Source organism: Mus caroli, unplaced genomic scaffold, assembly GCF_978045245.1.
Source record: "Mus caroli unplaced genomic scaffold, Mus_caroli_1 scaffold_7, whole genome shotgun sequence".
Lineage (NCBI taxonomy): Eukaryota > Metazoa > Chordata > Mammalia > Rodentia > Muridae > Mus > Mus caroli.
This window is the reverse complement of record NW_028227262.1, coordinates 125,001,562-125,073,650: the sequence shown is the minus strand read 5'-3', so window position 1 is coordinate 125,073,650 and position 72,089 is coordinate 125,001,562. Positions and strand designations below refer to the sequence as shown.

General features: G+C 40.0%; 2 protein-coding genes across 2 annotated transcripts; one reads left to right on the top strand and one right to left on the bottom strand.

Annotated features, from left to right (window-relative positions):
- The first annotated feature begins 1,171 nt into the window (after window positions 1-1,171).
- Lmod2 (leiomodin 2) lies at window positions 1,172-9,446 on the top strand. Its single transcript, XM_021165839.3, has 3 exons — window positions 1,172-1,616; window positions 6,747-8,099; window positions 8,616-9,446. The coding sequence occupies exons 1-3, from the start codon at window positions 1,344-1,346 to the stop codon at window positions 8,640-8,642; spliced, it is 1,653 nt and encodes a 550-aa protein (XP_021021498.1). The 5' UTR covers window positions 1,172-1,343; the 3' UTR covers window positions 8,643-9,446.
- Window positions 9,447-17,342: 7,896 nt separating this feature from the next.
- Window positions 17,343-69,221, bottom strand: Wasl (WASP like actin nucleation promoting factor). The gene is made up of 11 exons (XM_021164665.3): window positions 68,709-69,221; window positions 41,294-41,428; window positions 38,306-38,392; window positions 37,568-37,664; window positions 33,692-33,715; window positions 30,285-30,453; window positions 28,629-28,671; window positions 27,754-27,907; window positions 22,704-23,221; window positions 21,794-21,902; window positions 17,343-19,871 (listed from the first exon to the last, which is right to left on the bottom strand). The coding sequence occupies exons 1-11, from the start codon at window positions 68,814-68,816 to the stop codon at window positions 19,810-19,812; spliced, it is 1,506 nt and encodes a 501-aa protein (XP_021020324.1). The 5' UTR covers window positions 68,817-69,221; the 3' UTR covers window positions 17,343-19,809.
- Between the last annotated feature and the right edge of the window lie 2,868 nt (window positions 69,222-72,089).

The window sequence follows — 72,089 nt, the reverse complement described above, 5'->3', positions numbered from 1 at the left end:
TGTGGGAAATGCTCGGGTGAGCCATCTTAGAAAATGGGTTTTCAACTTCCTTACAAGTCATTTTGTCCTATAACCCAAAGCTTCTACTACAGAGCAGTAAAAGCCATGAGAGCATTAGAAGCCTTTCAGGTAAGTGTATGCAGCAGCGTTAGTCATAGCCCAGTCCTAGAAATAACCTGAATATCACCAACAGCTGAGTTCTTACGTGCTCTATGTTGTGCATGTGTCGGGATATGTATATTCCTATGCACACATATTACTACAGTCTTATACATCTGTAGTCTATAATTAGTGTGAAATTCTACAAACTCTATAAATAGTATAATATCTTCACAAGAATGAATACATATTTAAAATTAAAAATTATCCAGATACCACTTTGGTTAAAAATTATAGACCCTTGCACTCCTTAGCTCTGTTTTTCTAGGCTCAGCCTTCCAGAGGTCTATGCTTGTCAGATATAGGCAAGGCTAATACTTCCCATAAGATTATGGGACTAAATGACATAAAACATGCAGAGTGCTTAGCATTGGACTGTCCTGTGACAATCTCTGATAAATTGGAATAATCCAGTTTCTATTCACATACAGGAAGGAGAAGGCAGCCATTTGGTGAAGTGGAGAAAACTCCTGCCCTTCCAGCTGTCGGCTTTCAGTTTTTTTCCCTTTGTCTCTCAATCTCGATTGCCAAAATCTGTAAATGAGGGTCTAAAGTACAGACAGCTAGAAAAACCACAGGGCAGATACTGCAAAGCACTAAATGATAAAATCCCGTTTTATCTAGCGTCTGTCCGCATCACACCACCCAGGGTATGTTTATAAAAGAAACAGACTAACTATCCACAGGACAATGTGGGGCTATTTCCCAACCCCTAAGTTCCGAATGAAAGGATCCGCTCACGTCCTCTGTGTCTGTGGTAAGACATTCTCAAAACAAAGTTTATCCTCCGTTGTTTGAACACAAAGAACGGAGAACCATGGCACCTCCTATCTGAGATACTCCGCCTGGCCTCACCAGCTATCAGGCTCAAGCTAAATATGGCTCTGGCCACTGTGTGAATAATCCCTGCTGGTTCTGAGACCTCCATCCACCACTGATGTGACATTCTTTGTGTTCAAATGTCTAACTGACGTCTGATGCTTAAAACAGCCCATGCCTTCACCCTCTCCACATTGTCACGGCCCTGCATCACCGCTCTTAAAAGGTTCCTGAGGCCACTCCTCACACCAGCTGCTGACCAGCCCGACCAGCCTGACGCTCGCTCGCTTGCCTCCCTGTCTGCCTCTGTTTGCCTTGAATGCCTGGTTCTTTAAGCTCTTGGGGAGTCTGACAAGGCCGGGACCATGTCTACATTTGGCTACAGAAGGGGACTTAGTAAATATGAATCCATCGATGAGGATGAACTTCTGGCCTCCCTCTCACCTGAAGAGCTGAAGGAGCTTGAGAGGGAGCTGGAAGACATTGAACCTGACCGAAACCTTCCTGTGGGGCTAAGGCAAAAGAGTCTGACAGAGAAAACCCCAACAGGAAACTTCAGCCGAGAGGCGCTGATGGCGTATTGGGAAAAGGAGTCCCAAAAACTTTTGGAGAAGGAACGGCTGGGGGAATGTGGAAAGGTAGGCTCTGCGGACCATACCCATCTGTGCCCATCGTCCTGATCCCCACCCCCACTCCAAAGACAGACAGCCCTGTTTTCTGTAGCTTCTCAGTTGTTATCACTTTAGCTTTCTTATAACTCAATGGTATCCATTACAGAAATATTTTCTAGGCCAAAATGGTCTCACTCCTGGTGAGGGTTTCTTTTTTTTTTTTTTTGGTTTTTATTTTTGGTTTTATTAACTTTTGTTTTTTTTTGTTTTGTTTTGTTTTGTTTTGTTTTGTCTTGTTGTTTTGTTATATTTTTGCTTCTAATTAAAAAAAAAAATGGGAACCTGGAGAGAAAAAGTGTTTCCCAACCAGAGTGTGGGTTTGAAGGGGTCATCAAATACTCTAAGGCACTAAAGTTGCATAGCATGTTTCTGATACAATTTTTTTTAAGAGAAATAAATCCATTTCCTCATTCTTTGACAGTAATAATGGCAGCAATAAAGTTAGTTTCATGTTTCCAATGCCCACAAATCCAAGGCTGTGAGGAAAATGTGGGAACGAGAGACAGGAGCCCTGGTTCTTTGTCCTGTTCTGTCGTTAACTCGTTAGAGTTTGCACAGACAAACATTTCTTCAGGGTTCTCTTGCCACCTACCATCCATCCATCCATCCATCTATTGAGGGAGCTCAATTTTTTTGCTCCTTTTTGTGAAAAAATGATCCTCTCTTTCGAGGTTTTAAGATGTTCTAGGGTTTTCCTCAAAGAAAATTCACGTTTTTGCGTATAGTTCTAAATGATGAAACCCACTAAGGGTTGTGGTTAAGAATGCATGTACAGACCCATCTTTTGAGAATCTCCCTACTTCCTGATGGGGATTCTGAGACTAGGAAACACACTTGTGTTGGAGAACTCAGGTCCAGGAAGCCCTTGTGTGCTGCCCAAGGAAGAGTCGTTTTGAATATCCCAGTAAGTCATCTCTGAAAGGAGGTTCAGGAGACTGATCTCTGGGAAAGTCATGACAGCAGTAGAATGTTGAAAGCAACCCTGAGTTCATGGAAGAAAAAGGCAGGGAACAACTGCTCAAAAACCCGTGTGCTCCACTGAAGTCACTTATAATCAAAAAGGTTCATGGTGGTCAGCTTTCTCCAGTATTGATCTGGGAGCTGTGGTGATCTCAGTGATAGCTTCATGCCCCACATTTGCAGCTAGATATGTGTGAGCATTGACTGTGTCAGCCAGTTATCATGGGAAGGGCCACTAGGACCAAGGCAGGATCTCCCAAGGCCACTATGGCTGTAGTAGTGAGGAACCAGAGGAGGAGATGAGGAGGGAACCCATGGCCAGTCAAGATTTGAGCTAGTCAGTTCTTCTGAGATCAGCACATCAGAGTTGGATATGCTTTGCTTATTTGTTTTTGGTTTGGATCTGAAATAAGAGGCAACAGCCTGATGTCATAGAATGACATCATATTATACTTACTAAAGAATTTCCTTCAAAATAAGAATACAACTGTTCATAAGAAGCCAGGACATAGAGACACCTACAACAGTAACCTGACAAAGGCATTTTAATGTCATAATGTTATGACAGCAGAAGGAACCAAAGGGCAAAGCCCGCTGTTAGCTGTTGCCGAGCGCCACCTCATGCTGCCAAAGGTTTTGCTGATCCTGCCAATGGCTTATCGGCCTAATTAGTGCGGCTGTCTTCTTTACCAACTCTGATTCCTTTCTGGGATGCTTAACTTTTCTCCCACTTCACCGTTCCAGCCAGCTGTCCCTGGAGTCACAAGGGTACTGAGCAGAGAGAGTAAACTAGTCCTACCCGCAGGGAAAACTTCCAAGCAGCTGAGGGGAGAGGAGAGCAGGTGCCTGTTTCAGTGACAATGGGACAAAGAGGTCCCATGAGGAGAAGCTGGGGTCTGAATGGCACTTGTGGGACCAGGCTACTGACTTTGTGAAGGTTTCAGAATATTCTTAGTGGTGCCTCCTGAGGGTCAGCCTTTTTTTTTCATCCATCTAGGTTGACCCAAATGTGTACTATATCAGATCTAGGTACCCTGGGAATGCGACAGCGTCGTTCTCCTCACTAGAGTATCAGCTGGGTCTAAGGCAATCAGGTGCCAATGACTTTTCTCACAGTATCTCATTTCATCTTACTGTTTTTCACTTGAGTGCCGAGACTAGGAGAAATTCAGGAACTTATGTGAGAGTGGCAGCTTGTCAGTCAAGTTGGAACTGAAACTAGAGACTCTTGGCATGAAGGCCATTTTTTAGACTTGTAGATGCCTGGACAGCAGGATAGACTTCACTTGGTACTACGAACAGCACAAATTCTGAGCCTCTTCAGTATCTGCAGATGAGGAACTCTTGAGGGTGGGGCCCAACCAGCTGCACTCTACCAATTCTGCCCAGTAATTAGGACACATGCTAACATGGACTATAAGAACCATTCAATTCCTTGAGACCCAGAAAAGATTTAGTGGTTTGTCTAAATGGAACTTCCTATTTATAAGGAGAGCTGGGACAAGGGCCGAAAGCCAGGCCTCTTGCTTCCGTGTAGATGTGATGGCGTGGTAGACATGATCAGAAGATGCTGGCGCTGGCTGGCTGGCTCCTCATTGTTGCTTGATTCACTTTCTGAGTTCACCAGCATTTGCATTCTGTTTTCCCAGTCCCTCCCACCCCATCTTTCACCTCTTCCTCTGTGCACACCTTTCCACTGTTCCCCAAAGGATCAGATGTAACTCCAAAGCAGCCTATGTGGGAAGCATTGCCCACACCCCTCTGGTGTAGGACTGATTCATAAAGGAACAAATGTTGCCCCGTGGACCGTGGACCATTCTATCTTCCCTTCCCCCCCTGCTGATTTATTCCCATATGTTCCCCTCCTTGGTTGATCAAAGATCTCAGATTGCCCTGGACTACTTTAGAAAAGTCCTGTATTCTGGTAACCCTCTTGGGCTCAGACAAACAGCCAAGACACTTGGTCACCTAGCCCTATCAGATTGACCTCGTCGTACTTTTTTTCTAGATATAGTCTCGACTATGAGATGCTGTTAATTAATGTCAACTTAGATCTTCTAGCCAGTAAACAATGTTAGCCAAGGCTCTATAACATGTTCATCACTGTGCTAGGTGAAAAAGATACAGGCCCACATCCATTTTAACCATCGATTGGGAAAATGGCAAACAAACAGTTAAAGTCCTAGCCATAGCTTACTGGGAGAAGTGTCATTGCCAAGCATTTCAGGGACAAACTCAGGAAGTGTTAAAGAAGGACTTCAGGAAGAGGCATTATTAAATATTACACAAAAGCTTACGTTGCTAGAGAGCTGACACGATTTTCAGATGTATTTTGCAGATAGAGACTAAAGATGGTTAAATACTAAAGGAGATGAGATTTCATGATTTTAGGAAAGGCTTTGGATTTTTCCAAATACTCTGCATTTTTGATACATGCCAGTAGACACTCTTAGGTAGCTGATTGGGACTCCACTTACACAAAGCAAAGAGATCTAGGGTGGGGGTGTCAGAACTCTCTCTAGCTGATCCATTTACTTCTTTTCAGGGTGTTTTGTATCATTCAGCTATGACTCCTGTCCCTCCACCAACCCTTTGACAGACAGACAGACACAGACACACACACCCTTCTTCTCCTAATACATCAAGTAAACTGACACTGGACAGGTCATCTCAGGAGAGGCTGACCCTTTCCAAGGCCATCACTTGGTGCCTGCCACTCCAGACAAGTGTGGCTAACTGGAGGCTATTCTCTGACAGCAACTGGGCAGACAAGCCTGGAACCCAACATAATGTTTTCCAAAGTCCCATCCATCCACATGCCACAGACAACACCTCCCCCAACTCCCGGAAGTTTAAAAAAAAAAAAAAGAGCTTCCAGTGTAGAGGAAAGAATTCAGTGGGAGCAGTAAGGACCACGGGGCTTCAAAAAAGATAAGGAGGAGGATTCACAAGAGCCCTGCTAAGACCCTGTCTAGTAAAAGATAACATGGAGCAGAGAAAGTTAATCTTTTGGGAGTCTGTGCAGAGGGACTAGTGAACAGACGTGACAACGTTAGAATCAAATCCTGTTTGCCTGAAAGCCTTTTTACAACTGATGCATACTAAATAAGTTTAAAGTATCAGGCCAGCCCAGGACTTGCTTTGAGCTATGGCTGTTTGCAGTGCTGCTGGTTGGGACCTAGGGAGGCTGTCATGTTTTTCCATGGCTTCCACCAATGGTTTTGTTTGTTGTTTTTCCAGGGAGCAGGTTTGGATCTGCCCTGATGAGCACCTCTTTGGGAGTGTGGTGTTTCCACATTCTTGTGCTTGGTGCCATTCACGTAACAGAAAAATGTCAGAGCAGCAAACTACATCTGCTTGTCTACATGAAGACAGACAGGACAGAGGGCACTTGGCTTGCTCACCTCTGCAATTGACTGAGAACTCTGTTGCTCAGCTGTGTCCCCAGCCCTGGCCCCTCACTTTGAGATAGAGTCCAAGTTGTCTTGGCTGACCTCGAACTTACTCTCTATCCTAGACAAGCGTTGAACTCCCTTCTTCCTTTAGCCTTCCAATTAGTCAGGAATGCAGACGTGTACCAACAGGCCTGGTACAGTCTTAAGCATTAAGGAAAGAGACCTCAATACCATACTGTTTATTTCCTTTGCACTTGTTTGGACAGGGCAGTGAATGCATTCCATAGGGAGGCATAGATTGGCAAAACTGGAATGAAATGAGTCAAGAAGACATATAGAGACCAAAGGGTAGCTTTGTGTAGTCATTTCTCTCCTTTCACCTTTATGTGGGAAGAGGGGATTGGACTCCATCAGGCTTATGCTGTGAGTAACTTTATCTGTTGAGACATCTTGCTAGGCTTAAAACTTTGAAAAATTTATCCAGCATTTTCCAACACTGAAGCTCTGACTTGTGTCTTCAACTTAGAAAAACTATCACATAAATTTTGTTTGGTGGAAGACAAATGTTTACAGAAAACCTGCTAGTGGTCATGCAACCACGTGTTGACCTTGGTCACTTGAACTAGAGGGTCAGAAACAGGGGGCTGGCGATTCCTGTTCACTCTGTGGTACATGTGTTAGCTTTGTAAACTGCTAAATGTGCTTCAAGTGAAAAGCTTGCTGATGTCACTGCACTCCTTAGGTTGCAGAAGAAGACAAGGAAGAGAGTGAAGAGGAACTAATCTTCACAGAGAGCAACAGCGAAGTCTCCGAGGAGGTGTGTACAGAAGAGGAGGAAGAGTCTCAGGAGGAAGAAGAGGATAGCGAGGAAGAAGAGGGCAGTGAGGAAGAGGAAGAGACAACAGAAGCCACAAAACATATTAATGGAACTGTAAGCTACAATAGTGTTAATACTGATAACTCTAAGCCAAAGACATTTAAAAGCCAAATAGAAAATATAAATTTAACCAACGGCAACAGTGGAAGAACACAGAGGAACACCGAGTCACCAGCCGCCATTCACCCTTGTGGAAATCCCACTGTTATTGAGGATGCTCTGGAAAAGATTAGAAACAATGACCCTGATACAACAGAAGTTAATCTGAACAATATAGAGAATATCACCACCCAGACCTTATCCCGATTTGCTGAAGCTCTCAAGGAGAACACAGTGGTGAAGACGTTCAGCCTGGCCAACACGCACGCTGATGACGCCGCGGCGATTGCCATTGCAGACATGCTCAAGGTTAACGAGCACATTACCAGCGTAAACGTGGAGTCCAACTTCATCACTGGCAAGGGGATCCTGGCCATCATGAGAGCCCTGCAGCACAACACAGTGCTCACGGAGCTGCGCTTTCACAACCAGAGGCACATCATGGGCTCTCAGGTGGAGATGGAGATTGTCAAGCTGCTCAAAGAGAATACCACACTGCTGAGGCTGGGCTACCATTTTGAGCTCCCAGGACCAAGAATGAGTATGACGAGTATTTTAACAAGGAATATGGATAAACAGAGGCAAAAACGCATGCAGGAGCAAAAACAGCAAGAGGGGCACGATGGAGGAGCTACTCTTAGGACCAAAGTCTGGCAAAGAGGGACGCCTGGCTCTTCTCCATATGCATCTCCGAGGCAGTCTCCCTGGTCATCTCCCAAAGTCTCCAAGAAAGTCCACACTGGGAGGAGCAGACCTCCATCTCCTGTGGCCCCGCCTCCACCCCCTCCCCCTCCCCCTCTTCCTCCCCACATGCTGCCTCCTCCCCCTCCTCCCCCTGCTCCTCCACTCCCAGAGAAAAAGCTCATCACCAGAAACATTGCAGAAGTCATTAAACAACAGGAAAGTGCCCAGCGCGCCCTACAAAATGGACAGCGAAAGAAAAAAGGGAAAAAGGTTAAGAAACAACCAAACAATATCCTAAAGGAAATTAAGAATTCTCTGAGGTCAGTGCAAGAGAAGAAAATGGAAGACAGCTCCCGACCCTCTACCCCACAGAGATCAGTTCATGAGAACCTCATGGAAGCCATTCGGGGGAGCAGTATAAGACAGCTACGGAGGGTAAGTTACCCCAGGTTAGACCTTAAGGTGAAATTTATTCAATGAGGTAGCCTCCACTGATGGGTGCTATCAAAGCTGCCTCTCCAAATTCTCACTAATCTCTCAAATATTTGTGTATGTGTGCAAGCATGCCACATGTGAGCACTAGGGTACACTGATGGTGAGAACGAATACATTTCCATTTGGACCAGTACATTTGGACCAACTTATTGTCTCAGCCAGGATCATTTTATGATGTTTTAACATATAAAAATTCATATTTCCATAATTAAAAAAACCCAGGAAGTATTATCTGCATTCTAAAAGGATTCATCACTGGTCAGACTTTTCACCACAGAACTGCGAGTGGTTCACCATCAAATTTATAATGTGGATGCCACACAGTGAGCATAATCTACATTCAGATTATTCTTAGGGAATACCGCCATGATAAAGTTTATAGGTGGTGGTGATAGCATGATGATTTGCTTTAACACACGTGTCACTTTACTGAAAGGCAATTCCCTGTTTTTGTAGGTGGAAGTTCCCGAAGCTCTGAGATAGACCGATCTGTAGAAGAGGACCCGGAACTGTTTAGTGGTGTAATCCGAGGTGCATTGTGAGCTGTTTCCAAAATGCCTTCTTTAATTTGGAATATTTCCCAACTCCAAAGATAGTGTCACTCTGGAATTCCAAAGGAATTCTGAGATGCAATGAGCATGTTTCTTCTGTAAATATGAAAATAAACTTCTTTTTTATGTCCTAAGATTCATATGGGCAGCAAGCCTCGCAAGATCTCTTTGCATCTCTGGCATCTCAGTTACTGAGCTCAAATCACTTAAAGAAATATGCTATTATTTTTTTAATCCCAATAACCTTAAAGTTCTTTTTTTTCTTTCTTGTTTTTTTAAGAGAAACTAGTATTTTTCTGTGAGTTAATATATCTGCTGACTATGTGTAATATTGCTAAATATTAAAATCATTACGTTCTCACAACAAAAAGGTCCATGCCTTTAAGCATTGGCTTTCTTTCCTCACGTCCAAGAAATTCTGGCCAAATCTCCTACTAGAAGACTGAGTTAAAGAACTTTCTGGACAGGCTGTTTGGGAGGTATGAAGGGATGAGACAGGTTTGGGAAAAGTTCCCCATGTGTCCATTTCCTGGATTCAATGACATGCAAATCAGACGGCAGCAGGGGCTCTTGTGTTTTCCTAAGTCCAGTGGACAGCCATAAGCCAGTCTGATCAAAGTATCAATCAATGGTTTCTGGAAAGGATAACGGGGGATACTAGGAAGTTTTGTAGTTGGAACAAATGTATGCGCAGGAGATGATGGAAGGTAAAGATGAAGTTATCCTGGTGCGGGTGCTGAAGAACTTACGGCTCTCCCCTGGGACTCTCCTTGAACATCCATCATCTGACCATTTATTTTTATTTATTTATTTATTTATTTATTTTTAATACTTACATTCCCCTGGTTCTCCCTCCCAGCCTTTGCTTTCCCCATCCCTTGATCTCTTCCTTTCTTTCCCCTCTCCTCTCCCTATTCTTTCTTCCTTCATTTCTATTCTTGCCCTAGGCAAATCTAACATCCACAAAAGTACATGTGGGCTGTGTGCTCACAATTCCAACTACAATCCTACCTCTTCCCCTGTCATTCAGGAGCCATCTGAATGCTAGAGAAACAAACATGCTTTCCAGATCTCCTCCCCTCCATTCTCCTGATCCCCTGAATTAACTCCAAATCCTGGAGTCACTCATGTCCTGCAGGTTCTATGCGACATCCAGTCAATAATGTTCTGTCTCTTGGCCAGAGCTTTTAATTCTTTTCAATCACAGGGATCATGTTTTGCTTAAAAAAAAAATCTCTAGTATTTCTCAGGATTATTTCCTTTGTTCAATCCATCTATCTCTTGGTAAGAACACCTGGAATCAAAATAGACTCCAGAGGAGTAAGGCAGTGCCCGGGATTCCCATCAGGAGGCAGTCGATGAGGGTCATTTTCTGAGCCAAGTCATTTCGTGTACAGTTCACGGCATTAAGAGGTGCGATTCCCATCTGATAGGTGAGAAGTGAAGGAGCAGATTTAGCATGTGAAGCTGGGCACCACCGACTGACTGCAGAGCCTAGGCTCTCGGCCATTACTCCTCATTGCTACCACCCAGATGCCAGCTAGTCTCCTGATGGCCCTCATTCCCAGACACTCAGTGTAAGTTGCGGCCTCCCGTGGTGGTGTCTTCACTATTTTCATCCTTTCCATTAGTGTACGAAACCATGTTTTATTCAGGGTTAGAGGTGTATGCACGTTTGTATATAAAACTCCAGAACAGAAAACTAGACCCTCCTTTTCCTTTGCTTGCAGAGATAGGCTGTAGTTAAGGGGAGGAGTGAGAGAGAAGAGGCAGAGGAGGAAAAGGTGCCACACAGGGCTTCCCGAAGGAGGAGGAGCATCCGACAGTGTTTGTGTTACCAGAAAATGCTTACCTTGTGGAGGATGGGTAAGTCTTCTCCCCAGAAGCAAGTGCCTAGAAGACAAGTTTCCTCTTTGCATTGTCATGCTGGATCTTTGTGAACCTTAGGATGACAAAACGACTTCCAAGGCTTATCGCAAAAGTGGAATATAGATATGGACCCTCACAGCTCACCAACAGTATATTGCAAAGTTCAGAATAAAGGCAAGTATGCTATAGTCAGGTATCCAGCGAGCACATTAATTATTACAGAGAAACAGGTGGAGAACACATCCTACCAGGGTCCATCCAGTACCGCAAAAAGACAGGGCACCCTGACCGTCATCATTCAACAGCCTGAAAACTCACAGAGCCAGTGTGAAAACTCATTAGTTCATCTTCTATAAAAAGCATTCAGCTCACCGAAAGACTGCCCACGATCAGATGAAGCATTTAGATGGTGATTTATATGTGTACCTTGGTCTCTGAAAAAAAAACTTACCTCATCCTGATTTGAAACGGGGCCAAAACACCAAGTCTCACGCTGCTCCCAGGCAGTGCTCCATGGCTGAAGGTGTTTAATAACTTTGTGTCAGCAAGATCTTGACTTATCGCCTGCCCTGAGATACTTACCAAGGAGTGAGAAAAGGCAGGAGGAACACCACACCATGTATATACACACGGAGATGCTTCAAAGACCAGAGTAAATCAGTAAGTTCTTGTAAAGATTCCCCAACAACTTCTTTGTATAAATAAGCCTCTTGTGCGTGCGCGCGTGCGCACACACACACACACACACACAAACATGGGGAGAGTCAGTCAGTAAAGTTAACAATCCATTTCTTCTGTGAGGGTCTTAAGGCAGACTTTTTATTTTTGTTAACCACCAAATAACATGATATAAAAAGCTAAGAATTGCTCTGAAACTCAGAACATTGCCATTGCCATCAATGCTAACTTCCACAAGTACTTTCCAAGTGCTGAGTACGTATCCAGACATTCTCCCAAGCACTGGAGTTAGGAACCAAGGATCCAGACGCTGGTGTTCATGGACCTGCACTCCAGTGCCAAGAGGAGCTCTCAACACTTCTTATACACTGAGCACACAAGTACCCAACGGTTAAAAGCATGTGGTACTCTGCTGTGCTGAGAATATCTCTGAGCCAGAAGCATCCTCTACATCAAAGCTGTGGGATTCCCAGGGCATCAGCCCTTTCAGGAGGGTCAGGCCCTTCTTTAACTGACAAATTGTTCAAAAACAGGCACTGTATAGCATTTATCAGTGAGCCACATTCTACCACAGACCTGCAGTAGACCTGGATGAAGGAGAGCTGCTTGGACAAGATGATAATTTGGATTTTTGAATACATGTTACCAGGCTTTAAACAAAAAAGCAAGCAAGCAAGCAAGCAAACAAACAAACAAAAACCCCAAAAATTTGATGATGGGAGATGACATTTCAGTTTGAGGGTGGTACAGAAAGTGGCCAGATATCAAGATTTAATGTTATTCTGTAAAACAACAATTTGATTTAAAGTCAACATTTAAGTGGATTTTTTTTTCCCCACTTAAACTTTTCAGGGCTGGGGTGATGGTTCAGTTGGGAATGCGGTTTGGCACTCAGAGCCTGCAGCATAAAAAGCCTGGTGTGGTCATCCCAGCACTGAGAGTGGGACACCAGATCCTGGAGGCTTTCCCGGCCAGCCATACTAGCTGAAGCAGCACGTCCCAGGTCCCAGTCCACTTCATAACAGCCGTGGGATGCACCAGAGCAAAACCATCATCAACTGGGTTGTCCATGAGCAAATAGCTTTGAGCTCCTTGTATATCTTGGTGCCTCACAGTGAAGGTTAGCATTATAGATTGCTACAAAAAGGGGGCACAGCCAAGCCTTGGCACACTGTGTACGAGCTGAAAACAGGTTAGTTGTGTTCGGTTCACAAACTCAAAGCTGCCATGCTGGTGGATAAAGAATAATGGTTAGAATCTGAGGATATAGAACTGGTCTCTGTCCGAAACAGGGTAAAGTCTATTGACAGCCATGAAGTTTTCCTGAGAGTGGCACAAGGGAGCGGCCAGGTGAGCATTTCTGTGCACACATTGCAGGGTCCTGCTCAGGAAATCCACCTGTTCCCACATGGAGTCTGTGGCAATGGTCAGGATACAGCGTTGGTGCTGTGTAGGCTCCACTGGTAGAGTAGAAAAAGGCAAGTCCTTACAACTGGAAAATGAAAACCTTGTTCTCAAAAGAAGCCATCCTGAGGTAAGCTACCTTATGTTAAAGGCCTTATGTTTTGAAATCATTAAGTAAATAAATTTGCACCCAAGACTTTTGAGACTGGCTCTCTCCTACACTGGATTTTAGACGACTTTGTTCCCAAATGAAACTCTGTAATTAGCTTTGGGTAAATTACCCCCATGTGAATGTTTGCTAACATAAACATTTTTTGAGTCATAGAATTAAATTTTAAAAATTAGGCTCCCAATTGAATAGCATTCCAATCCACTCTCATCAGAGTGAGCCTGGCATGAGTACTAACTTCTCTTCCTGAATGAAATCTGATGACCCATTACTCACTGTTACATAAACAGCAACAAATGGTCTAGTCACTTTAGGTTACAAACTTGCAAGTTGTCTTTTGAAAGTTTATCACGGAATAATCCTCATCCAAAATAGGGCTTAGAATGCCATTACCCAAGATTAAAAAGCAATAATAATGATAATAATGAGATTAAAGAAAGTAGAAAATTCAACGAGCAGTCCTTTCCTTGACCCAGATGGAGAGTCAGCAGATAAATTACACTGAAAGAGAAAAGTCAGAAGAGAGTCACATTTGTTTATACCTGTTTATGAGTGTTGTCTAGAAGTTACTTTAGCCTTCTCTGGCTTCTGCCTTTTCAACACATTCCCAGCTGAGAGATGTTCAGGCTGCAGACCAGTGGACAGCAAAAACTATCACTTCAGGGGAATTGAGGCCCTTATCAACATTACTTCTCTGAATGCTGCCAAAAAGCTCCGGAGACTCTTCAGACACCTAGAGCATCTGACCGCAATCTTAAGCTGTCAGAACTTGAGACGAATTAAGTCATTTTCCTATAGAGAGAGCCCCTAGTAAAAATTGTCTTTCAATCAATCAATCAATCAATCAATCAATCAACCAACCAACCAACCAACCAACCAACCAACCAATCAATAACAAAAAGAACCTTACAAACCCCAAACCAAAATCAAATTAAATAACTGTTGGCTGAAACAGATGAAACCAAACCTCTCTGTAAAAACTGGCATTTAGTTGCTAAAACTTATCAAACTGGTAAGAAATTCTTAAGATATACTGTCACAGTTTATTTTAAATTTACAGGAAGGACCCTGAGGTAATTCCAAATATATTCTTATGCAATTCTTATGTAACCTATTATTCGTCATTTGAGATTACTCAAACGTGAGTTACCTAATCTGGTATTGCAAACGGAGAAATGCTTTAACTGTGATAGATGAGAGAATGGGGTCAGGGATGATCGGATCAAAGACACAAGTATTTAAAAATAATAATTACAAAAATAAACAATCCACTTATCCTGACAACCTGGGCCATCCTAACCTTTGACCTCCCTTCCGTTTGCTGTTCCAGGCTGTTGGGGTAGCTTTCTGGTGCACTTTGTTTTTACATCTAAAGGTACTGAAGTGATGTTTCCATTCCTTACCTAGATCACTGATGATAGATAGCTAAGGTGCCAAGGTCCTAGTGCAGTCAAGACCCAGCTTTGCACTGATACACTATTTAACCTCTGCTAGTATCATTATTACGGCTGAAAAGAGGATAGGCTACCTCAAGGATGCTAAGAGAACAATGTACACCAGGAATTATCTCTGCTAATGTGAAACTAACACACTGATGTATATCTAATATTTAGTGTCAACCATCTGGTTCTCACTTCACTAATGAGTGTCTTTCTGATGCTCTTATTTGATCATGAGCACACCTACAATCCTGGATCAAGGTAATTTACTAAATTCCTAAAACGTGCTAAGAGTCAGAGCAATCGTAAAAAGGTTCCTCAGTGGTCTGGGTGTGGTGGTGCACGCCTTCAATCCCAGCATTCCGGAGGTAGAAGCTGAAGAGCTCTGAATTCAAGGGCAGCCTAGTCTACATAGTTGTAGGGCAGCCACAGCTATGTGGAGACCTAGACTCAACACTCTCATTCTCAAAAATGTTCCCCTGTGGGATTAGTATTAAATATGGTCATATGAATTTGACCTATTACCGTGAGCTTATAGAGCATGGGCTCTCAACCTGTGGGCTGCGACCTTTTGGCGTGGCAAATGACCCTTTTATGGGTGTTGCAATTATAGTTAAGTAGCAACACAATAATTTTATGGTTGGGGGTCATCACAACATGAAAACTGTATTTAAAGGATCACAGCCTAAGGAAGGTTGAGAATCACTATTATAGAGGTTAGTTCATGGACCGGGAGTTTATTCTAGTGTTTACTTTCTTTTATAACAGTGACTACTTTTAGCCGGGCGTGGTGGCGCACACCTTTAATCCCAGCACTCGGGAGGCAGAGGCAGGCGGATTTCTGAGTTCGAGGCCAGCCTGGTCTACAGAGTGAGTTCCAGGACAGCCAGGGCTACACAGAGAAACTCTGTCTCGAAAAACCAAAAATAAATAAATAAATAAATAAATATCAGCGACTACTTCTAATGGCTTGCTTACTGTAAGTCAAATGTGTATTCAAGCACATTTGTCTTTGGTTTTAAAAATATTCGGACACTTGGGAAGTTATGAAGACATGTCTAGTTTTTCCCTACTAAATTAACTAGTCGCCATGTGATAAAGGGAGAAATGGACTAGGAAGGATGGATGGGTAGGAAGTAGGAGGGGAGTGTAGAGAAAATATGGGGAGGGGTACCAACATTAAAGGCCTTCAGAGAAAGCCATTTGGAAACCTACCTCTGGAGAAGCTTCCTCAACTGTACATATATAAAAGTAATTTAAATGGAGTGAAGTGGGGGACAGTACCCCAAGTAGGCACCACATGCTGCCCTAAACCAAAAGCCTACCAGTGTTGGCTAATGGGCTCCACAAACCTGTAAACATAGTCAGTATTGCTTCCCAGCAGACTTCCCAGTATAATCCTTGTGACCCCACTGATTTCTTTCAGCATGACACAGAAGGCATGTGTTACTTCCCGGTTCCTTCTCTAATAAACTAGAAGTGCATGCAATCAAATTAGAATGTCCCTTCCCTCAGTAAAACTAGGACATTGGGTTTAAATGTCCATGTTGTTCCTGGGCTCCTTGGAAGAACTCCCAGTCTTTGACAGCGCCTCTGTTGATTAAAAATTATTCAGATACTCACTCTACAAACTACTTTTCTTTCAGGTAGGTTTAAGAGTTTATAGAATACTTATGTCTAAGTAAAAACATTACCTACTAAGGCCCACAAAGAAACTAATGATTTGGATGTGCACTCAAAAGCTCAACCTCATTTCAACTCCTAAGTACCTTGTGATGACTAAATGTCTGGGCAATGTAGGATGACTGTCACCACCGAGCCAAAACACCAGCACATGTTCCAGGCGGAGGTGGACGCTTCCAGCTTTTTCTGGGCAGAGATGGGCAGATGCTAGCGGCTTCTATCAGCACTCAGATAAAGTGAAATTTGTAGCCACAAACCTATACAAATCAAGAGATATGTGCTCCCTCAATCTGTAATGAGCTGCTTACCAAATCTTTCTCTAATGTCTTCTCAATTTAAATCTCTTTAAAAAATATTTTTGTCTTATGTGTTCATTGTTTTGGCTACGTGTATCTGTGTACATGACAGTCTGGTGCCCGAGGAGGCCAATAGTTTGTGGGATCCCTTAGAACTGGAGTTTCAGACAGTTGTGAGCCTCTGTGTGGGTGCAGGATACTGAACCTGGGGCCTCTCAAAGAGCCAGTGCTCTTAACCTCTGCTGTCTCTCCAACCTTGAACAATTTTTCTTTTCTTTTTTAAAAGCCTGTATTAAATGACAAGAGTTAATGAGAGAAAACCTTACCGAAGACTGGCGATGTTTGTCAAGCAATGAACTCAGCTTTTCTATAGAGGACTCCCTGTTAGACAGTTCCTTATGGCTATATTGTAGTAAGATGTAGTTATTCTGTTTCTAAAGGTGTCACTGTAGGGCTCTTTGTCCAGATACATGTAACAGGACAGATGATTCTAAGGCATACCACTCTTACAACAGTTCTCTTAACAGTTTAATACATTAAGTGTTCGCATTTGTACCACAAAAAACATTTCCATAGAACAAAGCTCTTGAAAGGTGTACTGTCACATTCTGTACTCTGGACTGCGGCACAGCCTCACCTTCATACTCCAACTTGGGCCAGGGTCAATGGGACAAAATATCACCCTTACCAAAAACTAAGCTTCTGGCTTAAATGAGCATCACTGCTAACATGGCCATAATACTGCCTATTAAAAACTAGGCCCCACACGAACCAATGTTTGGTATTTATTAAATTCCTAGTATCATTCCATCTGGAAGACTTCAACATTTTTGGTTTGAAAGAGTCCCACTAGCATGAGCTTAAACTGTGACAGTTCTATGTAGAAGCACTATACCACAATGGTAGGTGCTGAACTGCCACCAGGTCTCCCAGAATTCTTTTACTCAGCGGGTTTACTTAATGACATACTTTACCTCTCAGGACATGTAGTGCTGGAACCTCAAACATTATCTGTGCACTCTTGGCTAGTCAATTAAAATTTTCAACTTATTTTAACATCTTAATAAACAAATGAGACACAATATTTTATACTATTTGGGTCAAATTAATTTTATTATGTTCCATGATGAATTGCCACCAGTGCAACATCTTATTTACTATACATTTCAAAAAAAATTTCACATACTAAACAAAATTTCAGTTGATAAATGGAATTGAATGATTGAAAATCTTTATGAATTTCATAATACAATATGTGGCTAGCTGAAATTGTCTATCACACAGCATTTAGATATAAAAGGCCTCATGCTAGTTTGTTAAACGCAAAGGCTACCAGACAAGCACATAGCTGGATGTATCCGTGAGGCTTCCAGATGACGCACAGGAATAAATAGTGCCACCCACAGTGCAAGACAGAAGAGGACGGAGCTGTACAACTGACACCTTACTCAGAGTGGATTAGTCTTCATGCCTGGACTGAACCCCACAGCTCCTGGAATTTAGATTTTACACAAAAATAAAAAGCAAACAAAAGCAAAATCCATTTCTGTATGAAAAAGAATAAACTCAATTTTACCTTTGGCAAATAATATACCCCCATTTATATGCAACTCAAAGAACTCAGAGTCTCCCCAGACAACTTCTGGTCAAATATCAAATTAGCTGGAAAACTCTCAAACTTCTTGGCCAAAAGGTAAGGGACATCAGAATTGGCATTATCTCAAAGATATTTTTAGGCATGAAAATGTTTTCTCCACGTCAAAAAGAAAAATATGAAAGTCCGATGCTATTTATTTAAAGTTATTTTGACCTCCTAATTGTATGGGTAGTAGTTGTCCAGCCTCATCCGCACCAGTCTCACAGAGCTCAAGCCACATGAAAATGACAGTAAGCAGAAAAAAGGTCCTAGCAGCAGAGAGCACTGTTTTTACAGAGAACACAAAATTGAGAATCTTTCCAATGTGCTTCAGTTACTCTTGCAAGGAGGATAACACTCTTTGAATAACTTAACTACCTTACTGCACCACTTAACTGCTTTTGGCTACTAAACCTTTTAAATTATTCCTGACAATAACTAGATGCATGGTTTCTAGAGGTTATGTGATAAACTGGTTAAAATTCAAACCATATCTTACAGGTCCAGCCTGTCAAGATCATGTCAATACTAGATTTTGGTCGGTATACTTGTAGATAGCATAATTTTTAGTTGGATATTGTGACTATAATGAATACATTTGAAGCTACATTCTGCATACAACTCAATGTGAGAAAAATATGTCTGCACTTAAATCAGATAATCGTCTACCTAAAATGTATTTAAAGTAGGTAGGTAGGTAAGATAATTATCACTGTAAATATGAAACAGCCACCTTTAGGCGAATTAGTGTACTGTAAAGAGGCAAGGAAACCCTAATTTTAACATACCACGTAGTATGCGTAACAACTGTGCAGGCTGTGAAGTTTTATTTAAAAAGAAAATCTATCAAATCAGTTATGTTCTCTAAGAAATTTGCCATTGGGATGATCAATCTTTTAAGAAAAATATAATTCTACATGTGGTACTTGACAAAAACCTGGAAAAGCCATCAAAGTAAAAACAGAGTATGTGCAAGGGTTAGCATTCATGCATACTTTTGCCAAAACCTCTGAGTCTTACAGTTGGTACTTCTGAATACAGCAATGCACAGAGTGCAAAACACAAAGATTCCATTTCAGCCCTGTTCTGATACCGCTCGAGTCAGACACGAGCATGACAGTTGTTTATGATGCACGAAGCTACCTCCAAAAATGCTACCTCAAACTATTTTGGGGCATGATAACAAGCATCTAACTCTTTGCTAACAAAGAGCCTGTCACATTTGCCACAGCATAAAAGTCACCTTGGTCAAGGACAGGCACGTGAGGGCTCCTTCAGATGCCACTGCTTCCCAGCGTTGGGCAGGCAGTGCTGCAAGCGAGGTGTGCCTCCGCCTCTCTTCAGTAGCATCTCTGTAGCGACTTTAAGCAACTCATAATACTAGAATGTGAAAAACTGCATTAGTGTAGTGAGTGGTGTCTAGAGAACTGTGCAATGTATCAGCTTCAACATTCATATGTGGCATCATATTCAAAATGAAGGGGCTAAAGAAACTAAAGTTTACATCACTTAAAAAAGAATGTAGTGCTATACTAAATTTTATTAAGAAAATTTAGGTACAGAAAAAGTAGGGTATGAAAATAGTGTTCTCCTTCTGGCATTCTAACTAAATTACATTAAGGTTTGTGTCAGTCTCACACATAATTAAACTCCCTTGTTGATGGAATGAAAATATTCACAAATCACGTGAGCATCCTGATGTAAACTTGCACACAGCAACAAGGAGTAGCTTTATATAGGATTATAACAAACCTTTACAGATTAAATGAGGTATTGCACAGATTAATTTAAAAAAAAAAAAGCAAAAAAGGCAACAAAAATATACAGCAAATTGGTAGAACATTTACATGATAATTTTACAGATCAATAGACAGGAAGTAGTGTTTAGTATTTCACCTTAAAAATATATATATATAATATATAGATCAGTCTTCCCACTCATCATCATCCTCAAAATCTTCCTCCTCATCATCGTCTTCATCTTCATCTAAAAATAAACCCCAAACCAGGAGTTAAGCACGCATAAATAATTCTCACGTCATTTTTCCAGCTACCCGACTCCTAACACAAACATTTAATTTCTAGAATCTAGTTACTAAGAAGGTTTAAAATTAATCGAATAAAATCAATCTACAGACTATGGATGGGATCAAAGATGAAGACAGGAGAGTCACCGTTTGGGTTTTGGCCCCTCACTGCCTACAGGAAAAAGATTTCAACCAGCGTGTTTTCAATGAGTCACCGGAAACTTGTGTTGGTTTTCTGAATTGGGTTCACACAGTAGTTTGCAAACCTAGAATTTTAGATTTTGTCCTCTTCCCACAATCTGCTTTTCTCCCTTGACTCTAGTTACCCCATTTTAGTGACATCACCATCCTTTCAGGTGAATAGGCATATGAGTTATTAAATAATTCTTTTTACCTCTCCCTCCATCAAGTCTCTTCCTTCTTACCACAGTCCACACCTACTATGAGGTTGGATTTTTTGTTTTTGTTTTTTTTTTTGTTTTTGTTTTGCCTCAGTTATTGCTGTTCTCCAGTACATTCAACTCAGAGCAGATGGAGGGAAACTTTTAAGCCTTCCATGGCTGGCTCCTGCCATCTGGACTCACTCTCAGCTCTCTCTGAAGCATCAGGCATGACTTGCCCAGCCCTCCCGCTCTCCTCCTTCCGGCCTTCCATTCACCATTTCTGCTACAACCACTTCCCTCTCTGTCCCCTACCCTCACTGAACTTTCCCTCCATATTTCATCATTGGAAGTACTGCTTTCCTCTCTGTCTTATCATTTAGATCCCACTCAGCACCACCCCTCAAAAGACGCATTTCCTGACCACCCTGTGTAATTCTCCCCAGAATCACTGTCTCCTCCATTTCTTCTTCCTCATAATTCTACTACCTCGGTTTCTTAGACTGTCTTCATACTTGAATACAAGCTCCACGACAGGGAAGAACAGCAGGAGTACTGTAGAGGTGTTCAGTCGTCATCCTCTAAATGAATGCACATTTTGATGGCATCCAATTTTTCATATCTACACCTCATAAAACTTATGACGGCCAAGTTTGTAAGAGATGATATTAAAACAACACAGAGCCAGGACCACGGGTATAATACTATGGATGTGAGCTAGATAAAAACAGAGTATCTTCTGTTTCCCATAAGACAAATTTCCTAGTATCATAACCTAAAAAGTAACAAAAGTTAGAGAAAAGCAAAAGAAGTCTGACCCCCTCTTCTCCAGCATTCCATGTTTTTGCTTGCTTGCTTGTTTGTTTTTTTCAAAACAGGGTTTCTGTGTGTAGCCCCAGCTGCCCTGGAACAGACTGTAGACCAGGCTGGCCTCAAACACAGAGATTCATCTGACTCTTCTTTCTAAGTGCTAGGATTAAAGATGTGTGACCACAGCCTGGCTCATTCCATGTTTTAAATTAAGGTCTTTTTTATCTAGGTTTACCTGACTGTTGTTCAGATTGAATGAAAAACAGTTTAACTGTATTCTTATCACTTCCTATTGGTTTGAGTGTCTGTCTGTACCACCACACTGTCTTTGTCATTATAGAGGTTATTTTCAGAATACTGCAGAAATGACATTGAGAAATCTCAAGCCTCGCTTAATGGCTGCTTGTCAAAGATTCCATTGGCATTTCCCAGTATAGGAAATGAATTCATCACTTTTTACATGGTCTCTCTTCTAGTTTATATATGGCTATGGTGTCTTGGTATCTACTAAATTTTAGGCAGACCAGTCATTGAGCAAACAATATGATTAAATACGCTGTAAACTCAGACCTACAGAGTTAGTAGACGAAACGGTCACAAAGAAAATGATAAACAGACAGAAATTACGAGCCTGTTTATTTCTACCCTATAAAAGCCCTCCCGCTCGCTCCGTGGAGATCATGTGACCATACCTGAGGAATGAATGGCTTTGCTCCTTTTCTGCATCACTTCCATCAGTGCACCCACAATTCCTGAAGTTGGTGCAGGTGCTGGTGGTGTGGACTCTTGGCCATCAGACACCTTGGAGAAGGAAATTATTAAACTCAATTATAAATATTTAGAAAAGATTCTGTATGGGTCTGGGGAGATGGCTCAGAGGGCAGAGTACTTGTCATATAAGCATTAGGACCTCCTGTGGCACACATACAGCAAGGTAAGATAGCTTATCTGTAACTGAGATATAAGGTGGGAAGTGATCTTAACCTTTAAAAGATGACATGATCTTATTTTCTCTAAGTCAGAAAATCCAAACTTATACACCATCACTATTGTGAATTTTAAAGTTGGAACCTCTTTCAATTTTCTGTAGAGTCTGATTTATTATTTTTAATTTCAAAGTATAAAAAGTTAGTGTATACTTTCATTTTCATACAGTTACTAGTGTTGAGTTATCAAGATGACTTCACTTGCTTCCAAACAGGGTTATTATGAACTCTCCTTGTTTAGTAGGTAGTTTCTTTTATCTAAAGTCTAGAACAACGAATTGCAAACACACTGTAAGATTCCATCTACATGAAATTTAGAATTAGACAAAGTTAACCCAAAGCTATCAGATCAGTGACTGTTGGAAGCATAAGGTATCTTTCTATGGTAACTAATATTTTATATGTTTATGTTAAATATGGATTATACAACTACAGATATTCATCTAAAATATGTACCTTTCTTTGTATACAGACAAACATTGTAAAAATTATAAAAGGTAAAAGAGTAAGCTTGTAATATAGACACCTTATAATGAGTTGTGGTAAAAGCCCATAGTACCAAAAACAAGCAAACAAACAAACAAACAAATCAAAATAAAAAGGTCACATCACTTACAGATTTCAACTGAATGCCCTGTCGTATCTGGTCTAAAAGCGCATCCCTTCCTGAGCAGGACACGGGCCGACTATTCTGTTCCACTTTTTTCAGCTGAGCACCCTCTCTAATTTGATCCAAAAGAGCTGCTTTGTTTCCTGAAGGAGCTGGAACTTGATGGTCACCATCAGAAGGCAGGCCAGGGGGAGGTGGTGGCCCTGGTGGAGGCGGAGGTGGAGGAGGAGGTGGAGGTGCTGTGGACCCTGCCATAGATAGAGGTGGAGGTGGTGGTGGGCCTGAAGGTGCTGAAGAGGGCAGCGCTGGTGGTGGAGGAGGGTACATCCTGTTTGGAGGGGGCGGAGGAACAACAACACCAGGCCTAGAAGGAGGTGGAGGTGGAGGTGCAGCAGTAGGAGCTCTTGAAGGTGGGGGAGGAGGAGCCCCCCTTCCACGGGCAGGAGGGGGAGGAGGACCTGAGCTATGAGGAGGGGGAGGAGGAGGGGGAGGTCCTCCTCTTGAGGGTGGAGGTGGTGGTGGTGCTGAAATAAGAGCAGAGAAAAAAATGAAAGCATAAACATTTAATAAAGCAACTTACTTTACCATCCACGGCTGAGAGAGCTCAGCAGTAATTAGCTGTGCTTGTCCTCACATAGGGGCCCCTTTGAGTCCCCAGCACCTCCATCTAACAGCTCACAACTGTCTGTAACTGCAGCTCCAGTGGTTCTGATGTTCTTCCAGACTCTGCAGGAGCCCATATATGCAAAGCTGTGCATGGCATTGCACACAGCATGCAATTGTACAACAAAATGATAGGGCTAGTTGGTAAAACTTTCCTTAGCATGCCCTAGGGTTGATCCCTAGCAACACACATGCACACACGTGCACACTTAAGAAAATATACTTTTTTTAACTTTATATAATTATATAATTAAATATAGTGTGTAATTAAACTTTACATAAATTACTTTATGTAATTAAACACTTTGCTTGTAAGCATTAGCTTACATTGACAGCAATTAATGCCATTTTCATAGTAATTAATGACAACCTTCCCTTTAGAATTAAATATTTAGATTCTGCATAAATTTTAAATACAAATTTTAGAGTATGGCAAAATTTATTAGAATTTATTAACATCAATCAAAGTTAACCCAAACATAATACTTTCTTTCAAGACACAGTTTCATTATCTAATTTACATATATCCTTTTACTATAATATAGTGTTTAATATTACCAAAACCTAGTCATCAGCTCTAGACATGATATTACCAGAGGGTGGTTGTTTGGTTAAATGTTCAATTACTTATTTAGATCTGAATTATTAAGAAACATTTTTTATAAACTATAAAATTATACTGCAGTTATTAATAAAAATTTATCACTACCCCAGTAGTTATATTTCTATTCTTTGTCTACTTAAGTGAAGATGTCAGATATATTAGAAAAACAAATCCAAAGGTATAGTAATATCAACATAGACTGGAAGTGAATAAACCCTTTAAGGATTCAATGCTGTATTTCTAGAGACATGATTTTACCAATGACATATACAAATCAATGTAACAGTAAGCATTTTATCAGTTCCCCAATCATTTAAAATCTGATCAGAGAAACTGACTTTTTGGGTTACAGAGATCTTGGGACCCATAATAACAATATATTTAGCTCTGTAAGGTGTACACATTACTGAGTAACTACTTAACCTATGTTACTGGCATTTCCCTTAGTACAATGCTACAAGAGGAAAGGAGCCCTCACAGCACGGGCACTTCTACTTCCTTTTTTCCCCCCTCCCTCCTCTTTCTTTCTTTCTTTCAAAAAATATATACTTATTGCTTTATGTATATGAGTGTTCTGCCTGCATGAATGCTGCATGCCATGAGTGCCATGGATGCCAGAAGAGTGTGTAAGATTCCCCGGAACTGGAGTTAGAGCTGTGAGCTGTAGTGGGAATGAAGGGTAGTGGGAATGAAGCCTACGTCTTCTAGCTGAGCAGCCAGTGCTCTTACCTACTGAGCCATCTCTCTAGGCCCCAGCACTTCTGTTGTCTTAAGTGACAGAAAACTTCACTGCATTTTAAAAAATAAACAATCTATTACCAATCCTTACTTTTTATTATTTGAATTCTATTACAAACAAACCCCATCACAGGGACAAACGTGATAGAATTAACATCGAAGAGTAAAGACACCACTGTTAGGACAGTTAGATGCACCAAGATGCTGGCCAAGCAGCCACCACTGTGAGGGACTTTTAAGTGTTCACAAACACCAGAAAGAAAATGAAAACTGGTATTTTTCAAATTAAAAAAAAAAAAGTAATGAAGAAGACATGAAAGTTACAAAAAGTATGCTTCTAATATATGCATATAAATATATATAATACATAAATATAAACAAATACTCTTAGTTAATCTACAAGAATACTGAATCTTATAGAAGAAAAACACCTTTGTGTTTATGGCACATAAAAAGGCTGACGTATTTGAAAACTATTACTTCAGACCAACATCAGTGTTATTAATAATACCAGTAGATAATTTTATTTCTCATGTATTAATTTTTTTTTTTTCCGAGACAGGGTTTCTCTGTATAGCCCTGGCTGTCCTGGAACTCACTTTGTAGACCAGGTTGGCCTCGAACTCAGAAATCCGCCTGCCTCTGCCTCCCAAGTGCTGGGATTAAAGGTGTGCACCACCACGCCCGGCTCATGTATGAATTCTTATATAATTTCCTATGTATAATTCTTCTGCTTATAAGCAGAAAATACTACAAAGTCATATAGTATTACAGAATTCATAAAACATTTAGGAACTGACGCCATGTTATCTCATAAAAATATAACAGACAAATGTTATCTAGGTATAAATTTATGGGAATACTGTCAAGTGCTTAAATGGATAAAAGATACTGTGCTCACTAATACTGCTCCATCCTTGTACAGAAATTTTAATCCAGTAACAAGGCTGCTCTGGCAAAGACCTTCTAGATCTAAGTGATCTGGCTAGAATGCAGACACACCCTTAGTACACAAATTCAATCCCTAACAATGAAAGTAAGGCTACTTTATAGAAGGAAGCAGCCATGTCTGAAAGTGTTGTCTGAAGGGCAGACAAAGTGACAATCAGAATTTGACAGAATGAGTCAGAGATAGGCTATGCCCATCCCAATTCTCACGAGAACAGCACAAGAAAGTAGTCTACTTGAGAGCAGCCTCTCTTGACAGGAAGGGAGGGAGAGAGGAGGAGGACAGATTAGTGTAGTGGCAGTTTTACCAGGACAGTTTTACAGAGAAGTTACAAAGAGAACAAACTAGACACAGGTGAAGACAGAATAAGCCAGAGAATAAGAGCCAGAAGATTAGAGTGTATTGCCAAAGTAAGTAGAGGCCAAGCAGAGCAATTCAGTGAAAAGTCAAAAGAAGCCAGTTTCATCAGTTAGCTCAGAGAGGCGTCTGGGCCAGAACAGCTGAGTTCAACCAGCCAGCCACCCAGAGTTCAGAAAAAACTAGAAATGGTGAGCTAAGCAGTAAGCCTCTGAGATGACAATTATAGCTGGTGAATAAAAATTTCTTTTACACATCTTCCTTTATTCTAGTCAATATAAACATATTTTATACAGGTTATTGAAAAATGAATGTGTAAAACATTTATAAAATAGTATAATTAGTACCAGTAAAAACAACGTGAGTGCTGTGAGTGAGCAAGAGGCGTTTACTAATAGAGAACTTCAATAAAATAATCTAAGTTCTAGACAACATTTATGCTGATTTATACAAATATATCTCTTTTTACTACACATTATTCTTTACGCACGGGGTGATGGAGACACGCACCTTTAATTCCAGCACTCAGGAGGCAGAGGCAGGCAGATCTCTTGTAAGTTCAAGGCCAACCTGTTCTACAGAGGGATTTGCAGGACAGCCAGGGCTATGCAGTGATAGTGAAAGCCTGTCCTTGAAAACCAAAAACCAAAAAAATACAAACATACAAACAATTAAAAGAAACAAACAAACAAACAAAAACAAAAACAAAACCCTTTATGCCCAAGCTCAAAACATTAGTTTTTGAAGGCAGGACATATAAATTCTAGCTACTCTAAAAAACAACACAGCAAATCATGCAAAACTCAGTGTAGTGGTCCACACACTGTTCCACATACGTACCGCTCCACTGTGGTGGACCTGAAGAACAGATTGTTTATAAGTTAATGGACTTAATACTTAAGGAGCTACACACAGGGATATGATGAAAATCACAAATTTGTGTCTTTATAAATCTAATTTTATGATTTTATAAAATAAATGAAAAAAGATTTACTAATTAAGTAGGTTAAGACAAATTTTATTAATCTCTCTATTCTGTTTTCATACCTTTGAATACTAATGTATGTATGTGCTCGCTCTAAAAAAAAAATCATTAATTTATCTTTTTGTTCTTACTTAGGAAAAAAAATGGACAGCTTTCAACTGAGTGATGAAATGCTGTTTCTCAGGGATGCAATGTCCTCTTCTCCCTTCTGCAAGCACTGCATGTATAGACATAACCACTCCCTACACCCCCAATACACAAACACATAATTACAAATAAAATATAAACAAAATAAAATCATTTTTTAACGTATAATAGGTTCTTGAAATATAAAAAAGAAAAAAAGAAAATCTGTATTTCAAAATAGAAAGAGTTTAAATAATTTATGTTCTGGAAATGTCTTTTATAGAGATTCCATGGTGATCTTTACACTAATAATCACATCACGCCTTTGTCTGTTTGAAGACAAGGTCTCATGATGCAGTTATCTAGGTAGCCCTCCCTCCATGGAGAGCAAGCCGGCCTCAAAGTCACAGCAATATGCCTGCTCTTCCTCCAAGGTGCTGGGTAAAGGTCACCCCCACTTGCCTAGCTCAAGGCTTTTGTCATACCAAAATAATCAAAGATGTAGTGACACTGGGCTGAATTTGTCATCCATACATTCAAAGATTCTGCTCAAGGAGGGGTGCATAGCTGTTCACCATGAAGCTAATGTTAGAAAATTTAAAAGGAAAAACAGTCAAAATAGATCAAAAATTACCTTGTCTTCGGAGTTCATTTTTAACAGCTTCTACACCTCCTGTTTTTTCAATAAAGTCATAAATAACTTTTGATGTTTCTCTGTCTTTAAGCTGGGCCTCAGAGATCCCACACATATCAAAAAGATTCTTTAATTCTGGATCCAAATTATTTAGCTACAACAGATAAAACAACTTCTAAGTAGGCAATTGTGTTCAAAACAATCATGGCAAAACTTCTAATTTACCTGTGTCGTTCTGAAATTAAACTCATAGACTTTTAAAATGGTTATGTAATTTAAATGCTAACACTAAATTTTCTATTATGAAAGATAAACATGAGAGATTTTCTATTGTATTTCATCTCTCTTCCATGCTTTCAAAGAGGGCATTCTATTCATAATTTTATTAACCCACTCAATGCTAGATCGATCTTGTGTTCATCTATTCCAACCCGTCCTACATAAGATTTGCTTTATTTGAAAATTTGAAAGCAAGCACCTCTTTGCTGTGCCGCAGAGGTCCTTGGTAGTACCTCAAAGATTAATCTCAGTTTAGAAACAAACTGGGTTATCTTATAACTGGATACTAAGAATTTGATTGTACTTATTTTTCCAAAATTTGATATTCTTCTGAGATCATTACTTAAAAAAAAGGAAAAATCACTTTTTTCTCTATGCATTCAAAGTAGAAAATGAAGGAATACAAAAACTTCCCCTTAAAGTACTTAGCAACTATGACAGAACAATACTATGAATTCAAACCTCAGCAGCATATACAAATAGCACATTCAAATTCTAATAATATTTTAAAAACTGTAAATAAAAAAGTCCAAGATAAGCCATAGCATTCCTATATATTTTGAGCAATAGGAAATACAGCTTAAAAAGATACTTACATCAAAACCTGTATTTGGATCCCATCCAACATGCCCAATGTGCCTAACATGGAAAACAGAAAAAATTAGAAAACAAATGCAGACAAGGGCTTGTGAAATAATGCATAAAGATACTTGAGATGTGCTGAATACAGCCCAATTTCTTTTGCTTCTAGACAAGTCTTACAGGTATCCTCCTTGTTGTTTATACATCAAAGTGGAAAAAAAACCATTATTTTCAAGAATTAAATAAAAAAATAATTACGTCTAATTTTTTTCAGATAGAAAAGTAAACTTTCTGTCAGATTTATGAAACATGACTGGCTTGTTGTATACATATGCCTGTAGACTTGGAGTTCTAGGTCAGCTTGGGTGACCCAGAAGATACAACTGTCTCAACATGTCTCTAACCACTAGAAAGGACTAGACATGGGCATTTTTCCCTGGAAGCCAGCTCCTTTGGAGTTCTTACTTTTTCCTAATCTATTCATTCTCTCTGTGCAAAATAGAAACAACAACAATAACACAAAAACCCCACCAAACTCCCAAAACAGATGAACATATACATGGTTCCCATGATATTTTGGATATATGTCCCCCACAGGCTCATGTATTGGAACACTCTGTCCCTAGCTGGTGGTGTCATCGGGAAGGTGGCAGAACCTTTATGAGGTAGAGCCTTGCTAGGAGCACATATCTCTGGTGACAGACTGAAGTTTTATAGCCCAGCCCCACTTCCTGTTCTCTCTGCATCGCCAGGCGGCTCTCACACTCCTACAGCCAAGCGTCTCCATCACGATGGCTGACCTCCCCTCTAGAAAAGTAACCAAAATAAACTTACTCCTCTAAGTTGTTTTTTGTTGACTCTTCTACCACAACAACAGAAAACAAAGAACCTCCTTTTTTTAATTTATTTTTTTATTAGATATTTTCTTTATATACATTTCAAATGCTATCCTGAAAGTTCCCTAAACTCTCCCTCCACTCTGCTCCCCTACCCACCACCCACTCCTGCTTCTTGGCCCTGGTGTTCCCCTGTACTGAGGCATATAAAGTTTACAATACCAAGAGGCCTCTCTTCCCAGCGATGGCCGACTAGGCCATCTTCTGCTACATATGCAGCTAGAGACACGAGCTCTGGGGACACTGGTTAGTTCATAATGTTGTTCCACCTACAGGGTTGCAGACCCCTTTAGCTCCTTGGGTGCTTTCTCTAGCTCCTCCATTGGGGGCCCTGTGTTCCATCTTATAGATGACTGTGAGCATCCACTTCTGTATTTGCCAGGCACTGGCATAGCCTCATAGACAGCTATAACAGGGTCCCTTCAGCAAAATCTTTCTGGCATATGCAATAGTGTCTGGGTTTGGTGGCTGATTATGGGATGGATCCACAGGTGGGGTAGTCTCTGGATAGTCCATCCTTTCGTCTTAGCTCCAAACAACAAGAACCTCTTAAACCAAAATTGTATAAGAAGTTAAAAATTCAGAGCAGCCCAGAGTACACAAAAAGAATGAAGATCAAGCTGGGTGCAGTAGTGCACACCTGTAATCCCACATCCTGCTCCGAAAGCTGAGGTGGAGGATCCCAAACACAAGGCCAGCCTAGGCAGTATAGCAACATTAGTTTTTTACTATTTTTTTTTTTTAAATGATGAGAACACAAAAGATAAGTCTTACTGGAAATTACTTGGTGTTCCAATATCTGCCTTGGTTAACCTCTTCTTTTTAGCTTTTCCTTTCTTCTTTTCTTTGGTGTGGGAGATGTTGTTGACTTGTGAACCATAAAATCTATTTGTTGTGATTTCTGGATTTTTTATGTCAACTGTAGCCATGGGTAGATTGGGACCTACAAAGAGAGTCAAAATGGTATGAGAGGCATACAATTTAAGAAAATAATTTTATAGAATCATTATTTATAATTTACTTAACCTATGGCTGCTTACTTACAACTTAATATTAAATCTTATAAAGTACACTGATCTATATAAAACTTAACTAACCTGATCCTTTGGTTTTTTTTTTTTTTACTGTAATTCTGATAAAATGATATATATAGCAGAAAAGCTATATTTCAACCTATTTACCTATAATTTTATAAAAAGCTATAAAATTTTTTTGCTAACACCCCCCCTCAAATTGCCAGACTTAAGTCCTCTAATCTTTTCCCAATAGTATATATGTAAGTGGCTATCTGAAGGCACAAAGATATAATTATATAAAAATATTTAAAGTGCAAGAAATTCTAACACTCAGAACTGCAAAGATTGAATGGTAAGAGTACCTAAGGGCCTTTAGAGAATGTTAGTAATATCTTTAGGAGTGACACTAAATGATGCATTCCACAACTTGTCTGTATTTCACAATGACTTCCTAAGAAGTCAAAGTCTCAATACAACACATTCAACTTAAAAATTCTTATCATCTCCAGAACTTTGTCAACACATTCTTTAATATACATTTCTCTGAGAAGTTCTTCTCTCAGGCCAAGTTTCCTTTGAGTTCATTACATTAATGACAATTTTCAAAATGTTTCAAAATATCAGTACTAGTGATAGGAATCAAAGCTGAGACTTTTGCATTGGTTTGAATCTTTTTTTTTTTAGAGATTTATTTATTTATTTTATGTATATGAGTATACTGTAGCTGTACAGATGGCTGTAAGCCTTCATGTGGTTGTTAGGAATTAAATTTAGGACCTCTGCTTGCTCCAATCGGCTCCGCTTGCTCCAAAAGAGGGCATCAGATCTCATTATGGGTGGTTGCTGGGATTTGAACTCAGGACCTTCGGAAGAGCAATTGATGCTCTTACCCACTGAGCTATCTCGCCAGCCCATAAAGTGTCTTTTTAATAGTTATATTTTAAAAAGATTTGATAAGCTAACAGAGCAAACGGTGTCCACTGCCACCTAGTGGTGACATTTCAAAACACAGTAAAGCTAAAACATCAAACCTGCTCTCTACAATGGAGAGAGCAAAAACTTGCTGGACTGAAAAAGCCAAAAAGAAAACTCCCACAATGCACCTCATCACTCACTACTATATATGTGATATGTTGGTACACTATATATCTTTATAAGTTGAAAAGGACGAATATATTGGCAATACTAGCAGCATGATTTTGCCCTTTAACAATACTATGAAAAAATAGAAACAAAAAAAATCTTCCTCATTTACTTAATAAAAACAAGTTAGTACTACTACACCAAAAGGCTAAAACTATAAAACTAAAAACTTAAAACCAAGAGCAGCCTTTAATGGCAACATTCAGGAGGCAGAGGCAGAGGCAGAGGCAGAGGCAGAGGCAGAGGCAGAGGCAGAGGCAGAGGCAGAGGCAGAGGCAGAGGCAGAGGCAGAGGCAGAGGCAAGTGGATCACTGTGAGTTCATGGCCAACCTGATCTACAAGTAAATTCTAGAGGAGTCAGGGCTGTGTAAACAGACGGTCTCAAAAACAACCACCAACTCACCTACCCAAGAACAATCTAAGAAAGACGTGAAAATTCTGAGTAACTCAGTAGGAATATTCAAACTGTATCACAGCAATTAGGTGCCTATTTACAAATAAATGTTGGGCATATTGAAATATGTTTCCAAATTTTTTAATTATATGATTCACGTATCTATTAATATTTCAAGTTATTTTTTTCAAAATTAGATGCCCCCCCAAGGCCTTTACAACTAGTACTCAATATGTGCTCACCAAACACAACACATGAACATCCCACCATTACAATACTGACATCTACTAGGAGAAACTTCTAAACTGCATTAAAGGCTCAGAGATGAACAGTTCAGGACTTAGCTGTTTCTTTCGCCTCTGCCACATACCAGATTCCTATCTTGAGATGTGTTACTCATTTTCTTCTAAGCTGGGTTCTCCTTTAGTCATTTTAACATAACAGTGATTATGGCCTACTCATGAGTCAGGTCACTTGGGGAAGAACTTTCCCCCCAATCTTAATAGTGAAACAACTTATTTATATATTCCTATTTTTTTTCATCTATTACCCAGGAGTAAAACAGGAGCTACTTCGAAAGATTATTGAACAATGCCTGGCAGGTGGTAAATGACAATAATTTAACATTTATTGATCATTATGCTAAGCATTTTGATTATCTTTTATATCCCCCATTTTGATTATCTTTTATATCCCCCTGTAAGTTATTATTAGTAATATTTTCATGCAAAAGACAAATATATCAAACTTTGGTACAGAGTAAACAATATTGAAGGCAATTACTCATTAAAAAATTAAAAGGCTAAATAATAATACATCATCTTTGGTTCATCTTTTGTATCTGGAAAATAGACTTAAGCTCAAAATTGAAAAGCAATCCATTTTTGTGTAAAGGGCACAGACCTCAATAATTACCAACAGTCATTCTACATTAAAAACTTTGTATTATACAAATTTCCCCGAATAATCTTTTTAAGTTCTGAGGGAAGATTTGGGATGTATTTAAAAAATCAGCAACTACATCCCCTCTTATGATTAAGGTTCTTGAAGCAATAGGAATTTACAAGGCTCACATTCAAATGTGATAAAAGCGATCGATGGGTTCTCTCTCCAGAGAAAAACATATGGAGTAGGAGGAAAGCAGAATTTATTCATCACAGTAAAGAATTCATTACCAAACTCAAGAGGGGTTGTATGCAACTACAGTTAGTACTAAATACATTTTCATGCTTAAATTCTCATTTTAAAAAGTGTGTCACGTAACACACGACGAATAATAAAATTATGTTACAAAGAAAGTGTCTTAAAATCTTGAAAAGAAATGAACATATACACCAAATAAAACAGAATACCCTTTAGAAAGACTTAAGCACATGCAGATTCTAAACAACAAACTTGAGAGTACATAGAGAATAATAATACCCACCTTCACACTACACCTTTGCTTCATGTTAGGAAGCAAATTAAGAACAGTACATTTCTAAGTTTTGCCTATCATTCCACAATTGAAAATAAGAACAAATTAGTCTATTTTTATCATAACCATTAAGTATTAATACATATACATATTTCTATAAGAATTAAATTGTAATTTAAAACTTTTTTGTGAATAATCATCAAAAACTTACCATTTGGAGCATCTCGTCTTTTTTCTGTTAGAATTAAAAATAAAACCAGCATTAAAAGCAGACATATATATCTAACAAAAGTAAAATCTTTATAATATACTTCATTTAAACTCTTACTCTTGAGGTAATGTGTAGATGGTTAAGGAATCTTTCGGAAAAAGGTAAATATGAAGACATCCAAATTAAAGAAAAAACTTATTCAGTATGTGTAAGGAATGCCATAAAGACTGGAGTGGAGGACACAGGGAAAGGAGCTGGTTAACAAGTTTATCAGGGATTTATCACAGTGGAAGGCTGTGACCTGGAGTAGTCCTCAGGTGGGAGGACAGTGACATGGTAGAATCTACATTCAGGGTACTGTGTGCAGAGATAGACAGCAGCCTAAGAAACCAATGCTATGTGGAGAGTAGCTGTTAAGTTAATGACAACCAAGCCACGGTTTATACAAAGAACCAGAGGGTAGGTGCTGAGTAAGGAACTAACACGTGAACAGAGAGATCTTATTAGAAAAGGAAAATAGAATAAATATTTATGAATGGATGGGTAGGGTTTTCTGGGAGGATCCAGTGGGAATGGGAAGGGTAGTGGGAGGGAATATGGGGAGAGACAGATAAAATTAAAGGGCATTTGAGGGGTACACACACACACACACACCTATAATGAAGTCACCAAATAATGCAAGAGACAATGACACCTCTCCCAAAGCAAACTTCAACAAGTTTTTGTTTGTTGGAGCAGGTTTTCTCTAGTTAGCACTGTCTGACCTCGAAATTTCTACGTTGTTGAGGCTGACCAACAAATTCATATAACTCTCCTGCATATGCCTCCCAAGTGCTTACATTATAGGCATGCACAACCATGACTGACTGGCTTAAAGAATTTTAAACAAATATAATTTTCACATATTTTTCTAATACAAACTTTTCTGAAATTATAAGAGAAATATTAGTGACTAGTGTATTAAAATGATCAGCTTATGAATAACAAACCACATCAGCAACGCTTAAAATTGGTGGTTAAATTAAAAGTCCTACCAATGGAGTACATAGATGTAACATTCCATCTTGTAATCAGATGTAGCAACACTATGATCATTTAAAGGAAGCAATTTCTACACTATCAATCTATAGTTTTCATAGTGACATTAATCTCTGCATGCAAAGTTATCCCTTAAATATAAAATCCACTGAGATAAATAAAGGGTAAGTTTTTAGAGCAATTTCTGAAGACATATATCCTTGGTTGGAAGTCATTTAAGTGAAAAAAAAAAAATCAGCAAAGTTTGGCTGAAAAAGAATCTGTGGCTCCCGTGAGACACCTGCTAGTAATGTTAACAGACAGTGTTAATGTGTAGAGTGTGGGGTGTCTTAGTAGCATAGCACCACTCATCCTACAATGAGGAGTACAGGGTTCACATCCCTACTGAAAATGACATAGAACTTAGTGAACTGCAAGCACAGTACTCAGGAAAACTACATCTATAACTGAATTCCAGAACTACTTCAAAAACATGGACCCAGTAACACTAAAGAGACAGCCTTGGAGAGAGAAAAGGTTACAGATGGTCTATAGTGAGGGGAAGATATCAGGTCAATTTGTTACTAGCTAGAGTCATGTGGCTAAGATTTAAAAAAAAGGAGGAGCCAGGGTTTGACAGAGTATGAAGAGCCAGCCAACAGTGACCATCTCGGCTGAATTCTTAAGGCCATGTTCTCTGTGCAACTGAAACACTTTACCTAAAAGTATAGACAGCCACTATATGCAGGGGAATTCCTACACTAGGTAAAAGTTATCGTAAACTTAACTGTTTCAAATAAATTACTTTAAACAACTGTTTTCAATTCCTTTTCACTTCAAAAATGTCACTTATTCTAATGGATTTCACAAAAGTCCACTAGATAACCATCACAAAATGTCACTAGAAACAACTCTCAAGACTCAGAGAGATGACACAGTGAACAATGGTGCTTGCCGGGCAAGTGTGAGGCCCAGAGTTAGGATTCCAGAACTCATGGAGGGCTTTGCAGGTGGCAGACAGGGAAGCCCAGAATAAGCAGGCTAGCTGCATGAGCCAATTGGCTACCTCTAGCTTCAACCAGAGACCCTGATTCAATGTAGAAAAGCAATCAAGGAAGAAGCACAAGATCACATGACACCACTTTCATGCCTCTACACACCAGACCTACTTGAGCACACACACACTCTGGGCATCAGGGGGAGGTGGAAGGGGGAGACAGAGAAAATGTGAGACTGAGAGAGGAAGAGAGGGAGGAGTCCCAGTGAGGATCTAGTATTCAGAGCATAGCAGAAGCCCGAGGCCTCCAAGCAGACCAATGACTCACTGCAATGAACATTCGCAAGTCAAGCTGTGGGGCCAAAGGGTATCTGTGCAACATGCTGTAGCTTCTGTGGTGAGATTCTGTTTGGTTTTATTTTATTTTATTTTTAGTCTGTTTTCATCTGGGGGAAGGCTGCAAGGGTAGAGAGAAGATATGGACAGACAGGGAGATGTGTGGGATTGGGGTACATGATGTGAAATTCATAACAATAAAAAGTTTTAAAAACATACTGTAAATACATTGGGATTTGAACACTGGGTATTTGGCAATATTAATAATTATTAATTTTTTTCTTGTAATAATATAAAAAAGACTTGAATTGCAATAAAAAGTATTCATTTACAAACCAAAAAAATACTTAAATTTGTTTTTTAAATGCTATTAATAATTCAAATTTAAGAGTCAGTGAACAGAATCTTATTTGCAAAAAAGTTTAGCAAAATAAAAATATTTCTTTTGAGGCAGGTAATATGGAACCTTGTTGTAGAGAAAGCTAGACAATAAATATCCCAGGCTCTATGAACTTTGCTGCAATACTTTTAACTGTGTCACAACAAACACTAGCCATTGACTGTATGCATATGGGCAAAAAAGCCAGATTCCCACAGTCTATACAGTAACATGCAGAACCCAGTGTGGCCTTGGTGGGGACAGAGTGAGATGGCTTCTGCCCCTGGAACAGGGCCCAGGTGTGAGTCCCCACGAGTGTTGATGGCTGCTGTGGGCTTAAGGCTTGTTTGTGTAATCACGTACAGATTTTCTGGAACTAGCACTAGCAGTGGAGGGCTCTTTTCCTTGTTAACGTTAATGACTGCATGGTGGTTAGAAACAGCTTGAGTCCAGGAGTTGCGGGTGCGGCTATATCTCAGCAAAATGGTACAGGGTGGGACCTTCAGGACAGTTCTTAAGGCTATGGGAAAGAATTCTAAATACATAAGTTTGAAAATATGTAATTTCTCAACTATGCAAGAAATAAAATTACAATATGAATTATGAGAGGCTTCATGAATCAAAAGGAACAAAGGCTATGTATGCTATTAGCCGGCTTGTCAGAAACGTGCAAAGGTACAAATGCAGACAGATTCCTAAGTTTGAGGTCAGTCTGGGATAATGTTAAGCTCAGTCATGTTGGAAATGGTAATTTCAGGACAAGGTCTATCTCTGAATTCTTCTGCAATGTTAAGAAAAATATGTATGCTTGCTGTCTCCTAAGAATCAATGGGCTAGAGGGGTCATGGGATACTGATTCATAGGATAATCAAAAGGAAACTTGGACTAAATAACTGAGTTGATTCGTAAGTAAAAAAACTGGGCTTTTGGCCTGCATGAGATGAGCTAGCAGAAAGCAATAGAAGCCATCTCTGCACAACCTAGGCCGCCAGCTTGGACCCAGGACTTGACTTTGAATCTTTCTTTTCACCACTCTCAAGACACTCCTTCTTTCTCTCAGGAAGCCCTCTTCAAGCCGAGGCTGGTTCTGGGAAGTCTGGGCCATGCTATGTATAGAATGAAAAAGGAAAAGCAAGGAGGTATTTACCAGATTTCCTTTGTCGTCGGCCCAACAGGTCTGTAACTGCTTTTCGGAACTTTTTTGCTTCTTCTTCATTGGCAAAATTAAGAGCTACTTGACAAGTCTGAGGTATTTCCATCAAAAAGAACAAACAACAAAGTGCATGGACTTAGCTTTAGATAACAAAAATAATGACAGTTCACAGAAGTCCACTTCTAAAGGAGGAAAGTTACATTTTAAGTAACATTTAGGCAAAAAGCTCAGAAAAGACTATCAGAAAAGGTTCCTTACTTGGCAGAAACTTAACAACTAAATACTTTGTCTTCAGGGGGAAAAAATCAAGTTTGATTTCAACAGAACTTTATAAACAAGGCAACTGTGGAGGTCTGAATGAAAATGGCTCACTGCTTTAAATGCCTGACCCCAAGTTGGGAAGGACTAATGAAGTGTGGCCTAGCTGGAGTGTTGGGGACACTGTGGGTAGGCTCTGAGGTATCAAAACCAGGAATCATTCCCAGTTAGCTCTTTTTGCCTCATGCCTGTGGATAGGCTGTAAGCTCTCAGCTACTGCTCCTGAGTCTCCCTGCCCGTAGCTGTGGTTACTGACATGATGGCCATGAATTCACCCCGTGAAACTGTAAGCTTCAAATAAACCCTTCCCTCTAGAAGTTGCCTTGTCCATGGTATTTCTTCACAGCAACAGAAAAGTAAGACAGACAGTAGCCAATATAAAAATGATCAAAACAAAAAGAAATCAGGACTTACATCTCCAGCAAAGGTATGAAAATATCCTCTAGGACTATTATATACAAAGTTATTGTATAGCTCCTGTTCCCACAGTAATTTCCCATCCTAGAAAAGAAGAAAAGTTACAATCTACTAAAAATCTTCTTGGACTAAAAGCAGACAACTCTTTAAAGGAGCTGTTTCTATAAACAAAGACTTTATTTGTCATACACACACACAATACAGTAACCTGTTTATAAGTGGTTTCACTCAATAGGGCAAGCATTTCCAAGTACACCACTTAGGTGAGTGTATAACTAGTCTCACTAGATTACCAATATTACCCTAAGCACGTGAGATGCTCCACTGTGTAGCTCCATTAGCTGAGTTTTAGGCTATAGTCTACCAAACATTACCGTAATACTCGATACTCTTTTCCTCGATTTACAGATGCAGAATAATCAAATACACCTTCTCTGAGCTCTTCAATAATAATCTGTGAATTCTAAACCTCTGCAGAATGGCCTAAGGAAACACTAGTACAAATACCATAGACCATGGAGCAGCAAGACAGGTGATTAAAACACACCAAAGTTAAACAAGAGATAAGAGATCTACATACTATCATATCCTACAGACACAGTGTAAGAAATATATCAATTCTTCATGCCAAAGGTGGTTATTTTTAATTAGTAAGCAATGGTGATCTCCAACCAGAATTAAATAGTGAGAAAAATGTAATAACTGCCCATTTGAAATCCAAGACTCCAACTATGTCACAAACTTAAAATATGAAAAGTCAACAGTTCAGGCTGGCCTGCACTCAGACGCTTTGATCATGTATACACATCGATCGCTGCTTCTTGAGGAGAGTGCTGGGCTTAGAGGCTGCAAGTCCTGGCCCACTTGAGGCCAAGAAGAAGAAACCACAGAAGGCAGCAGGCAATGCCTGTGCATCACTGGAAAAAGAAGAGCATGCAGCCCACAGCCGTGACTATGACATGGTGGCCTACTTTGTAAATGAACAGTTCCTAAATAATGAAGATTCAATCTTCTTGGAAGTTCTTTGATAAGCTCTAATAAGTGGACAAAGTTTAACTTATTAAAAGACAAAAATAAAAAAAAATAAAACCTGCTATAAATGTATTTATGACTGCTACAGTGGGCATTTCTTCTTTTTAGTGTAGTTGCATAGTTATTCTGTTTTGAAAGAGTGCTTCTTAACACTGATAAGAAATACAAAGCTACTTGCAGGTTCTCTTTCAAACTATGTACATACTCTTTCTTTCCTAAAAATGTCTGTCTGTCAAGTCAGACAGTGTTGGTGATGGGTGCATTCCACATCTCTCAGCTGTGTCCTGGGACTCACAGATTTTAAGCAGCATTAACTAAAGTAGCATAACTTAAATTTCAATGCAATGCAATGCTTTATATCAGGTAGCAAGCTGGGATCCAGGGAGCTGCCACACACACAGTGGCAGGGTCCAGGCTCACTGCCAGACTTGACTGACAGATTTACCTTTTGTCCTACTATACTTGCTGCCACATCTAAATAGGAACTGTGGAGGCTTAGCTACAGGAAGATATGCTTATAGACTTTCCTTTAGCAAAATGATTACTTTTATAAGTAGCAGTATATACAAAGCTAAAATATTTGTGTTCCCCTGAAACGACTAACTTATAATGAGCAAAATGAATAAGAGGCTATATATAATGAAAATCTAAGACAAAAAGGCCTACATAAAAAGTACTATTCTATATGACCCAGGGAGAAGATAAAACACATCACTAGTGCAGTTGACTCTGATCAGTGGAAGTATACATTCTAAGGTACACATTCCACTGACAGCTGGAACCTATGGAGAACTTTCCCTGTACAAACATATTTACAAAAGTTTAATTTATACGTGAAGTATAGTAAGAACAGTAATAAAACAAACCAACTATAGTAACAATGTGTAATAAAAGTTATATAAAACTAATGGTTTGTTTCAGGGTTTTTTTTTCCTTTTAAGACTGTGTCTGTAGGAAAGTGTGATCATTTCACTTGAAAAGATATGGTCAACCTATCCTTAAAGAAACCTAGCCTAACCTTGCTTCAAGTGTAAGGGTGAGGAGATACCTGGAGGGAGGGGGCACCTATTCAGAGGAGAAGGGGAGTAGGGTAGGGGAAGGATTGTGGGAGAGGGCGACTGGGAGGTAGGCAGTGAGATGCATGTAGTAAGTAAAAAATAAAAAAGAAAGAAAGAAAGAAAGAAAGGAAGGAAGGAAGGAAGGAAGGAAGGAAGGAAGGAAGGAAGAAAGAAAGAAAGAAAGAAAGAAAGAAAGAAAGAAAGAAAGAAAGAAAGAAAGAAAGAAAGAAAGAGGAAAGGAAGTCAAGAAAGAAATCAAGAAATCCAGCATAGCCAAGTAGTGGTGTACACACCTTTAATCCCAGAACTCTGGAGAAATTTGCAGGCTGATTTCTGCAAATTCAAGGCTAGCCTGGTGTACAAAGGGAGTTTCAAGACAGCCAGGGCCACACAGAGACACCCTGTCTCATAAAGCCAAAAACCAAAAACCAAAAACCAAAAAAACACCACAAAACAACCTAACACCAACAAAACAAAAAACTCAGCTTTTAGACTAGTATAACCCAAACTTGTCAAGGTCACAGATATTTGTCATATTCTCCATGTTCTTTTCCGACCTGACTCAAAGGAAACACTGATAAGATTTATGTCTGAGAGCAATGCATAGAGTAGCACACTGAACATTAGAAAAAAAAAAACAAAACAAAAAACTGTGTCTGACAGTAGATGGCTAAAGGACAGAAAACCAAGTCATAGGTAAGAGAATATCTCAATATTGTTATCTAGGCTCCAACTCGGTTCCAATATCCCTATTTAGGTATCAACAACAAACCTCACTTTTCTAATTTATCAATTAAAACACACACAAGACAATCAGAACATCTAGACTAAATTATAACCAAGGCAGACAACTTAACCACCAAAAATGTTAAAATGAAATAAAAACAAAACTTACCTTAATGTCAAATATTCTTAAAAAGTATGATCTCTGAGGATTGTCCTTAACCAGACAAGCAACGCCACTGCACTTCTTTGACCACATACAGTTCCGATCTGCTGCGTATAGCTGCACCACTGCTGAAGACATAGTCTGCAAAAGACCAAGAAAACAGCCATTACCTTCAAAACAGCATCCATAGGCCCCGCTGACATCCTGACTGCACCCTCTGAAGCACTAAGCCAGGACCACCCAACCGCACTAGCTTCCAGAAAGAGAACACAATGAACACTCATTATCTTAAGTCACTTCCTTCTGAAGTTATAACTAATTTAATGCCCATACCAATAATTATTGAAAAGTCGAATTCATTGATTCTTAATCTGTATCTAGAAATAGGCACTTACAAATATCAAGCCCATGTAGTCATCATTGTTACTGCCATTTTAACCTCTCATTACACTCAAGAAACACAACACTAAAGTCACTAACGAGTCATATAGATAAACTGCACTTCAGATTTTATATTCTCACATCCCCTTAATTACACTGCATTTTGAGGACACAAACATTTAAATGGTGGGACAGTCCTATCAGGAAAAGCTGACTTCTATAAAACAATAGGCCTTTTTTTTTTTTTAAATGTTTAAAGGTAACTACTTATTTCTCTTAAAGTGGCACTCACATATAGAGACAGCACTAACAAATCTGAAAATAACAATTATAGCTTCTATACCATTAATCTCATTCCTAAACCAAAATATAAGGAACTAGCTATGAAAACAATTATTTTTTAAATGTAAGTATTAAAGTAAATTATTTCATGAGTCATTTCCCAGTTTCAGTTAGCATATATTATACATGATAGTGGGTTCCATTATAACATTTTCATAAGGCACAACGAAATGTACTTTGAGAATATGCACCTCTCATAAACCTTTCTTGTCCTCCCTACTCCCAATGATTCCTTCCTTCCCAACCAGTTCTCTTCCAGTTCACGAATCCTGGGATTTTAAACGTACACAATCTAAATAATCAAAAGTTGGATCTGATTGAGTAATTATGATGTATAAGTTCAATAAAATACAGGCACTGTATAAGCAGCAGACTCTATTAAGATTTGGAGGTATGGTATATTGGTATCTAATTACATCTGGGGACTTCTGGGAAAAGTACTCTTTTTAGCTATTATATAAATAAATCTTTAATTATGTCAAAGTCAGGGAATGTAAGATCTGTAGACAACTGAGAACCAGAAGTCTATACAGACAATTCTGGGTTGCCATGCTCAATGTTGTATTTTTAATTAAAAAAATTTCACCTAAGCTTCATGCAAAGAACTGGGAGATTTCCACAAGAACATTATTAAAAATTACAAAGACAGTTTAGGAACATGAACAATATGAGCACACATTAGCCTGATGGAGACATGCCTGCATTGCCTGCCTCTACACCAGCAGTTCTCAACCTGTGGATCATGACCCTCTTGGGGGTTACTTTTTAGATATCCTGCATATCAGATATTTACATTACTATTCATTATAATAGCAAAATTACAGCTATGAAGTAGAAACTAAATAATTTTATGGTTGGGGTCATCACAACATGAAAAATTGTATTAAAGGGTTACAACATTAAGAAGGTTGAGAACCACTTGAACCCTCAGCAAACAAAACTTCAACAATGAAAGACAGCATCAAATACCACTGGGGGGAGAGGATACAAACAAACAAACAAAAAAACAAAAAACCCACTATATTTTGTATGCTACTGAAAATGTAGAGATTACAGGCCTCTGATGTAGTGCTGCTCAGATATATTTCTGAAGAGAAAAACAAAAACCAAAAAACAATGAAATCACCAGATATAAAGACATCTAACAACCTCTCTATTTACTAATACCTAACAGTTTTAGAAAATTAAAAAAGAATCTTCTTTCTAGAGGCTGAAGCTCTTTATCTTCAGAAGCCTGTTCATAAAGCATCAATACGAAGACTGTAGAACATTATCAGGATGTAAATGCAAATACAAAGACAATAAAAACAAAAGTTTAAATATTGACAAAATTTAAAATACTGCATATGCAATGAAGACTCATCTATGCTATAATTTTCCACATAGTTCTCCCACCTCTCTCCTCGCCACACACACATTCTACGGAAAACCCAATAATAAGCAATTTTCAGAAACATTTTAAAAAATTTGCTATCAATTCAGTATTTTATAAAGCCTTTCCTGATTAATTCCTAATGACCACAGTATATGCAAAAATAGCTAGCACGTGTAATATTTAATATATAAATTCCAGGCAATAAAATAAACCAAGTGTCAGGTTAACATTAGATTAACAGAGTGGTAATGAAATCTGTACAAAGATTCCTTCCATGCCTTTAAGGTAACTGAAGGTAATCAAGTCTACTGCTCATCTTTCACCATCGAGGTCATTAACGAAAACAAGCTAGGGGCAAGTACTTTGGGGTAGACATCCACGTCTTAACAGTCTGATAAAGGTTAGGACAAATGCAGTCATGTTTACAGAATCAGAGCCATCAAGTCCTATGCATTCCACATCAACAAGTCCTTTCTGCTGAGAACTTTCATGTCAGAAGCAAAGAGGTAGACCTGGGAAGGGAACAGATTTTCTTCTCACTGCCCTTCAGTAAATCACTGTCAACTTCCTGGGTTGGCTTTGCAGGCTGCAACCACTGCTCTTTCTTCTGTTTCGCTGCAACTTTCCTGTGTAACCGCTATGTTATGTCACAGGTCTTACTCCAAGGCAGAATAACTTTCCACACGGATGTCTTACCCAGTAAAAGACTGTAATTTCCCACAGCACCTGAAATACATTTGCAAACCCATACTTACAGTCTAGCCATACTCTATGTAACATACAAATATTTAATTAAAAATAGCACATTCTGATTTTGATACTATGCTCTGCATCTACACATGAAGTAAACTAAACTCATGATTACCGGGAATGAAATTCTACTCAAAAGAATATAAAAAGAAGCAGAAAAGTAAGCAAATACAAAATACTTGGTTAAATTCTTATAAAGTGATTTATCTCAGTGAAGAAGTTTTAAAATAAACACTACTTTTTGTTTAACATCAACCTCAAAACAGAATCTGGAAAGTTAAAACATAAAAACAAACAACAGCAACAAAAGTAAACCTGAAGCTGCTGTGGGAAGAGGAAAGCAAAACTGACGAACAGAATCCCAAGAGAAGAAAATGGAGCCAGACGAAACCAGCCATTAACTTGGGACCAGACACAATGAGCAAAATGGTCTGCAACCACCCCACCACTGCATATTAGCTATGCAGAAACTACTATGGAAGAATATTGATTTACCAAGTGTTTATTAGCTAATTACTACATAGGCAGGATGATATAGGAGAAGGCAGGACTCCAAATGGAGTTGAAAACAGAAATAAACTGGACAGACTTAATCCTTGTGAACATGTAGTCTAAGAACACTGTAACTGTTACAGAGGGGTAACGTGGTTATGCAAGAAAAACTCAAAAACCTAAATATAAAAGAAAGGATTTCCTAAAGTACTATTTAACCTAAAAGATGAAAACAGATGGGTGGGGTGGGGGACGGCAGAGAGGTTAGGTGCTTGGGCACTTTGGGGCACTGAGGGACTGGGGAGTGAAGGAAACATAGAAGGGGAAAACTTAACACTACTGCTAACATAACACCAAACTCAGTTTAACTCAGTTTAAACTGATAAACAGCCATAGTTTGATAATGTTTATTGGAGACTGGCTCCTGGAGCCTCGCCAGGCATGCACGCTCCCACCTGTCTTCTTTCTGTTCACTCTGGAACTGTCCATGAAATTTTTTTGACCAAAAGTACATCAGCAAATAAATGAATGTTTGGAAAGTATTTGCATATTGTGATCTAATTTCCTGGAAGGCAGAGTTGTTTTAAAAACCTGGGATCAAAGAAAAACTATAGGTGCCACCAATAATGAGCTCACTTGCCAAATGGTGAGAAATCAACTGGTACTGTTTCAAGTCATAAAGAAGTAGGTGGCTTGTTTGCAGCAAAGGGAAGGGACACTGAAGACTGCTTATATTAAAGAACCTATCACCTCTAACAAGTAGTTCTAGCTTTTTTTCTCTATTTTGGTTGGAATAGACATGTACTTTCAACTTGAAATAAATCACAAAAACTTTAGGCCTTACTATTATTATCAGAACAGATTTGAGGGGAGAAGACATTGCTAAAGAAACTTTATAGACAAAAAAACCCCTCATTGATTGCAGTATGTTATATAGAGAAAGATCACTCAAAAATTACAACCCTTACTCAAGTCTCAGGAGGTGCTGAAAATGCAAATTCATGACAAACTGCAAATCACCTTGAAGATTTTTACAATTACCTGCAACCACAATGACAGTCACTATTAACTACAAATGAATGGCAAGGCTTGCTGTAGTCTCCTGAGTTTCCCACTAGAGAGTCACCTTAGACACAAGTAGGAGGGGCACTGTTGAGGTTTGGTCTTTTGCAGTGTTGCAATGCTAAATACTGCCCCCAAAGACTGGTTGCCACTAGGGACTAGGAGATTCTCAGGGACACCAAGTAACCTTGCTCCTTAGTTTAAAACTATTAGTTGAATAAAGATGCCTACAGCCTAGAGCTGGGCAGAGGAGAGGTAGGTGGGGTTTTGGTTCCCAGGCTTTCTGAGGCAAAGACCAGGAGGGGAAAAGAGAGGTGGAGAGAAGAGGACACCACAGGGTAGGTGAATCGTGAAAACATGGCCACAAGGGCTGGCAAACAGAAGCAGGAATGGCCCAGATGGAACATGGCAAGTCATATTTCAGGGTAGTTTACAGGGAAGTAGACAAAATAGCCATAGATGGTTGATATCTGCTCAGCTCCAATGTTGTCTTTTATCTGGGAACTGACTGATCTAAGGCAAGGTAGAAACATCCTCTTGAAGTTTGTTGGATTACAGGAAATCCTCAAGTTTGGACTGAAGAGGATAGTGGAGGTAACTACTAATGCTTCTCCCATGGGCAGTTTGGGACAAGGTGGGAGGCAGATATGGTGGCTGTTTGGAAGATCTGATTATTGCAGGATGCCAGAGTCAAAGTGCTTCTGTCACCCCCTCATACATGTTTTCAAGCACACAGCCCATTTTCACTAAAGAACAGAGTCTTTCTGAATTTTGTTAAATAAATGCTAAATTTATATTTAGTGCTGATACCTTTTCCTGGGGGGAGTCCCTCCAAACTATATAAAAGACACAAAACTTACTTACATTGGCTTAAAGCAAAAAACGATGCAACCAGAAAAAGAGAATTTTATACCTAGGGAAAATTAACAACTAAATCCAGTTTTCAAATCACATTTCATGAAATAACTCTTAATGCCAAGTAACCTCACCCACTTAGGGAAACAGCAGCCAGCAATTCCAAAATCAACTAGATAAAGCCAGGCAGGAACCACAAGATGCTTGTTGGAAGGGATTCTCCCCTACTGGCATAAGAATCCCCTTCAGAGGGCATAGTTAATAAGTGATTTTACAGTATTTGTTTAAAATGTATGATTTCTATTGGAGGTTCAAAACTCAAAAATACCTTTATGTTCCAGCAATAAGAGAATTTTGCTATTTAGCAGTTATGTAGAAAATACTGAGTCTTTAGCTGTTTTCTCTGCTCTGTGACAGGTATAGTTGCTCTAACTAATAGCAGAACTACCAACATGCAGGTCTCCCTTACTTACAGAATAATTTTTACTGGAGAGGGGCGATTAGCATGTTGACTTCTCCAAGATGTATCTTCAGTAACTTTACTTACGAGGTCATCTCTTCCTCAGCTCAAACTATTTTAGTCATTCCTCATCTAACCTTATGTATGAATCTTCTATCAATCTGGTAGCCCTTTGTGTCCATAGGAAGTGGTGCTATTAGGAGATATGGCCTTGTTGGTGTATGCATGGCTTTGTTGGAGGAGTTGTATCACTATGGGGTAGGCTTTAAGGTCTTAGAAACTCAAGCCAGTTCACTTCCTGCTGCCTTCAGATCTAGATGCAGAACTCTCAGCTCCTTCTCCAGCACCACATCTGCCTGCACACCACCATGCTTCCTGCCATGACATTAATAGACTACACCTCTGAAACTGTAAGCCAGCACCAACTAAATGTTTTCCTTTATAAGAGCTGCTGGGGTCAAGGTGTCTCTTCATAGCAATAAAATCCCAAGACACCCTTATTAAAATGAAGTTCCATATGTCTGATCAGTATAGAGTGTGAGCAAAATGGTAAGGGAAATAGTTTCCAGTCATAGTAAGAATCGTACATTGCAGCCCCAGTCTTACGGGGCTTAAGATAGAAAAGATTATATCAGTGGTCAGGGTCCTCTCTCATGTTCTGACCCTTCCTCTCAAGATGTGTGCTCCTAAATGTGAAATGCATACCCTTTTATAGTCTGGGAGAGGTTTATTCTTTGTACTTCTGCAATGTGTTCACTTAGGCCTTACTACCAGATTGTCATCTCCTAAAATCACAAATTATACAAAGATTAAAAGCAAAATGATTGGACAAGTTGGTAAAACACTTTGCTTAACACACCCTGGGGATGATCCCAGCAACCTCCCACCCCTACACACATATTAGTATTTGAGGTACTGAAAAAATATGCAATAAGTCTGTCAAGCAAGACAATTTAATCAGCTTCAATAACAAGAAACCAGGAAGTTGTGCTGCAGCTCTTGTCTACCGCTTCTTCTAGTGTACTCTGTAAGGTTGTCTTCCTCTACTCTGGTCTGATGACCAAATCCACTCAAGGCTGGCTACTTCTTGCTATGTGTGGTGGCCAGTAAGTAGGGCAGTAACCTCAACTCTCCTCTTACATTTCTCCAGACTCAAGCCTGGGCCACCTACTTCTGTGCATGCTTGCTAGCACCCCGAGAGGTGAGTGATCTGGTCTCCTCTTCTCTACTGTCTTCTGTAGCTGGAGATAACTGAGGTGACCCCACCAAGGCTGGGTGCCCAAGTAAGTGGTATATTCTCAGCTCCCCTGTTGTACAGATAACTCCTGCAGCCCTAGGATCAGGTCTCTTTTTAACAGGTCTTTCGCTGGAAGGGCGTTCCTGTCCTGGAGCAGTGGTTTGGATGTGAACCCTCTCCCCTTCCCCCCGGCTTAGATACTTCAATACTTAAGGCCCCTAGTTCAGTGGCACTGTTCAGGAAGGTGTGGGTGGTTAGTTTGTTCTCTGCTTCACACAGGTAGTTAAGGCTGTGCACTCTCAGCTTCCTGTTCCAACCACCATGCTTGTTGCTCTCTACCATGTCTTCCTGCCATGGCAGGCTCTTATCCCTCTGGAACCAAAAGACGAAATAAACCATTTCTCCCTTAAGTTGCTTCTGGTCATATTGTTTTATCACAGCAACAGAAAATTTGCTAATAAAATCACTAGCCCAGATCTCTGGCCAAGGCAATTGTGTGGTGAAAGCTGAAAGGCTGAAATGGGGTGGGCCTACTATTCTTAACCTATACAGAAGGGCTGACATCTTTCTCTCCATCAATCTTTGTTCTCACCGAGTAGCAGGGCAGATACTTTTCTACACTTGTTCTAGTTTCATTCTTATTTCTGTGACAAACACTATGATTAAAAGAAACTTAGGGAAAATTTTGTTTGGCTTTCACATGGACACAGTCCACATCACTGAGAAGTCAAAAATCTCCAGCAAGACTGTGAGCAGAAACCACGGAGGAACACTGTTTGCTTGGTCACAGGTCCATGCTAGCTTTCTTACACAGCTCAAGACCACTGGCCAGAGATGACACTATCCACGGTAGACTGGGCCCTCAGACATCAATTATAAAACACAAACCAACAAAAAACAAAACAAAACAAAACAAATTCCCCTGCAGACATGTTCATAGGCCAATCCCATAACTCTGGGCTATGCCAAATTGACAAAACTAACTAGGACAACAACACCCTATAGTGTGGGGACTAAGTTTACCCCAGAATGAGCATCCATGACATGAACACTGTCATGTCAGGGACAATACTTCAGATGGGAATGATAAAGACTGGGTCTGGCTTAGGGGAATGACAAGGCCTTCCCTGGTCCTAATATAGATGCTGACCAACTGTTGACTTTTAGTTAAAATCAGTGTGTGATAAAACCACATTCTTGGTCCTATTGACAGCAGGATCATACCCCCCCCCCCCCAGGCTATTCCCATACAGAGAATCCCCTCTAAGATTATCTAACTGCTTCCTCATTCATGTAAATGTACTGAATATTTAAGAGGTTGATAGATACATCTCTATCCAAATGCATGGCCCACCAGATCTCAGCTTCAGTTTCTTGTGTCTTTCCTCTTAATCTTCTACCACTCCCAGGAAGGTTTCTAGGACACTGACACACAGGCTGGAACACTGTACTTTTTCTTCTGGTCAGTCCTCCTGAGACTGATCTTGTTCACTCAATGACTTGCCCGGCACTGACATCATACTGGGTTCAACAGTTCCATCTCAATATGATGCTTTGACAAGGCTATTAAGCCCCACCATGGGACTTCCCAGATACTTTTTGCTTTCTGGGCTAGCTAAGAAGGCATTCTACTAAAGTATAGTTCTCTTTTTATGGTTCCTCACAGAGGCCTTGCCAGAGTTAACAAATGATAGGTAGGGGTGGTCCTCCCTGTGCTGCTCCTGCTCAGTTCTAAGACACCAATGAGGAAAATACCTCCAATCAGCTTCCCCAAACTGAACTATTTTCTCTGTTGGAGGAACGTAGAACGAAAGCTGTAACTCAACAAAACAGAACAAGCCCTATCAGGAAGTTTCTACAGTACAAGTTCTTCCATGCTGCTTTGCCACCAACTCTGAGTACCTCAATGATTGATATAACTGAGTGCAGCCTCTGCCCCCAACAAATGCCCACCTCTCAATGATATAACTGAGTGCAGCCTCTGCCCTCAACAAATGCCCACTTCTCAATGATATAACTGAGTGCAGCCTCTGCCCTCAACAAATGCCCACCTCTCAATGATATAACTGAGTGCAGCCTCTGCCCCCAACATATGCCCACCTCTCAATGATATAACTGAGTGCAGCCTCTGCCCCCAACAAATGCCCACCTCTCAATGATATAACTGAGTGCAGCCTCTGCCCTCAACAAATGCCCACTTCTCAATGATATAACTGAGTGCAGCCTCTGCCCCCAACAAATGCCCACCTCTCAATGATATAACTGAGTGCAGCCTCTGCCCCCAACAAATGCCCACCTCTCAATGATATAACTGAGTGCAGCCTCTGCCCCCAAACAAATGCCCACCTCTCAATGATATAACTGAGTGCAGCCTCTGCCCCCAACAAATGCCCACCTCTCAATGATATAACTGAGTGCAGCCTCTGCCCTCAACAAATGCCCACCTCTCAATGATATAACTGAGTGCAGCCTCTGCCCCCAACAAATGCCCACCTCTCAATGATATAACTGAGTGCAGCCTCTGCCCCCAACAAATGCCCACCTCTCAATGATATAACTGAGTGCAGCCTCTGCCCCCAACAAATGCCCACCTCTCAATGATATAACTGAGTGCAGCCTCTGCCCCCCAACAAATGCCCACCTCTCAATGATATAACTGAGTGCAGCCTCTGCCCTCAACAAATGCCCACCTCTCAATGATATAACTGAGTGCAGCCTCTGCCCCCAACAAATGCCCACCTCTCAATGATATAACTGAGTGCAGCCTCTGCCCTCAACAAATGCCCACCTCTCAATGATATAACTGAGTGCAGCCTCTGCCCCCAACAAATGCCCACCTCTCAATGATATAACTGAGTGCAGCCTCTGCCCCCAACAAATGCCCACCTCTCAATGATATAACTGAGTGCAGCCTCTGCCCCCAACAAATGCCCACCTCTCAATGATATAACTGAGTGCAGCCTCTGCCCTCAACAAATGCCCACCTCTCAATGATATAACTGAGTGCAGCCTCTGCCTCCAACAAATGCCCACCTCTCAATGATATAACTGAGTGCAGCCTCTGCCCTCAACAAATGCCCACCTCTCAATGATATAACTGAGTGCAGCCTCTGCCCCCAACAAATGCCCACCTCTCAATGATATAACTGAGTGCAGCCTCTGCCCCCAACAAATGCCCACCTCTCAATGATATAACTGAGTGCAGCCTCTGCCCCCAACAAATGCCCACCTCTCAATGATATAACTGAGTGCAGCCTCTGCCCCCAACAAATGCCCACCTCTCAATGATATAACTGAGTGCAGCCTCTGCCCTCAACAAATGCCCACCTCTCAATGATATAACTGAGTGCAGCCTCTGCCTCCAACAAATGCCCACCTCTCAATGATATAACTGAGTGCAGCCTCTGCCCCCAACAAATGCCCACCTCTCAATGATATAACTGAGTGCAGCCTCTGCCCCCAACAAATGCCCACCTCTCAATGATATAACTGAGTGCAGCCTCTGCCCCCAACAAATGCCCACCTCTTAATGATATAACTGAGTGCAGCCTCTGCCCCCAACAAATGCCCACCTCTCAATGATATAACTGAGTGCAGCCTCTGCCCCCAAACAAATGCCCACCTCTCAAGACTGTTCTCCTTTCCCTGGCAGGGTTCAGGAGTTGCATGGTGGGCTGTCCTAGTCAAAAGACAATAGTTCTTAAGTAAAAGCCCCCATAATCCACCCTCTCTCAGAGGCAATTCCTCTATGCTTATGCCCCTACTATTGCAATGTGCCGACTAAACCTCTCTTAGAAAGGGGGAGGGGAAGAGTGGGAGGGAGGGAAGGAGAGAAAATGGGAGCCAGTGAGTCTTCTTTTCCAGTGGACTGGTTTCTTATAAAGGGTCAGGGTTGGAGTTATGCTAAATCTTCTTTAGTGGATAGGAAATACCAAGAAATAGATCAGACAAAAAGCTACTACATGCCCCCAAACAAACGAATTTATTTTTTCCCTTACAAAACACTGCAGTTAGAAGCTTCTGAGGAATGAGAAATGTTACAGAAGCAAAATAATATACAGTATTTTTTAAAGGGGGGCAGGGGTTGTAACTGGCCTGTAAGAATCCTAAGAGGCAAGTTATCATGGTTAAAAAAAAAAATCTAGAAAACACCAGAATAACAGTTTGTGTCCTACAATAAAAAAGGGCATTGGGCCAAGTAAATAGTGCATAAAATGTATAGTATCCAAGTGTTTACATATACAATGTAGTCTTATCATGTAAGTGTTAAAATCAGTTCAATGAAGTATTTGGTCTACTTAAGGAAGGGTAAATAAAGGGTAACTCATGTTAAAAAAAAGAAATACTTTTAGCAAAATCATTAAGGATTGAAAAATTCTACACTAATTTAAATCTTTCAACCTGAAAATTATCCAAAATTATATACAACTAAAATTTGCACTATAAGAAAAATATTTGCTTAATCCATTAAACAAACCAGTTTAACTGTACAACAGGGTATTATAAGTGGCTTTAAAGAAAGGAAGAAAAGATTCTTCTTAATGAAGGTTATGTGAACCAAATAAGATGTAAAATGAAAAGCCAAGAGTATATAACAAATGTGCAGAGGATGAAACAAAGTTCTAAGCATTTGCCCTAAGCAAGCATGAAGGTGAAACTAGTTCCCAGGGCCACCTTCCTAGTCCTTTTGTGTGTGATTAGATTTAAAGAGGAGAGGAACAGCTGGGAAATGCAGCCAAGTAGATAAGAAACGTGTTAATTTTTACATAGCTATTTTTGCTTTAAAATCAGGTATATGTTTGGATTTCTAAAACTTAAATGACCTGTTCAAGTCTCATCATGGTATTAGTCTTGCAAAAGACCATCTTTCTGACAAACTGCAATCTAGGAAAAAAATTAGCATTTGAGCCTCATGCTTTGAAATTAAAAGTAAGGATTGCTTAATACCATGCTATGTAGCCACAGAAGCTACAGTTACAAGCAAGCTTTGTCTCCCAGAGAGGTAAAGGCCTAACCAGAACAGGAAGAAGTAAAAGTAACTGGCTTTGGATTCGAATTCTATGTTTGACATTCTGTTTTGTAACTCTCTATTAGCCAAGCCCTTAAATATAGCCACAGACAGGTACCTACATCTATGTACAACCATGCTTAATTTGTTGGCCTTCCACATAAACGATCAAAGAGGAAGGACATAGAAAAGCATTGCTAATCTGATAGCAAATAACCACGTAAGACAACCTTTAATGGCCCTGAATAAGCAGCATATTCAGGCTTATAAGGGCTTGCTTTCTTCCCTTCTTTTATTTCTTTCAACTCAGATCAGCTCCCAATAACTTCTTGATTCGAGCAGCAATGGGTTATGACAAGCAACATAGGGAAGCTGACCAAGAGCTGATCCACTGACCCTACTGCTGCTCAAGATTCACTGCTGCTTTATTTTGGATTCCATGAGATCTTGTGGTAGCCAATAAATTCCTTTTTGATCAAGTCAGTCAAAGTCAGTTTCATTTTGTTTTTTGTTTTTTAAATACCTTACCTAAGACTACAGTTCTTAAAGACATTCTACAGTACACACATTCTTTTACTTCTCAACTCTTGGAAGAAATCAATGATAAACAAAGTGCTGCTCTGCCTTTTATATATGCGGCTTGACTTGACTTGCATTTGTATTTAGCTAGCAGGCCTAGAACAAGCACGCTTCATACAAGAGGAAATTAAAACATGTTTTACTAAGATGCTCGTTGTCATACAAGGGAGTAGACTTGATATTCAAATTGCCCCATGATGGAGCCCACAGTGTTCAGCCCTATTCTGTACCAGCACAGAAAATATTTACTGTCCTGCTACTTTCTAAAAGGGCATGAGGAGACTGCAATTCTCCCCTAAGCAGTATAGCACTGTAGCAACAAGATCTGAGATTTACACTTCTCTTTGCCAGAGATATTATAATCGCCCCTTCAGAGATACTCTGCCTCCAGTTTACTCTGCTTCATGAATTTCTCTTGCATGATATGTATTAGTATACAAGTTCAGGTTAAAAAAATACAACAGGCTTTGTATTTGGTAAATGGTGTAAAGGACGGAAAGGAGTTCCCATCCCCCAACCCCCAGCCCCCTACCCATGTCCCCGCTGTGGTGCTAGGTGTAGAACCCAGGGTCTCAGGCCTGCTAAGCAAGTGCACTGCCACTGAGGAAACATACCCAGGAACAGAATGTGTAAATGCAGAAAGTGAGATTTATATCCATTTTACACTTATGACGCACTGCTCTCAATTTACTTTGCGGTATTTCTAAATCAGAAATGAAACTTCCTCTCTGAAGTATCCTAAGATTGTTTTCTCTACAGAATTCCAAATAAAACTATTAATAACTATTTAGAATGGAACTTGTATCAAGTTGTGCTAAGAAACTTACTTGTATTTCTTAATCATTAGCCCTAGAAGAAATGGGTTTACTACAAGAGGAAATTAAAACATGTTTACTAACCTGCTCAGTCCTAGATAAAAGTACCAACTAAAGGGCGTGGGCCCGAAAACCAAACTACCTCACAATAAACAAGAAACAAACAAACAAAAACATTTCTGTACCAACACAGAAATATTAATCATAACCACACACAGTTTACTTACCCAGGAAGACAGCTGGCTCAACAACAGGGCAAAGAAAAAAATAGTATGTCTTACCACAACTGATTTTAAGATTTAGGATAAGTATGCAATAATCAATTCAATATTATACTAACAAAAAAATTTTAAAAACACAAAATAAGAGGACAAATAAAGTCCATTAAGCAAGAAAAAGGGCTCCAAGAAAATGCTCCAAGTCAATGAAGTAACCTTTACAAATCGCTGTACTCAATTAGCAAACTGGACAAAATCTGTCTGCAATGAAAGGCTCCTACAGTCACTGCACAGGACTCTTTTGCTGCACTCTGTGTGAAAACAAAAAGGTGGTGAATAATAAAACTAAACAGAAAAACTTAGACTCATTACACTTAATTCAGAATAGGTCAAAACATCTTAGAAATCAAAAAACATTTTTTAAAAAGAAAAAAGTAGTCTTTATGATAATTAAAATGAGTAGCCAACCAAAAGATATCACTGGATGTGACGTTAGAAAAGACAATGTTAGACGTCAGAAACATTTCTAAGTGCTGCCATATGTCCAAATACATAAAAAATGGCTATAAAGCATTACAAACTGCAGAAAATTCTATAAAGAACAAAATGCCCAAATGGTAACTAGCCATAGCCATCAGCAGTCCTCAAGGGGGAACAAGTTCACTTGGGAGACCGTTCCATATTCACTCCCAGCAACCAAATCACAGACCACAGCAAATGTTGAAGAGAAAGCAGCTGAACTACAAGGTCAAAATTGGCAGGGCCACTGGCTGACAGTTCTTTATAAAGAGAAATATACATCCACCCTTTGGTAACTGAATTCTTCCAGGTATTCATTAGAAACAAAGATGTACATAAAGTTCATGAAACAATTATAGCAGCCTCTTCTGTAAACACTGAAAGAAACTCCACTCAAAACCACAGACGATTTAAATAAATATGAGAATAAGCAAACATACCACAGATCAACGGACTATTAGTAAGCAAAGAATGAAAACCTAGGTAGTAACATAGACGCAAAACAAAGCCTTAATGACAAAGAAAGAAAACAATTGGATAGAAACACTCTATTTGAAGTATTAGATATTCTTAAGCTTATTTTGAAGGTAACTTACATAGTGTATCACTTCTCGTCTGCATATTTTACATCATATAAATTATACTTCAAAAACCTTTTGCACATGTGCATGCAATATACACATTTGCATGTGTGCACATGGACACTGAAAGTTGACATTGGGTGCTGCTTTCTTCAATCCCTCTCTACTGTATTTAATGAGGCAGAGTGAGCTTACTGACTCAGTCTAGCTAGCCAGTTTGCCTCAGGGATCCTGTTTCTCTTATTTCTATCTCCCACTTCTATCAGCCCCACCCCTACCTCCACACAAAACACAAACAAAACAAGAAAAGCAAACCAAATCAAAAAAGCCACTTTCCTATAACACAATACTGTGTTGGAATGTATGGACTTAATATTTCCCTAAGGAAGCATTAAATCCACAATTAATTATGTCCTTTGGTAATGATGCGCTGACAGGGAACAGTCCATAAAAGAAAGGGTGAGTGTGCCTACAGGATGTCATCTGAGAGTAAGTATGCATGGGTGTCTTTTATTTCGTAATTCATGTGAAACAACGCCTGTTAAGGTCTGAACAAAAATATAAGCACTACTTACTTCTGCATAAGATCCACAGGTTGTCACTGCTTTGATGTTGACTTTACTCAGCAATCTGCCCAGTAAAAGGCAGACAAATGAGACTTCAAATGTTTATGTAGTCTCAATGCAAACAGAAGTGAAATGACTTTTAGCAAACGTTATTTAAATTAAGCAAAGTTCCTGCATGTCAGCATTAATCGGGTGTCATGGTGTGCTGTGATGCATTCTTTCTATACTCAGTCTTGAAATCCAGAGCATACTTCTTCATATTGAGCATCTCAGTTTGTACCAACCTTTCAACTGTCTAAAGCTGCATGGTTTGTGGCTATCAGGCACTATATAGCCATCAATCACAACAGTAAATCTTTAATGATGGACATTGTCTCTAGTGAGAAAGAAGTAATTTTAAAATAAGTCACCTGACTGCTGTCAGAGCCTTTCCAGAACCTCCCAGCTGTGCATTGCATAACTGTCTGGATTACTTTAAGCTGTTTCCTAGCACTCTGTGAAGAAGCTTGTTTTTAGAAAGGAACAGGTTGGGCTGAGAGAGCTTATGGAACACTACCAAAACCAGGATAAAATGCTACACGAACACGAGTCCTCTGGTAAGAATGTACATGAGTACATGCATGAAGCTACTGCTATGGCCACATATTCCAATAGTGAATTCCTAACCGCCAAACTCAATTGACACTAGCCAGGTGCTTAGTATGAGCACAGCTTTGGGCCACAATAAAATTACAGTCAGAATACAATTAACCAAAGTGAGAAAAAGCCTCAGAAACTTCTCTGCATCTTTCTTTTTAAAAAAGGAAAAACATAGTTATTATTAGTTTCAAAAGTTAAGGGCTCACTAAATGTGCTTCAATTTGAAGTACACATTGGAGATGAGTTCACTGAAGAATGTTCTCTCATTCTAGGATAAAGACAAGAATTACAATGAACTGTCTTCAGAAATCAAGCAAACATTCAGAATCATAAAGTAATTAAAATGTTAGGAAAAAACTTCTCAACTTAGAATTCTGTATCCAGCAAACTGTTTATCAAAGGTAGTTTTTCAAATAGAAATTAAGGAAATTTGCTACCACTAAGTTTGACTTATGAGAAATGCCAAAAGTTCTTCAGAATAGGAAAATAATTAAGACCACTATAATCATTAATTTTGGTTGTCAACTTGCTGGGGTTTAGAATCTCCACAAAGGGCTGCCTAGCTAGCTGAATGGGTCAAAGGCTCCAGCTGCCAAGCTTGAGGACCTCAATTCCAACCCTGGGACTCATGGTACAAAGCGTAAAGCGACTCCCACAAACTGTCCTCTGACCTCCACACCCACTGTGGCACACTCAGGACCTTTGGAAGAGCAGTCAGCGCTCTTACCCACTGACCCATCTCTCCAGCCCTGGACTATATCCGTAATGGAGTGAGCCTAAATAAATCTTTCCTTATGGAAATCGCTTATAATCACAGACACAAGAAAAGGAACGAACATTAAGATATAAAGACTTTGGGTCTGGGCAAGAGCTTGTTTGAGTATCTACATTAATACCACTACATGTTAAGACTTGTAAATTATTTTCAATAACGTGACTTTTATTTTTAAAAAAGAAAATGAACCAAGTCAGAAAAATATTCAAATATATACAAGAATGCTAAATGGAAAATGCAATATATTATTTTTAATTGATATAACAAAAGAAAATAATATGATTAGTAAAAGAAACATATTCAATGGCGACAGCTTTTAAACTATGATTATAGCTTTTTTAAAAAAAAATTTTATTAGATATTTTCTTTATATACATTTCAAATTTCAAATGCTATCCCAAAAGTTCCCTATACCCTCCTCCTCCTGCCCTGCTCCCCTACCCACCCACTCCCCGCTTCTTGGCCCTGGCATTCCCCTGTACTGGGGCATATAAAGTTTGCAATACTTTGCAATACTGGGGCCTCTCTTTCCAGTGAACCCAAATCTTCTCCAAGAGTAGTAAATACTCTTAACTGATAAGTCAGCTTTCTGCCCCTATATTCACTTTTTAAAAATAACAGTACAGGCATCAATTTTGCTACTATAAGAATACCTAGAAGATGCAAATTAAGCACAAGAAAACAACAGGACCAGAATAGAAGTCAATAAAATAGAAAATAAAACAGTAGTATCAATCTACTAAACTAAAATCAATGAAACTAGAAGCCAATTGTTTCAAAAGATAATAATAGTGATCAATCTTTTACTTAGAATGACTGGATGATAGACATATAATGGTGAAGAGTCAGTGTCTTTAAAATAATGTAGCAAAGGATGAGGGGAGATACAGAGCAATCAAGATGGGCTGTCTGTCTGTAGATAGCCATGGTACCTGTTAATCAGTTACTTTAGTCTGCTTTTCATCCATTTAAGACTCCAAATTAAAAAAAAATACTCTTAAAAGGCATGGGATAGATATATCTGTTTTTCATACAACTGCTTTTAGAATGCAGATATACATAGAGATATGTAGATATGCATAAAAAAGGATGGGAGTCAAGCCACTGAGAAGAAAGATCTTCATGAGGAGCCTAATCCGCACAGGGGAAGAGCAGGAAGAATGCTGTTAACTCTAGGCAGTGCAGTGTCTGTATACACACATGCACGCTTAAGTATTATTTAAACAAGTATATCTGAGCGATATTTTTGTACTTAAAGAAATGTGTAGTGCCTAAGAAAATAACAAAACTGCAAAGGAAATCTGAATTTTAATTATCAATTTGGCACAATCTACGATCACCTGACAAGAGAGTCTAACTGAAGGGTTGTCTAGATTGGGCTGGCCTGTGGACATGTCTGGGTTTGGGTCCTGAATTAAGATAGAGAAAGCAATCTGGGCAGTTAGTATGCATGCATTAATTTCTTTCTGATCTTGATTGTAGATTTAATGTGACTAACTCTTAAATATCTGCTGACTTTAATCTAACTTGTGAGCCAAAGTAACTTCTTTCTTCCTAAGTTGCTTTTTGTCAGTCTTCTCCTTCACCACAGCAACAGGTAACAAAGCTAACAAGAAGTTTCAGTGTATCAATTCTTTGTAATTAACCTAAAATCCAATGCTACTGTAAATCAAACAACTGTTTTCTAGTGAAAGAGCACACTCTTTTCTACTAAGAATACTTAGTACTAGGTACTAAGTACAACCAAAATAATGTAACAGGAAACACTAAAGTGTACTAAAAGCCTGACTCTCATCAAGCTATATCATCATTGTAAAGCTATACTCACTGAAGACAGACAAGTAGCAAGCAAATGAAAGAAACAGAAGAGAATATAGAACTAGCTTTAAGTTCACCTGAAAACCCAAAAGTTTGAATTACCATTTTCAAAAGGTGAAACAAAATTAGTAAATATATTAAATAAAAAATATTGATATAACAAGGCAAGTCATCCAAGGCCCTAGATAGATCTGCGTCTTGCTTCAACAGTGTTTCTACAGAACAGACATGGGGGACTCCCTACTTTTAAACTTTCAGCTGCCTTCCACTCTCTCCAGCAGCACCTTCTTGCCAGCCCCAGAACCAGTCCCCATCATAGGTGAAGTTATCTCCCACACTGTGCATCACTGATGATCAGAGGTGGAGGCTACAGTAACTGCTGGTTCTTCTGTACCTTCAGGAAACCTACAGCGGCCTCTCTGGGCTACCATCTCTTCCTAAACTCCTGAGAAAGAGAGCTTCAGGGTTGTCAATACAAGATGCAAAACAGCTGGTGGCCGGGCTGCTGAGGACGTACAGAAGCCTTCTTAGACTGAATGGGGGTAGAGCTAGGGCGCTGGAGAACCTGAACCAGGGCTTTCTGGATCTTCTTGCCCTGGGTTCTGACCTGAGGGTCTCTCATTTCTACAACTTCTGTAAGGGCCACTTCCAGGATGAGGAGGTAAAGCTTAAGAAGATGGGATTGGCTAGGCCCCAGCTGTCCCTGGGGAAGTTTAAGTACTACCAGAAGTCCTGGAAGCCTACCAGAGGCCCCTGTGCTCTATAGCAGTCAGCTGACATCTGAGTCTCTCCTACCACTAAACAACTCTGTAAGTGCTCTAGAGCCCCTCACCTCCCAAACCTTGAATCAAATGAAAATAAAGCTTTTGAAACAGAGGGGGAAAAAAGATATAAGATTACAGTAACACCCACAGGAAAATTTAGTATTCAGTGACCATTAGCATAAAGATAATTTTAGCAAAAGGTAAACCACAAATTACCCAAATACTATGATATGAACTACTTACTATTCAATACCAATCAACAGTTCTTCCAAATTACTAAGAGGAAATAAATGGCCTAAGAAGACTATGCGTGCTCAACAGATATGAAAGCTGTTCAGTTTCACTAAACCTACAAAACAAACAGTGAGATTCTTTCACCTACAGTACGACATCTTGAAAATGCTGGCCAGTGATGAAAAAGCAGTTTGTAACAATTGTGTGGAGGACAGGACTGATTAGGCAGTTATCTGCCCACATGGTAATGCTTGTGTCCTAGCTTTAGTTCTTACAATTTATTCTATATAAATACTGGAAAGGGCACATTTGAATGTTTATCATATTACAAAAACTTTCCTTTGAAAGTCAAAAAACATACTGATATCAAGCTGAATTGTGTCCTCTTGAAAGTTACATTGAAATACTAACCCTCACACTTGTGAAGGCAATCCTATTTGGGAAGGCGGGTGTTTAAGTCATTAAGGCTGGCCCTAACGCAGTATGACTGGTGTTCTTGTAAGTGGAGAAGACAGAATGAGTACAACATGCCATGTTATTTGTAAAGGCAGACTGGATGGAGTCAAGGAACCTTAAGGATTGCTAGCAGCTACTAGAAGTTGGAAGACGGGTAGGAGATAGATTCACGGTCCGTTTCTCCAGAAGGAACAAACTCTGCTGCTGATCTGAGATTTCAATCTAAAACAATGAGAGAATACACTGGTCTATAAACTACCTGGTTTTATGGTACCTGGTTAAATATAGCATCTATTATATTAATAGAGACCAATAAATTACATATAACTATACCTTCATACAATGTAATAGAATGGCATTAAATGAAAGAATAAAAGAATAAAATAGGTATAAATGGACAAGGAAACATACCTCTAGCATAAAAAAAAGATCTGTGTAATATATAAAATACTCTGTTTTTATTTTTTGGTAAATTAAGCATCTCGCTAGTCCTTCAACTGCTTATGGAAAACACTTGTGATCATTAACCTTCCTTGTCCCTTCACTGGGTTTGGAATGACTTAGGAGAGATTCTGGGAGTGCCTGTGAGGGCATTTTCAGACAGCCTTAATGGAAGAAGGCAAAACCATTCTAAATGGGCAGTAACAACCATGGGAGAGGGGGTCATGAACTGAATAAACATCACAAAAGGAGAAAGTGAGGCTACAAGTAACCTCTGGGCAGCCTATGTTCACTCCCTCTGCCTCACTGGCATGCTAGCACAGCTCTGACACTGCCAAGCTCCGTGATGAGCCACACCCTCACACTGTGAGCCAAAATAAACGTTTTGTTTTGCAAGTTGCTTTTGTCAGGCATTTTGTCACAGCAGCCGGAAAAGTAGTATGTCACCCTGCTCCAGTGCTGGTCAAGTCACACAAGGACTACACTGTTCCCCTTGGTAACCTTGAGACCTTTCAATATTCAATCATCAACAGTATGTAAAGATTTGATTTTTTTTTACTTTTAAAATTTGGAACTACAGGTCTGGTATTTTGTCTGTAAATAATCCCAGCTTTTTCAAACCTAAGATGAATGTTTAACTTTGTAAATAAAGAAAGACTTTGATACTGTTCCCGAGCATACAGCTTTGTGATAACCCCAACACATTATCATGCGTTCCTGGACTTCCTTACCATGTCCCCTTTGTTTCAATCTAGCAAATCTTTCATTAGCATTTCTTTTACAGATGTGATTCCTTTAGCAAGTCTAAACAAATTACTACTACAAAGGAACCCTAAAGTCTAGAATACTGAAATGGTAATGAGAATTAAACTATAAACTTACTACATATTTTTCACTTGACTCTATTTCTAAAGGGAGTTTTCCTATTTCTGGCCAACCTGAAAACTCAGAACCTTCCTTATGTTAGGCCAGTTATCACTGTATCACACATTTATACAGAAAATTAAAAAGTGAGGTTAGAGTGCTATTTATTTTTTTACTACCATTTATTACCATTAAAATGATGGAATCATCCCCTAGTTCTGTAAGTTATTGATAGTGATGCAATAAACAAGATTTATTCTTGTTATGCACCATTTATGAATACAGTTGAAGATACCAAACAGCTTCTATTTAATAACTAATACCAGTTAAATAATTACTATTTTAGGTTATTTGTAAACCAGTAAAAAGTTATATTTACAAATAACAGTGCATACCTTATAAAGGTAAATAAGAATGCACTGACTTGTGTTGCTTCCAGAATCTTTATAGTAAAAATAATACTAGGTTGTTAAATATGGGAAGAAAGATGTGACTTTTAGAGCTACAAAATATTATGTAACAAAGCTCAACTTCATCTACTCTTTTAAAATTATTTTTTCTACCTAAAATTGAAAAAGCAAGCACCATGCTTCCATTAAAATCATTTATTTAAAAATCTGTGGAATATGGACAGAAAAAAAAAAAACAAATGAGATATTATCAACATGTGTTTCATTTGAATCTTACTCTTCCCAGGTTTTATAACTTGAAATATACCATGCTTTACACCCTAACTGTTAGGCTGTCACGGTTACACATCTGCAATCCCTAACTCTGGAGTTAGTGGCACAAGATTAGGAATTAAAGTTCAGTCACACCTATATCCTAAGTTTGAGACTAGTCTGCGCTATATTTATTGACCTTGTCTCAATAAATACATACATATTCTGTTTCTGAACATACAATACTGACTACATGATAGAAGCTGTTCAGCAGCACCATGGGCACGGGATGCCACTCCTCTCTTCAGGACGTCAGCCAACGTTTTCTGACACAGGTAATAATGAAGGTCCTAGGTGTTCTGTATTATTCCAGTAGACTTCATTTTATTTCTCCACTCAACAAGTCTGTATTAATTGTAAGTAGTATTTTAAAGCTAAAGGATAACTTTTGGAATGCTGTATTTTAAATAAAATATCCAACACTGTCCATAACAGAGGAACAAATTAGTGGCAGAACAAGGGGGCAGGGACCGGCTTAAGAAGAACAAGTATGAACCTCCTTAAAGAGGTCTATTGAAAGGCTCTTCTTTATAGACTTCATACTTAACTGACTTAAAACAAAATTGCTACAACTGATCTAAATTTTTTTTCCATCAATGGGAAATGTAAAGGAACACTAATTTCAGTAACAACTCTCTTCCCATGCTTCTACAAATCCCTAAAGTACTTCATAGGTGGCACCCATTCTAACTATGAAATTCTTTAAAACCTCTCAGTAAGACCGATAGATGTAGATGTGACGGTTGGGAAATGTGTCCACTCTACACAACAAAGTAGGCTCCAATCTTCCCTTCTCTGTCATACTTTGGTCCTTACCTTCTTCCTACCACAGAGGAGGGCACTTTTCATGGTTGTATATTCCAAATCCAGTGAACTTTAGCTTTCTTTCCTCATTGCTCAAAGAGAAAGGCATATCCTACTTTATTCTACCACCCTTGCCTTAATTAATGCAGGCCATCATCAAGAAGATATTAGCTTAGCAGGGGAATGAAACCACTTTGCTTAATGAAGAAACTGAACTCCAGGTAATAGTATCTGTCAAGAATATGAAGTTTTTTACAATTTGATCAAGCAGTGAGAAATGCTGACTAGGCTCCTAAGTCTGAATCAAATGACCAATTATAATTATTCAATCAAGAAGTATGTGGCCGGGCGTGGTGGCACACGCCTTTAATCTCAGCACTTGGGAGGCAGAGGCAGGCGGATTTCTGAGTTCAAGGCCAGCCTGGTCTACAGAGCGAGTTCCAGGACAACACAGAGAAACCCTGTCTAGAAAAACCAAAATAAAAAAAGTATGTGATGTGAAAATTATAGAAAAATACCAAGATTTTAGGTCCATCTCCTAGAACTGCATACAAAGTGAGGAAACACAATTTAACTAATGAAGATGAGCAATAAAAACAGGGCTAAGGAAGTAAAAGAAATTAAGGCAAAACTCTTACTGATTAAGAAAAGACACTAATAGTGTCTTAACAATCACTAATAGTTAAAAACAAAACAAGGAAATAAACCAAACAAACAGGTGAGTATAGCAGGGAAAAGTCGGCCAATCCTCACCAGTTTCAAACCATTCAGAAAGGGGGCTGGACCCAAGTGGCCACAGGTTTTACTTTCCCCGCTCCTTACTGGGAACTACAGATATTAAACTCCACATGGAGGAATGAAGAAGGGTGAATGTACACGTGCCTTGCACAAGTTAGCTATTACTCTACCTGAAAGTCAGCAGTACTTTAAAATAAGATAAGTGAATCTTGCTCTTTAAGTTTATGAGACTATACTTCCAGGTAATGATACCATTAGAACTATTAACTCCATGCAAGTTATTCACATATTCACTTATTACATTTGACTTTAAATGAAATCCTAATTTCCATAAAGTCTATTTATTGAAACTATACCATAGCAACAGATTTCTAAGAGTCATTTCTTCCATAAAATGAATTATTTCCAGAAAATGAGAAATGTATGTGCCTACATACTTCTCTGCTCTCCTTTAATATCCGCCTTTACTGCAGTTCCCTTGCCTCACCCTCTACATCTAAGTGGGACTTAATCATTCTAAGAGTCTTTTGACTTCTCTACCTATAAACTGCTTTAGTTCAGGCTCATTATTACTTTACAGGGGCATCTACAAACACTTTCGGGATGTCCTGTGTCATACCTCTCACAATCCATAGTTCATTTCTACACTGCCTTCACCTTACCCAAGTATACTGTCAAAGTGAGCCCTGACCTATATGTGGCTCACCACTAACAATGCTTCCTCAACTGTACCTGTCTCTTAGTTATGGAATGTACCTTGACATCTTAATACAAAGAACTGCTGAAGTCAAAGAACTTGTTTTAACTTTAACTCACAAAACTCAAACTCGAGCAAAAGAAAGCCTATGATTGTCAATGTGACATCCAATGTTTCCAATGGGTCAATTCTAGAATTACCCACAGAAATAAACTTCTACTCTCAAATTGTAGTATATATTCAAATCTTCCCACTAACCTGGATTAAAAAAAAAATAATCAAGCTCTACCTCAGACCTAGGAAACCTAATTATCAAGGAATAGAACCTACCCACACATGTCTAATATTTCTACAGTGATTCCAATATATACATGAACGTGGAAATACAGGCAGAATCCCTGTTCCCTAACAAACTCTTATTTTCCAAGTCCTTTCTTGTCATTTATCAACCTACTTAGCACCTGTTAATCTTGCTCAGATGTTGCCCATTCTATCAAACTTTCCCTTTACTCTCCCATCACTCAATAGTTCTCCATCCGTTTCTAACAAGTTTTCAGAGATTTATATATACTCCCTACCAGCACGACCACTGCATGAGACAGCATTCTAACTTTACAGGTAGAAAAAGCAAAGACAGAGCAGGAAAGTAAAGAGGCTTGTTCAAATTGACCGGGAGCTTAAACCCACACTGCCTGACTAGACTACAAAGCTATCTTGTCGGTCTTGTAAAGGACTGACTGACTGACTCATCAGTTTACGTGTTGTTTCCCTCTTCAAACACCAAGTTCCCTGAGGGCAAGCATCAATCTTGATTTTTGACCTCATCATCCAATTACCCAATGCACGTTTGTTCGATGAAAGAAGGGATGAAGAACTTACTTAAAATCTGGCACCATATAATGGTTTCATTTCTTAACTTTGTAGATAGAGCTCTCAATGTATCTGCTTATTATATTTGGTCTGACCTGTAAATTTACTGCTTGATTTATGAGAATGCATTTATTTCACTATTGCTTTAAACTACAAACAAACAAACAAAACAAAAAGCAAAAAAAGACATTGAGCAAAGCCTATAAGGATTATTCCATAACAGCAATTTTACATTGCTCTCTATTAAGCCAAAGGCTTCATATTTTACAGTAATTTTCACAAGAGAAAGCAACAACAATGCGGTTTTAAGTTACTGCAATTCAAAAGGTAAAGTTGATTAATAATATATAATGTAAAGAAATTGAGCACTGACTACTTGTAACCATTTCAGTAACCCACTTATGCTTACAGTGAGCCGTGCTATCTTTGTCTATAGAAATATACTCCCACATCTGTCATTTCCTTGAAACCCTGGGTAAACACTACAGTAAGCTCTGAGCAACGCATACACTAGAACACAAATGAATGTCTGCCATGCCTGAAGTTCATGGGCCTGGTATGTGAACACCGTGAGCTACTTAATGTTTGATAGACTGTAGACTAAAGGTACTAGACCAGCAAAGCTGACCTCTACCCTGCTCGCAGGCAGCTCATATTAAACTAAAACTAAAAATAAAAAAAAGGTTTCCCTAAGCTGAAAATTATGCAAAAATTAATGCTGCTTTAAGAAATTTACATTTTATTTCTATTAATTTTATGTAAAAAATGAAGTAGTTATTCCTTTAACACCCCTTTGAGAGACAAATCAATAAGGGGAACAAAATCCTCACCAAACAACATGATGTAGTGGAAAGTACAAAGTAACTGGGCATATAGTTCCAGTTACATTCCTAAATTACTATGTGACTTGGGGCCAAGAGCTCCATTTTCTCATTTGTTTAAAGAACTATAGAGGACGGACTCGGTTCATCTTTAAAGTAAGTTTTCTCCCAAACTCTTTTTCTTCTTTTTTTGAACCACTGTTTTCTACTTTAGTCAGTGAACGCAGTGTTCTTTAAAGTTTAAATTTTAGAACAAGAAATACATCTTAAGTCCGATGGAATGATTTGGTTTCCCAAAGTCGATATGAACAGTCAGCTCATGAAGTTAACAATTAATCTGTAACTTTCCACAAACTGTCTCCTCTTAACTTCTTCAGGAGGTGTAGTCTGACTCTGACATCTCCAACATTGCTCAGGGAGGATATGAAATGGTTCTGCTCGGCTGAAACTTCTCCGGGTGTTTCCTGGGTTCCAGAGACACACGCTCTGCGAGAGCTAGCAAACACGGCAGAAAGGGAGCCGGCTAGCATTCCAACAATCCCCCTTTCAACTCAGTCACCTCAGGAAGATCAAGATAAGGCCTTCACCCAGAGAACCTCCCCACCCCCAGAAGGCCTGCAGCCAATGTAATGAATGCTTCCGTCAACAACACCCATTCCCCTTCCCACAGAACTGCTTGCTCCCAATCCGCCATCTGGGGTTGGAATGGGCCTCCTCACAGCACCAAACTCAGAACCACTTTTGATCCCAAAGGCCGTGAGCTATTAGAAACTGTCGCTTCCCTACGCATGGCTTTGGAGAGAACAGCTCCCCACACCCCACCCCACAACGCAAGGGAGGAAAAGAAAAACTCACAGTGGGGCGGAGAGCAGAAACTAGGCCTAGTTTCTGCTGGAGAAATAAACCCCGTTTTTTTTTTTTTTTGTTTGTTTGTTGTTTTGCAATTGGGAGCAGGCGCATTTCCTGTCCTTGCTCTGATCCTAAGTGTCCATGAACCTGCACTGCACTTTATCCTCTCCCGGAATCCTAAGGCGGACCGAAAATCCGATTCGCTTCTTTCCCCATCTATTCACTCCAAAAACCTCTAGCATTGTTAAGGAAGATAACCCAGATCCAGAAGTGGAAAGTGAAGCAAGGGGCAATGCTGGGATCCTGTCCTGAGATCTTAAGTTGCTGATGCACGAAGAAAATCCCCTTGTGGTCTAGAGTAAAGTTTGAACCTGCAGCAAGGGCACGGACCCAGCCCGGCCCGGCCGACCTGGGCTACTGGGCAGGCCTACGGAGGTGACACTCCCTTGTTCTCCAGCAGCTGGGGGAGGTGGCTCCCGGCCGGGCAGGCCTGCACCCGGGGAGCAGGGTGAGGGGAGCCCCAGGGCCCGGGAGGCTGGAGGCCTGGCCCGCAGCAGCAGCACCCTAGCCGTGCCGAGCCCGCCCCCCTTCTCCCTCCTACCCTTGAGTCCCCCCCACCCCTCCAGCCCGAACCCGCCAGGAGACGTTGGGGATGGCGACGGGGGGGGGGGGGGGTCTCGGCTACTGACCACACATTTCTTGCCGAGGAAGGAGAAGAGAGACTCGTTCTCTTGCGGGGTGAGCAGCAGGGAGCCCACGTTGGTGACCCTCCGCGGGGGCTGCTGGCCCGAGCTCATGGTGTCGCCGCTGGGGTGGAGCGTCCAGGGTCGTCACTTCTGGCGGCGGGCGAGCACTCGGGTCCCACTCTGGGTGACAGGGGCGCGAGCCAGCGGTCACAGCCGCAGCATCCCGTCGTCGCTCCTCCGGCGCGCGGAGGCCGAGGGAAGGAGCTGACGGCAGGCGCCCTCGGGCCGCGCGCCGACAGGGAAGCTCCGGGCTCCCGCCCTGCTCCGCTCGGGCTGGATGGTCGTTGTCCTAGCACTCCGGCGGCTGCGCTAAACTCCCTACTCCTCCAGTCCTCTGGCGGCGGCGGCGGCAGCGGCGGCGGCGGCGGCGGCGGCGGCGGCAGCCGCACAATCCAACATGGCAGCGGGGGCGGGCGAGACCACGGGACGCGGGACGCGGGGGAGAGCGCCGGAAACTCGGCAAGGCGGGACACCCCCTCGGTTGCTGCGTGCCAGGGCGTGTCCTACCCAGGCCCCGCCCCTTCCGGAAGCGGCAAGGCTCATCCCGGTTGAGGCCTTGTTGCAAGCTAGTCGCCCCCACCAATGACCACCGCGCGCGTGCGCAGACTCAGAGCGAGGCAGGGCTGGCGGGTCTCCTACGCTGCGGAGCCGGACGCCCCCTTGCAGCAGCGCCCACCTTTGCGGAGCGTCCGGTCCGCGTAGCCAGTGTTTGTTAGGCATCGAAGCGAGAAACTCAGGCCGCCTGTCAGGGAGGTCTAGATTAGCTGGAGAGAAAGGTCGGCCGGCGTGGTTTTGGTCAGAGCCGCAGGTGCCTCGGGTTTCTAGATCTTAGTCCCGGCCGCCAACGGGGCGTGGAGGGACAGTGCTAAGATCAGAAAAGACATCTTCAGAGATGTCAAAAACAGACTCGCAAAAGGCGTCCACCACCCGCCTGGCGGATCTCGTGGGATAGGTGTGTGTAGTTTTTTCCTTGCCTTGTGAATTGGAAACTACCCCTCTCAATCTTTCTCTATCTCAAGTTGGAAGCACCTTGTTGTCTCTTTAATTCAGGATGAATGCACGCGTTTGGGAATGTCGTGTAGGAATACGCCTTACCTCTTTTTTCCTTACGAGTTAATTTCATGGCTCTGTATTCTAGGTGCAGGGACCTAGGGCCTGGTGCATACTTAGCCAGCTGAGCAATATTCCCAGAAGTAAATAATGAGAATTCATTACTGTGTTTCATAATATTAAAGGTTAGTATAAAATCATTGGTTGAAAACTAAAAAGCTTTAATTTTAAAAAATTGGAATATAGAAATGACAAACCAGATTACAGCCAATTCTATAAAATGTACATCCTACTACTAATACAACGTATCACATAAGTTGTACTAACGATGTTTGCTAATTACTTAGTTCTAATTAAACAGTTGCATATTCAACTTTTATGACAAACTCTGGTAAATTTCTGATAGCTCTCAATACATTGATAAACTATTACCAAAGAACTGAAAACAAAGCAGTAAAACTGCCTATAATGCACATAATGAAATTGGGTGATGAAGAGCAAGCCTACAACAGAGGATGTGCGAGTATACTCTTAGGAGTTCTCACATAGTATATGGATATCTCAAATTATATTAATGTTAACAAAAAATAATCTTTAAACGTGGCAAAACTTTATAAAATAATAGGTTTGTAAAAGGCACCATTTGAAATACAAGAAATGTTTGAACCATGGGGCTAACAAACCTGGAAGATGAGTCAGTTTATGATTTGTTAAAAATGCACCTCTTATCAACTGAAAGCCTGGTGACAGCCAAGATCATCACAAGTTCTTGAGAAATGTTTCAGCCCTGACATTTTCAAACTCGAACACTTCCTTATCCGAAAACATAGGCTGCGGTTGGTTCAAGGTTGAAGTTCCAGTTAGACAGTTGTTTAAATACATCCGGGAATTGCTTCTCTGTCTTAGGTTCCTCATCTGTAAAATAAAATCACTGTTTCACGGAGGTAGTATAGTGGAACTTGGGACAAGTAGACCTACTTTAAAAATGTAGAGAGAAAACCAAGTGCTATAGTGTACCTGATACACAGTGAGTACCCACGGCCTGTCTCGCTTTTAACCATCATTGCTAGTGGTCTGTTATGTATTTCTTTGTCTTAGAGGATCAAGTATTGAAGCATGTATTTTTACATCCATTTTATATAAGCCTGATTTTTCAAAAACCTTTAATTCATAGCCTTACACAATTCTCAAATCTATGTCCATGAATTTAGAACATATTCTTTTTCTTAGTGATCAGGCTACAGATTTTGCCAGATTGTTTTAGTCCATTTTGCTAAAGTAACCAAACTGCTAATATTATAATTGTAGACAGGCTTGTTAATTAGTAAAATCCAAGAAACTAGCTAGGACCTAGACCAGAGAATGACTGCTTAATGTGCACAAGGTCCTGGATTCTATTCTATTCTCTCTACTCTCTCTCTCTCTCACTCTCTCTCTCTCTCTCTGTCTCTCTCTCTGTCACTCATGTGAGTACACGAGAGTGAGTGCAAGAGCACGCACGCACACACATACACACACACACACCACAAACAACAAAGCCCAAAAAAGCAATTAAAACTATTTTAAGAATGTGTGTAGGGAGGTGGCATAGGAGGGGTTGGAGAAAGGATGCCTGGGTGGGGCTGGAGGGAGGGAAGGGGAAAGTGATGTAATTCTATTTTCATTTTAAAATGTACACAAAATTAGAATGAACATTTTTTTAAACTAAAAATACCAGCTCTTACTGACCACCAAACTGATTTGAAAATAGATATGAGAGGGGAAAAAAAAAAAAAAAAAAAAACCCTGTGGCCTGGTATGTGTTTCAGAACCTCTTAGGAGAGACCGATTGAGTTCCAGTCTACTAGCCTGTGCTTCTTCTAATTGTCTGCTCTTTTCCTCCTCAAGAAATCTTGAGGCCTTACCTCGGTACAGCTTTCACTCACTGTTGTCTGTTTTCTTTAGACTTGAAGATTAAAAATTGTCATTATCATAATGCTTTTTTCCTTAATCCCAATTTATTTATGTCTTCCACAAAAATCTTAAATATAGTACCTTGTCCACAAAATTTCAACGTGAGTTCTTATTTCTAGCCTCCCCATCCCCACCTCAGGGCTTTCCCCAATACCTTGATAGTCATAAAGCAAGAAAATGTAAGTGCGAACATTTCGTTGGAAATACGACTTCCTTATGCATTTGGACATGTGAAGAACAAAGTATCGGGGAAGTTCCTCTTTACTGTGCACAAAGGATTCTGTTTTATTCATTCATCCAGGTATCAAGAAGTATTAGCAG

Coding starts and splice junctions, on each gene's coding strand:
- Lmod2 (XM_021165839.3), top strand. CDS start 1,344: ATGTCTACATTTGGCTACAGAAGGGGACTTAGTAAATATGAATCCATC. Junction 1,617..6,746: donor GGCTGGGGGAATGTGGAAAG/GTAGGCTCTGCG, acceptor TGCACTCCTTAG/GTTGCAGAAGAAGACAAGGA. Junction 8,100..8,615: donor GTATAAGACAGCTACGGAGG/GTAAGTTACCCC, acceptor CTGTTTTTGTAG/GTGGAAGTTCCCGAAGCTCT.
- Wasl (XM_021164665.3), bottom strand. CDS start 68,816: ATGAGCTCGGGCCAGCAGCCCCCGCGGAGGGTCACCAACGTGGGCTCC. Junction 28,672..30,284: donor GGAACACCAAGTAATTTCCA/GTAAGACTTATC, acceptor TTTCCATGTTAG/GCACATTGGGCATGTTGGAT. Junction 27,908..28,628: donor ATCCAAATACAGGTTTTGAT/GTAAGTATCTTT, acceptor TATCTGTTGTAG/CTAAATAATTTGGATCCAGA.